At 39.0% G+C, this 72089-nt stretch overlaps 2 protein-coding genes, 1 long non-coding RNA gene and 3 pseudogenes across 3 annotated transcripts; 1 reads left to right on the top strand and 5 right to left on the bottom strand.

The window, feature by feature from the left end:
* Nucleotides 1–2434: 2434 nt before the first annotated feature.
* On the bottom strand, nucleotides 2435–5470 carry LOC115146048 (homeobox protein Hox-C9a-like; annotated as a pseudogene).
* Nucleotides 5471–18621: 13151 nt separating this feature from the next.
* On the bottom strand, nucleotides 18622–19265 carry LOC115131521 (homeobox protein Hox-C10a-like; annotated as a pseudogene).
* A 3434-nt stretch (nucleotides 19266–22699) lies between these two features.
* On the top strand, nucleotides 22700–27249 carry LOC135572710 (uncharacterized). The gene is made up of 2 exons (XR_010464454.1): nucleotides 22700–23011; nucleotides 26236–27249. It is a non-coding gene; the product is annotated as an uncharacterized LOC135572710 (long non-coding RNA).
* Nucleotides 27250–28593: 1344 nt separating this feature from the next.
* LOC115140688 (homeobox protein Hox-C11a-like) lies at nucleotides 28594–32130 on the bottom strand (annotated as a pseudogene).
* Nucleotides 32131–45548: 13418 nt separating this feature from the next.
* LOC115146042 (homeobox protein Hox-C12a-like) lies at nucleotides 45549–48115 on the bottom strand. The gene is made up of 2 exons (XM_065021136.1): nucleotides 47515–48115; nucleotides 45549–46634 (listed from the first exon to the last, which is right to left on the bottom strand). The coding sequence occupies exons 1-2, from the start codon at nucleotides 48113–48115 to the stop codon at nucleotides 46396–46398; spliced, it is 840 nt and encodes a 279-aa protein (XP_064877208.1). The 3' UTR covers nucleotides 45549–46395.
* Nucleotides 48116–57382: 9267 nt separating this feature from the next.
* Nucleotides 57383–62566, bottom strand: LOC115146035 (homeobox protein Hox-C13a-like). Its single transcript, XM_029687789.2, has 2 exons — nucleotides 61870–62566; nucleotides 57383–58406 (listed from the first exon to the last, which is right to left on the bottom strand). The coding sequence occupies exons 1-2, from the start codon at nucleotides 62528–62530 to the stop codon at nucleotides 58147–58149; spliced, it is 921 nt and encodes a 306-aa protein (XP_029543649.1). The 5' UTR covers nucleotides 62531–62566; the 3' UTR covers nucleotides 57383–58146.
* Between the last annotated feature and the right edge of the window lie 9523 nt (nucleotides 62567–72089).

Below are 72089 nucleotides of genomic sequence, written 5' to 3'. Positions count from 1 at the left end.
TTTGTACTGCACTAATTGGACCTGTTCTAGACCTACATACAGTACGTTCACATAACCATCAGAGGCTATTATTTCGTGAGATATATGCTAGGCCTACACATATGGTATATCGTGATAGTGGAAGATTGGATCGGCGATAGATTTTAAACCATAAGCCTAATTAGTACCCAATAATTAAAATACATACTATGAATCATATGAATAGAATGTTTCTGCCACTACTGAGCCTACTGCTAGTGCTGCTAGCTTGATAAAATGCCAATCCTCGTAAGGGATATAGTATAAGAATACTATAGCCTAATAGCGAAAGTAGAAATAATAACCATTTAATAATGAGCAATGAGGATACCTATATCTGTTACAACTCTAATAAAATCTCTGTAAATCGCAGGGGTCCTCATCATTTTTGCCATATGGCCCCAATAGTAAAACACTTGAAATGACGGACATGTATCCAGTAGTCATATATAGCCTAAAACAAAGTCATAAAGACACATGGGTATGGGTTGGATTGAATCGAGGCTATTTTAGAGTAATGGAGATTGCCATTCGACAGGGGACAGTGCCAGTGTTCCAAGAGAATATTGTTGCACTGTGCTACAATGTGCTGAAATAAAAGATCCCAGCAATTATCCAGACACACAAAAAGTGAATTTCTCTCCAAATCGGTTTACATCCCTGTTAGTGAGCATTTTATCATTTTTCAAGATAATCCATCCACCTGACAGGTGTGGCATATAAATAAGATGATTAAATAGCATGATCGTTACACAGGTGCACCTTGTGCTGAGGACAATAAAAGGCCACTCTAAAACGTGCAGTTTTGTCACACAACACAATGCCATAGATGTCGCAAGTTTTTAGGGAGCGCGCAATTAGCATGCTGATGGCAGGAATACCCACCAGAGCTGTTGCCAGAGAATCAAATGTTAATTTCTCTACCATAAGAGAATTAGGCAGTATGTCTCCACATCCGGCTTCTTCACCTACGGGATCATCCGGGATGGGGGTGGGGGGGTTCTGAGGAGTATATATGTCTGTAATAAAGCCCTTTTGTGGGGAATAACTCATTCTGATTGGCTTTGGCCTGGCTCCCAAGTAGGTTGGCCTATGCCCTCCCAGGTCCCACCCATGGCTGTGCCCCTGAAATCCATAGATTATGACCTAATTTATGGATTTCAATTGGTCGATTTCCTTATATGAACTGTAACTCAGCAAAATCTTTGAAATTGTTGCATGTTACGTTTATATTTTTGTTCATATAGATTTGGAATAAAGGAAGTTCAATTTGGGGCCTTTCATGTGTTCCTAGTTCCCCTTCTGCCACCCAATTCAAAGTGGGTAAATAAATGAGGATGGAGTCACGTTTGCAGCAGACAAAAACAAGTGCAATTAAGCCTCCTTTGAAACCAGCACACCATACCTTGAAATAAGAACAATAAAGTAATTTAGCCTAGACGTCTAGCCAGTTCTGCTAGGTTTGCTTTGTTAGATTGCATTCAAGACGAACAGCGCTGCCCGAAGCAGGGTCGTAAAACCCCACATTTCTCTGTGCACCACAACGGAAATGTTCAACTATATTGGGCTCTAAAATCTCTGCATCCTGTCAGTATTGTTTTTGACACTTAAGGGGAAAGCCAATTTAGTCCAGCGACCAAGAAAGAAAAATAAACGCCAGAAAATATACTTCACACACCTCAAATGAACTGATCGGCTAAAAGATGCAAAGGATTACGCGGCAAATTAGTGTGGCGTCCAGAGGGTGTCCAAAAATAGCACCATGACACAGGGGGAACACTTGTATCACCGTTTGCTGTGGGTTACATACCCACGACACATGGCCAGCATGACCCATCTAAAATACAACATAGAGCACCAACTCAGCTAGACCAAAATAATATAGCGCACTGCTCGGCTCACAATAGCCTCAAATCAGTGACCGAAAGATTGCATTAGTCTATTACAAATTATTTGGTAACGTCAACAATGTATAGCCTAGGCCCTATATTCGCGATTTATGCTATGGAAACAACCCACTGGGCAAAGACATCAATTCAAAGTCGATTCCACGTTGGTTCGACGTAATTTCATTGAAATGCCGTGGAAATAACGTTGATTCAACCAGTGTGTGCCCAGTGTTAACACTCATATAGACCACATTTGTATTATAAAATAGCGGAGTCTCTCGGCTACAAGAAGGCGAAGTAAAAACTATAAAACACCTCACGTTGTAAACTAGCCTACGTTGTTTTAAACTATGCACGGATAGGCCTATATTGAGATAGGCCTATGCCACATTGTTACACGAAATGCACTCTCAATGCCCACCTCCGTTATACCTGAATCGCAAAAATCAAGTTATGTGTGGCAGGTTTTGTTAAATGGCCACCAATTAGAAATATGGCCAGGCCTGGACAGAGATTGAAAACAGTGCCAGAATAACACGCTAAAGCTTTTCCTTGAAATAGTTACAATAATCTTCAATGATTATGATTGGATAACACGTATAAAGGAAACAACGCGATGTAATGCGTTTACACAAGGCCTTAAATGTCACGTTATTTCCCCCCCAGAACCATTCACAATTCAGAAAACACAGCGGCTGGAACTGGTCAGGAAACGTGCTTTATAAAAGGAAATAGAAAAGGAAGAATAATGAGTTAAAAGACACATCTGCTTTCAATAAGGATTAGTCCGTATCTAATGCTAGACTGTAGCCTATTGGAATTGTTGAATTACTTATATCCCAACAACATCTGCGAATTATATTTTTGTACCCTACTGTCTTGTCAAGCCATCTCAGAATGTCATTTTTGCAAGTGTTAATATGTATGATAAAGGTAAGGTTTTGACGTTTTAATAATGACCCAACAAAGACAGGAAATTAAATGATTTCGGATAGAAAGATGAGCACAATCTGCAGTATAACGTAAACGTGTAGCGTCGAGAGATAATAATATGAAAACCATACAACAAAACGAAACACAAGACACACGTTCCATGTACTTCGTGTACAAAACATGAATTTAAACTTGAATAGGCCAAAGATGCAATATCTACAAAAATACACAGGTTTTGTTATAGTTATCCAACTTGACCCTATACATTTCTTTACTAATGTCCTATTCGTGTCTTGACTATGAAGCCGTAATAGAGGATACATAGTCAAAACAAGCTGCATACTGTCACAGACAGACGTGACCCCAATTTGCAATGTGCTACTTTGTCAAGAATAGGCCTATAGATCTCAATTATATCAGATCAAAAGGGAAAACAGTAGCTCTCAAGAGGAGAGACCATTGGAGAGGAGAGAACATGAGTGACATTTTTCTGAACGTGTACAAGTCAATTTGTCCATACAGCACGTTACTGCTCATTGCTTTCTGTCTTCTCTTTATTCATTTTCTTCATCTTCATTCGCCGATTCTGGAACCAAATTTTGACCTGTCTCTCGGTCAAATTAAGAACCCGAGCGACCTCATATCGACGGTCCCTGGTAAGGTACATATTGAACAAAAACTCTTTTTCGAGTTCGAGAGTCTGATATTTTGTATAAGGACACCGTTTCTTCCTCGTTGAACGAGCGTGTATCCAATTCGCCACCGGGTTGCCTGTAAAATGATAAATCAGAAAAAAGTGAATACATTGAGCACTTTTGCTGACCTTTTCCAGTGTATAACCCAAATCATTATTATCATAAACACTTCGACAAACAATAGACCAGACGGAGAGCAGGCCTACCCTCTTATACATTTTTGGGGGGAATAAGTCTATGATTCAATATAATCCATGTGCATTGTCAAATGTGTCATCAATGTTTTCCTTAATAATTATAAACAATCGTCTCTCTTATAGACATGATTCATCTTCAACAGTGCTAGAAAAGGACCGAGGCATAAAATTGTGAGTGCACCCGTTTGCTTTATTGGCCCATAAAATATTTTAAAAGCCTTTAACTGACTAAAAGCCTTTAAAAGTCTGCAACCGAGCCAGCTAGATGCATTTCACCCTGGTAATCCTGTTGTGGCCTAAAATATTGTGTTCTGTGTTTATTGAAGGGCGTTTGCTCGGTGTTGTCATGTTTTTATAAGTACTGATATGAAGAAACTTCCATATCAATGGTTTTGGTCCTTGCTGAATAGGCTGTATTTGAGCAAAGTTATGTTTTGTGATTTTCTCGGTTTCGGTTGTACCAGAAAGTTGAATAATCACGTGAAAAATCAGCCATTATTGACTAAATAATACGGGGAAATAAACAAATATAGGTTTACATTGAATGAAATGAAATTAGCCATTATAATCATACTGCAGATAAAAACCATGGTGACTCTTGGTGGTTTCTGCAAACTTTTCTGTGAACATGGATCATCCGAATTAGCTTGTTGGTTGATTTTAGGCTTCTGGATGTGCATTTTAATCGAAGGCTATAATAACAAATAATAAAATAATAATAATCCACTATAACACAAAGCCTATATAAGGCCACACCTCTTGTGTATAAATGAAACAAAATCAAATGTCTCGAGAAGTAAAATAAAATATGTTTTTACGCACAAAACATTATTTTAGGCACAAGTTTTGGCCATGTAAGAAGATAGTGGAGTGGAATTTACTAGAGATTCTGATCTCGCCAATGAAAAGCTTGCTTCCAGTTTCCCCATTGTATAGCTGTTTTATAGCTAATTCATATTTTACAACCTTAAGGGGATTGGCGTTTGTTCTGTCTAACACTGTCTAACAGCCCCTCCAGTTCCCTTCTCGTTCAAAGGGAAGAGAAAAGAGACGACCATTTCGTTTTATAGCGGGACAACAACCACGAGCAAAAACCCCATGGATGACGAACACCGCCACCTCCCACACACACGGCTCCTATACCCGTTTGTGGACTGGCATGGCTTCCACTTACTTGGGTCGAATTCTGTCTTTTCGTCTTTGTGCTTCCCGGAAGCCAAAACCTCCGACTCTGGAGAAGGGACTATCTGCTGGGCCTTGTCTCGGATGTCCACGCAGGTGTTGTAGAAATAGTCTGGGTATCCGCGACTGTTGGAGGTGATGCAATCTCCGGTACTGGGCTGAGGGAAACCATCGGGTTTGAGTCCGTAGTGTCTGCAGTTAGCCGGGTAGCCTGGAAAGGATACTGTTCCAGATATGGGCTCCAGCCATGAGCGAACATACCTCGAGTCCATTCCAACGTGAGGTTGGTGGGTGTATGGGTGGTAGACCACTGAGGATTGGGAGTGAACTGGGCCCCAGGAGGAGGAAAAGACAGAAGGTTTCGGCGCAAAACTGCAGGAGGGAAAATCGGAGCACTCTGGTACTACTGTCGTCTGACGCGAGCGGGTGGGGGGAAACTCTGAGAACCGCGACGCCAACACGTCCTCGCTCTCATGGCTTATCAAAGAATCCACATAATAATTGCGTATGGGACCGGTGGTCGACATGGCGATGCTCTGGTCTCTTTTACATGCATCCGATTATTATATGGAGTGTATGTGTACTTTTATCTTACCCCTAGAACAATCAAGGCAGGTAATTATTTATCCCGAGGTTCTTTGACTCTCATTGGAGACGGTTGAACACGTGATTATGTTTACCACAAAATTTTACATTCGATTAATGCGCAAGCAGTCACAGGTCAGGGATGTGTGTACCTCTGACCTTTGAATGCTATTTATGTACAATAATGATATTCTATGATCAATCATTTAGAAGGATTCACCACCTATAATGTTTTCGTTTTTCCTTGTTGTCCTAAAAGCATGGAAAACTGGTTATCCCCTCGTATTGGAGCATGAGGTACGTTGATCACAGTGCATGAAGCACTTTTTATCGATGTAATTTGTCTTTGTCGACAATTTGAATAATTATTGAGATAAAACCGTTTGGAAAATAAGAATTCCTTTTTCCTTTAGAGTTTTTATCCAATCTTAATGCATTGTATAGACTTTGATGGGTATAACATTGTTGTAACATGCACAATAGCAACAATAGATTAAAGATCGAATAATATAATAATATACCCCAAATGTGTGATTCATATGAGGCTATTGTAAAACTGTGTGACTGTGTAGAGATTCGGAACACTTGCTCACCACTGCAGCTAAATTCGGAGAGAGGCTGCTCGTGTTTTATGTCCCTCAATAAATGTTTACGAGAACCATTTCATTGTTCATAAACGTGTGGTTAATTTTAAAAAACTCTACCGAGTTATTCATATCACATAAACATAAAACGAACATATTACAAAAAGAACAAGATGCGAAATACAACTATGACAGGAGTTATTTAAAAACAACATTCAACAAAAATGTTATGCAGGAAAAAACAAACATGCTTAACCTATTTTACAGAATGGAATTGGGCATCACTGGTCTGAGCAACAGTCAAAAGTAGAAAAAGGCCTATAAACATATCCTACAATGAAAAGTTGGTTGGATAGTTGTGGGTGAATAATTTTTTTTAAAGGATAAAGCTCTTTATAACCAGGCAGGTCACCCATGATTCAAGTCAGTATTCGACGTCCATCCATGTCTCAGAATGTCGGGAGATTACGTGGAAACCGCCCACTAGAGGCAACAGTGAGCGCTGTTTTGCTAGGGCGCTGTGGATGGGCATGGCGGATGGGCTTTAGCATCTACCTCTGGTTCAAAAGGTTGCATGTTCACATGTTGTTTTAAGCCTATCCCAAACTTGAACCCTTACCTTAACCATTCGTAGTTAATGCCTCACCATAGAATTCGGAGTTAATGCCTAAACTTAACTGTAACCTAAAAGTTGTTGACTTACTGCCTAAACTTAACCTTAAACACTTCGAAATTTGATGTTTGGAACAACTTCAAAATGTTATGTTTGAGGAACATGGATGAACGTCTAATTCTGACTCGAGGCTTTGAGAGCTTGTTGTGATAACAGCAAGTAGCATATAGGCCTACCACAATACAATGTGTTTTGATCATGTAGGCCAGGAGTCTCCAACCTTTTCTAGCATGAGTGCTACATTTAGAAAAATGTAACTTATCCGAGCTACAATTTTTTTCTAGTATTCAAATAGGCATATTCTTCTCTTCTCCTCTCACCTTTAACTCTTCCTGGGTCCTTAGTGTACAAGAGAAAGTAGTGCACTATATTTTCTGTCAATATACCTGGTGAAATAATTGTTAATAAACAACTCTAAGGGGGGCCCAATAAAATCTGTGATGTCTTTCCCAAATTCTGTTTTATTTTTTCCAAAATTATTTTTTCTCAGTTTTATTTTTCCTGGTTTTAGATTTTTTAAAGTTTTTCACTCTCAAAATTACAATTGTTCGTAGAGAAACAACGAGATTGGATGTTCTGAGTCCATGTTAATACTTAAATCACATCAGAAGACCAGAAAAAAAACGATTTGAATTCCCCTTTAATTGCGCATCTACTGAGTGAGGAATGTGCAGTCTAATGTTCCAGTCTCGTGCTTCTGCACTAGTAATAATATGACAAACTGCCATGTGGAGTAAACCCAGTTTAGTTTGGATTTAAGTGGTAATATTGCGGCCTACCTGGTGTGCACAAATCCTTAAGAGTCTATTGATGCACCCGCGCGTCAAACTAATTAACATAATAGTTTAAGATAGAGATACAGTATATGTTTTTTTTTTGGTCCCGCTTATGTTGGCCTTCCGCATCTGCAGTGGAAAAGTGTCAGAGCTACAGCACTGTTTGTCAGACCAGGAGACATCCTGCAAATCGGCCTGGAGACCAGCCTACAAACTAATATTATGAGACTCTCGGGAACACAATGGCGTTTGTCTGAAGTCGGACTGAGAACACATGGCTCCCGAGTGGCGCAGCAGGTCTAACATGCTGACCACACCACTGGCGTTGCAAAATAAATGTACACATACATGTTATTCAATCATTGTACCCACACTGCCATGGAGCGTCTGCGTTGCCAAGCACTAAAATAGAAGTCAGTTCTATTTGTGACGCTGAACGGATGCAAGTCCTGCCTCTCCCATCTCCTCATTGGTTAACAGAAGCAGATACCCATGTGCCATCTCCTCATTGGTTATACCCACGTGGGTGATTGAAAGATGAACTGAGGTTGTGGTCTTTGTGGTAATACTATGAAAGTTAGATACCAATCGCCATATAAAGTCCAAACAAGAAAAAACGATTCCGTTGACCGTTTTGTGTGTGGATTAATTGTTGGAGTAGTGGACCTTCTGCATTTCAGGTAAAATAACAACTCAACATTTATATCCCAGGGCAAATTAGCTAGCTAAAGATGACAAATTAGTTAGCAACTGCCATAAATGTTTAATGCTTTTCGACCTGTCCCCAAATTAGTATAATTGGTTCAGAGTTTGTTTTGATATTTCAACCTGCGTGTCGTGATCGTGTTTGGTGTGTGGGGACAAAATCCACTTGCGCACGATGGCGCACGACCGCGCACGATGGTGCAAGTGCGCGTCCGGTCTGGGTATGGTGTTAGGCACTGCATCTCAGTGCTAGAGGCGTCACTACAGACCCTGGTTCGATTCCAGGCTATATCACATCAGGCTATATCACAATCAGACGTGATTAGGAGTTCAATAGTGCAGCGCAAATTGACCCAGCGCTGGCCAGGTTAGGGTTTGGCCTGGGTTGGCCATCATTGTAAATAAAGAATGTGTTCTTAACTAACTTGCCTAGTTAAATATACAAATAAAAAGCATGCCAACTTCTCTCTGTAGCGTCTGAACCATTTGGGTTACAAACTAATGCGACCCCACTATGAACACGAACATGATGGTGTTGTCTGTGTTGCTCTTACGACCCCCACAACTCTACCGGGACTCGTCTGACGGTAACCATGTACTGGTTTAAAAACTGAATGGAATTATGGAGGTAGTTTTGTGTCAACAAAAAAAGGGTTACATATGTGTACAAAAAACGAAAATATTTCCTGAGCTCATTCCTTATGAGCTCACGTTTTTCCATTTATTTATGTGTTATTCAATGCGTTTCTATGGGCTATAGTAGTAAAGCACAAATTAAATATTTTATCAAATAATGTTTTTATATTTTTGGGGATACCTACAGGTGTCCTAAAATCAAATAGCTAAATGATCCATAGTATGACCACCTTAAAACAATATGTCAGCTTAGAAGAACAACCTCCCCACAAATCTGTGCATGCTCTATCCATCTCCCAACCTCAAACTTTCAATTGTGGTCATCAGGGAAACTCGTAAAATCGTCTCATATAAAAAACAAGCACAAAAACAATTTACAAGAGTAAATGAAATAACCTTACCAAAATAATAAACCTACAATAGCCACATGATCTCTTTTAAGAAATGTTTGGTATGGGTAGCCTAAATCTGGAAAGTTAGTAACATGATGATCCATTGGGATAAGTATAGCCTATATTGGCTCAGGAAATTGGATATATAACTCCAAAGATGAAGAGACATGCATGGAGTACTAGGGAACTCTGCAGTGCAGTGCAGTGCAGTGTCTGGGCGTCGGATGACCAGCCATTTTCATTCAGTTGGGCTGCATTTAGACAGGCAGCCCCACTTGTCATTTTTGTCCCACTAGTTGGTCATTTGACCAATCACATCACATCTTTTAAAATCACATCTTTTTCAGAGCTGATCTGATTGATAAAAAGACCAATTCGTGGGAAAATATCAGAATTCGGCTGCCTGTCTCGACGCAGCCTCTGTCGTTCAGTCTGGGTTAAGCCCTTTGCCACAACACTTCAAGCTGCGTTTTTCTCTTTTCCCTGAGAATAGGGTGCCAAGGCTCAAATCACCTTCTATTCACAAATGCAATATACTATAAATGCAATAACACCTGTATTTTAAGATTTTACAATGCTGTCTTTTGAAACCTAATGGAAAAGATGTCTGACTGAATTAAGCCACTTGGATTAATCGATTCAATACATTTAACAACTACAGACTAGCTACATGACTCTGACTGTTGTTGAGAAAACAAATAGACTGCTTGTTGCGCCTTCTCCAGTCCAAAACTGAATCAAACTCCTTTGTTAAATGATCAGCCTAAGATCCATGTTATTAAAATATAATTTGCTGGAAATGATGTAGCCTTGTGCCATGCTGAACATCAAAAAGCGATGTTAACTGGTATGTAAAACACAAAACGTTGGAAAAAGTAGGTCTAGGCTGTAGGCTATGTTCATTTGGTGAACCTATCAATCACAATAAAATGTAGACCTGCCTACACATTAGAATTTGGTTTAGATTCTTATCCAAATTGCACGTATACATGGGCTCGAATATATAGGTCACGGACTGGGGTGCCCATGACTTTATCTGCAAATGGATAAGTATGGAAATGTTTATAACAAGAGGCGATAGGGTTTGTCTGTTGTATAGCCTTGATAATCGTTTTTCTTGCTATCTTTTGCTGGCGTCTGAGAACCAATATTAATGCCAGCAGACATCCAGTAGGCCTACACACCCAACCACTAACACAGACAAGACATTACTACGTATATTTTTATGAATAAGATAATCTCGTGATTACCATCTCATTGGTAGGTGTACAGTAGTTTACATATAAATCATGATTCAACCTTTATAATTGTATGTTCTCTAAATTGGCCAATCAACATGTGTGTAAAATTTGAGAATGCTACTTAGGATATAGAATTACAGATGTTTGTACATAGGCCTATCCTACATTTACACGTTCTGCTCCTGGGCGTATTTGGAGAGATTTGAGTACCGTGTTCTAGTTACGGCTTTATTGAGTTGTAACGGTGTAGGACTTGTTTTGCACTCATATAACATCATCCATATTCTAGTTATGGACGAATCTACATCAATGTAAGCCTTCAAATGATTGTTGTGCTTTTTTTCTTTGTTTTACCTTTAAACTGAACAAATAAACAATGATGATTGAGCATTTGTTTCCATTGTAATTTCTTGAAATAAATCAAAATAGGTGTTAACTCCATTTCAAACAACTCACAGTGTAAAAGATCCCAGATCCTCTAAAATATACGTTTCAGGGATGGATATTTTACATTTCAGTTAATTTAATAAATACAATATCTGGATCTGAAGTGAAATTGACATAAACAACCCTGACATAATATTGGGCAGATCCAATTGAACCAACACGCACAGACACGCACAGACACACACGCACACACACGCACAATGTAGACCAGTTGCAACTGATTGATTCCATTAAGATATTTTTGTATTTATTTTTTACAACGTTTTTTATGACTTACATAACAACAATATACTTAAAATACATATGAGGCTTTACTTTGATTAATCACCCACTTCAAGCGCATTTGAGCACCATGCGGTTGCTAAGAAAATGGAAATGACACACAGCCACACTGCATGCAACGTTGGTCCACTCCGGTGACATCACTGTTCCACAGTCTAGTGCAAGACATGTAAACATGAGGCCTTGACTTCTATTCAATGTTACAGCTATATTGTCTTTATTATTTAGTCAATCCAAGTTTAGGCAATCTAAGCTCATCATTTGCCTAGTAAGCCTAGTTTAAGGTGACATCGTCACTGCCAGCAGTAGGCTAATGTGAGGTATATAGGCCTACTTGTATTTCAGCTAAGCTGTAAAGTATAGGCTACACTGACTGATCACTGAATAATGGTCCTAATGAATAAAACAATCATTAGCCATTTGAAAACGTTATTGAAAACATAAAAAAACATACTGGTCTTAAATGGCCATGTACTGTTATAATCTCCACCCGGCACAGCAAGAAGAGGACTGGCCACCCCTCAGATCCTGGTTCCTCTCTAGGTTTCTTCCTAGGTTCCTGCCTATTTGCAAAGATAGGTGGGACTATCGTTCATTAGTTAATTAAAAGCTGATGGGGTTTTTTAAACTAAAAAATATAGAAGTTTCAGCCCACAAAACCTTTATCGGTGTAAGAGGATTGAAAAAAATGCTGTTTATGTTTATAACATCCTCAATAATCTTGTTATTGCCAATAAAAAAATATATTCCATTAATAATAACATTAAGAACATGAATACAAATTAGCTAAGAGACTGACAGCTCAGTGTGTGCAAGCAGGTGGTTTTAAAATTAATCTTGAAGGTGATTTACGTGTGTGAGAATGGACGTAAAAATAAGAAAAAGCTATTTCTCCGTTAATGCAATTGTATATGCCTATCCTAATTCAACACAGCCATATTGATTTAAGCTTTCATAAATTCTCATAAAGCCAAAAATATAAATACAAATATTACGTTATTTCTTGGATATCAAGGCTCAGGGGACTAAGCTCCCGAGTGGTGCTGCGGTCTAAGGCACTGCATCCCAGGCGTCACTACAGACCCTGGTTCGATTCCAGGCTGTATCACATCCGACCGTTATTGGGAGTCCCATAGGGCGGCGCACAATTGGCCCAAAGTCGTTAGGGTTTGGCCGGGGTAGGCCATCATTGTATTAACTGACTTCGTCGAAGAAACTGTATCTCAGTGCCAGAGGCGTCACTACAGACACTGGTTTGATCCCGGCTGAATCACAACTGGCGGTGATCGGGAGTCCCATAGGGTGGCGCACAGTTACCCAGCGTCGTCTGGGATAGGGGAGGGTTTGACCAGCGTAGGCCGTCATTGTAATATAATAATTTGTCCTTAACTGACCTGCCTAGTTAAATAAAATGCTGCTAGCAATAGAGTACATAACATACATTGGGATTAAAAATTGAGAGTAGTCGGATTGGAAGAATGCTGTTTATTACAGACGTTAATTTCGTGGAGTGGACTGGAGTAACATTGCGAAATCGTAAACACATTTAAAGACCACTTAAAGGCCTTACTGACTGGAAACGATTGATTAAAGCTCTGGTCGTAAAGACATTCATATTACGACAGCAGTATTGCCTAGGCCTATACCTTCTCTTACGAGGGTTAAAATTTGTAGACTATACATTTGCTAAAAAATATTTGACATCGGAGATGGCCACCATACACGGCGGATTAAGTAAAGGCCTAATAATATTCCAATGAGTCATGTTGTTTTCTATCTTCTCCTCAATTTACTGGCATATTCAACGAAGATAAGTAGCTAAACTCGGTATACTGTTTTGTGATGTCGACTGAATGTAATGTTTCAAAATGGTTCATATTGCAATCCATGTAAAATTTCAACATTTTGTGTAGGCTATATTTGAGCCGAGATAAAGTGCAAAAGAGAAAGCAAGCCACCATAATGACGAACAATATAGGCCTAAAACAAACCATTATAATCTCAAATGGTCATTTCGACGTTCCTTGATTATATTTCAGTGATCATACAAGTAATATAATAAAATATGTCTATTACAACAAAAGCATGAGTCCAGAGATGAGACTGGGAGTTTTACTACTTGGCAGATGTCCCATGGCACCTGGAGACTCTCTTTGAATGCTGAGTAAATCCCTAAAATACCTCCGGTCAATAATCCCGTCTACAAGGTTAGACCTCTAACGTCTCTGCACAACAACACAAAGTTGAAAAGGATTTTTTTACCCCGTGATGTTTACAACCCAAATTCTCCCACTGCAGCAATATACCTTTTAGTGTCCACCACATAAAGCCAAAGAGCTAAGAAAAAAGGGCTCGTCGTGGATATTGATGCCATTTGCGGCGACTCCTGAGCCGAGTGTGTAATCTTGCAGAAATGGACGCCCTTGATGAAGGCTAACTGACGTAATCAAGGCAGTTTCTTGTTGCCGAGCCAGGAAGTCAATCCCAACAACATGAAACTACCTAAACCACGCAACAGCTGAACGTGGAAGGTCAATCCATTGAGGATTAGAGACAATATCAAACGTATCTCATAGTCAAATGTTTTTCTATGTAGCGATGGGGGGAAAAAATCTATAGAAAATAAAAGAATAACAAAAATGCTGTATATGTAGACAAGGACTAACAATCCTTGGCTATGCTGCGTTTCCATGTTCATCAATTAGATCTAGGCCTACCTGTTAAATTGCGACAATAGGATACTGGACTAATGACTCCTTTGAAATGCTTGATGTCGTTTCGCATATTAGTCATATTTGAAAATAGAAAGATAGGCCTAATATTATGATGTCCACGACTTGAATGCATATCCAGCAAGAAGTGATCACATTTAGTAAGATTCTTTGTAATATTCTATTTTTTGTTGATAGGATAGCATGCTCCATGAACACATTCAGGTTCACAGTCGTCTGTTCATTCTATGACAAAACATCGTTGTCCATCCAAGGCAGAGGTAAATTGAACAAAACTGTCACAGCACACATCGTAATCCAAAATCCACTTGCAAATCTCGAGCAACTCATTAACATAGAAAACCCCCACAACCATCACTGGTCGGATCTGGAATGTCTGCATGAGGTTAAAATACAGCAACAGAAAAACACGAGATACCTTCGGTGTTATGGAAATGAATGTGCTGCCTGATGCAAATATGACAAATGAACAGAGCCAGACGTGATCTAGTCCAAAGCAAAGAAGGGAAATGCCAGCGGCTAGTCCTACCTTCAACGTAGGTTGCATGCGGGGATCCGTTGCCATGCTCCTGCAGTCGTTTAGTTGCTGACTCTGTTCTATCATATCCATTCCGTTAAAGTTATCACCCGGTCTCTTTTTGCCTCATCATTTGCTCCATCATCCGTTGGAGAAGGTCACATTTCCCTCATCTGGTGAAAGAAGTGGCGTGCGCCCGTTTAACCAACCCCATTTTACCCCGGCTCCGTGGGTATAGACCTCCTCCTTCTCACCTTTAAACGCGTCTTTACTGCTGCGGTGCACATTATACTTGCAGATCATAAAAACCACCTCTAGCGCTGTACTCCGACCATCATGACGTTACTATTTTATGACCTTGAATTATTGTGGTCACCTGGCTATTTAAATCACCACTATATGGTCGGTCTTTCCACTCACATTAAAACTCCCACTATTGCGCCCCTTCCCTCTCACCTCTCTTTCTCAAAGCAAGCCATAAAGGAAACGAAGGAGAAGGACAGGAAGGGGAAATTATGCTCCATACACATTTTACTTATTTTTGTATAGGCTTATTTTATATCTTTACAAAACGTCCAGACATACTGTTTGCGATAATTATTTGGAAGAGCATTGACTTTATGATGCTGTAATGCACAGGACATCAAGTTCAGATGAACAAAAAACAACAAAAAACAAAACAACATAAACGAAAGAAAGTCAGAGACCAAGTAAATACATCAACATTCATCAAAAGTGTATGGAAAACAATTCAAACGCACTACTGTCACTTTAAGGCATTTGTCTAAATAATTCATGTCCAGCGTTTTAAAACAATGTGCATCTGGAGAGGTTCATAGCATTTCACTGTCAAGTCCTAAAAACTGAAACGTTTGACAAAACCATGCATTAACTCAATTTATAACCTGCTCTAGATGATTTCTCCTGCATGCTTGTAGCGTGTGCAAAGCTGGACCTTATTTTCCTATGTGTAGCAAACTTCATTAACAATGGAGTGGAGTTTAGTCTGCTAGCTAATGTGTAGCCTAAGTGTAGTTTTTGTGAAGTTTCTCTTCAAATAAGGTGTAGTCATAAGCAGAGGTTAGCGCTCTCACTCGACTCTCCCTGCGGAATTTCTTGAGTTTCATGCGTCGATTTTGGAACCATGTTTTGACCTATCTGTCAGATAAGTCAATACTCTTGTTCATCTCCAGGCGGCGCTCTCGCGTCAGATACATGTTGAACAAGAACTATTTTTCCAGTTCCAGAGTCTGATGTTTGGTGCAAGGACAACGCTTTTTCCGTCCACTTTTAGCTATGATCCAGTTTCCAATGCAATTCTCCAATCTGGTGTCCCCTGTAAAAAAGGAATGAGTTGAATTAACATAATTATTCGTTTATAGCTTAAACGTATCCTAATTTGTGATAGAACATAATAATCACTGGCATATGTAACACACCTTCGCAGCTTTTAGGGTTGGGGCCCCCTGGAGGTAGCCCCCCTCCCCCATACATCCACCCACACACGTCATAAACCATGGCAAACATGTTCAGAATTATAGGAAATTAGCTGTAAAAGTGCAAAATGTTCTCACAGTCTCATGGCACATGTGTAGAATAACAGGAAACTAGCTTTACATTTTCAAAATCTTCTCTCAGCCTCTTTGCAAAATGTGTAGAATAGCAGGAAATCAGCACTGTAGACCTATAGTAGAATTGCACTTCGCAATGTAGACCTATAGTAGAATTTCACTTTGCACTGTAGGCCTATAGTAGAATTTCACTTTGCACTGTATGCCTATAGTAGAATTGCACTTCGCAATGTAGACCTATAGTAGAATTTCACTTTGCACTGTAGGCCTATAGTAGAATTTCACTTTGCACTGTATGCCTATAGTAGAATTGCACTTTGCACTGTAGGCCTATAGTAGAATTGCACTTTGCACTGTAGGCCTATAGTAGAATTGCACTTTGCACTGTAGGCCTATAGTAGAATTTCACTTTGCACTGTAGGCCTATAGTAGAATTTCACTTTGCACTGTAGGCCTATAGTAGAATTTCACTTTGCACTGTAGGCCTATAGTAGAATTTCACTTTGCACTGTATGCCTATAGTAGAATTTCACTTTGCACTGTAGGCCTATAGTATAATTGCACTTTGCACTGTATACCTATAGTATAATTTCACTTTGCACTGTAGGCCTATAGTAGAATTTCACTTTGCACTGTATGCCTATAGTAGAATTTAACTTTGCACTGTAGGCCTATAGTAGAATTTAACTTTGCACTGTAGGCCTATAGTAGAATTTCACTTTGCACTGTAGGCCTATAGTAGAATTTCACTTTGCACTGTAGGCCTATAGCTTAATGGAGTTGCTAATCGATGCTAATATATCATTTCAACTCCAATTGTTTTCTTTCAAGGTTACATAAAGGTCATAACATGTCGTTGTCTATGATGCCTTAATGCACTGAGGTATAGCCTAATCATAGTCTTTAGTGAGATGATAAATGACCTCTTCTTAGAGAATATAGCTTAACTAATGCAGCATTATTTGTGTATCTGGAGAAGCCTACGCTCAATCAAGGCCAATTGAAACAATTAACTATATAGAAACACTGGGTCTACGAAAAATGTGAGTTGATCTCATCAGGCAAATAGGCTAATAAAAATACATTGTTAATTCATATGAGTAACTTGTGTATTTTTTGGCGATAAGAATTACATTATGTTATTTCATTGGACCAACTGGACCAACTGGACCAAATAGCATAAGATATAAGATATACATTAAATGTAGATATTAGTTAATGCCGCAATACAGGTCTTGGTAAGAGGGATGGATACCACGGACGATGTCCGGGGTGTATAGTCGAGTCTATCCATAAAGGAGTCCGGAGGAGTTTCTGTCTTGATTAGGCCTACATGGTGCAGCGGACACGAATAATAAAGCTAATCACACTGTTCACATGGGGAAACAATCCGGAAATCATAAAGGCTAGTATTCAACGCAGCGCAGTGTTTTGATCATTTTTCAGTGAATTACTGATGAATTACTCTTTTAGAATGTGGGATAAAAGACCTAATATTTTAATAGCAAGTTATTAGTAGGGCCTACTGTAACGAATTTGTCAGATTTAAGGAAGAGAGAAATTAGGGACTGAAGCAACTTTTAATATTTCGCCCTAAATCATACGTTGTTTTTAATTACATGGAAATAGAAGCCTCATATCTGCCGGGTTTAAACAAGAGTTAAATAAATAAAGCATTCATTGTGTAAGCATTGGCGTGAATTTCGGATGCACATGCCGTGGTCAGATATGCTCAATACCAGGCCTAAGAAGAATACATAAATAATGATAATAATAATAATAATAGTCCTAATAATAATAATAAACGAATCCCCAGTTGGTCCTACAATTGTTTTTATAATTATTTGTTTTTCCTGAACTTACTAAGTAAAACGTCATAACTTGAGGTTGTATGTGTTTTAGATGTGTTGTTTTATACTTCGAAAAAGTAGTTACCGACAATGTATCTACAAAATGTTGTTTCGAAAGCGAACAAGCTGCAAAAACATAAACAATCATACAAACACCCATTCCGTTACCCTTCACCTTCCAGGAAACTTTCATAAGCAAAAGCCTACATTTTTTACGTTTTTTTTTGTCTGCGCAGTTTGTCTGTAGGCTATGTCTTCTCGGCTCGGTTTCCCGGGTACAGATGAAATACAGTTTAAACAGTGAGTCTCCATTGAACATGCTTTTTAGTCTAGGAATCTGTGTCTCGGAAACTAGCATCATCTGTTTAAATCCAATGAGATATAAACCAGGCTATATTAGAAGCACATAACGTGAATTATGCTTTATTTTATTAATTGCCGTAACTATATTTTTACTGTGTATACATTTGGATAGGCCTCCCATTTTACTAGTAGCCAATTACTTTATTATAAGAAATCCAAGCGAGACATCGGGACTATAGTAAGTCTATCCAATCTGATTATTATTATTATTATGACCACCAATTAGACATAACAAATCTCATTTGTTAAACCTTCTCAAAATAAGAATAAATGAGCTCCATCTCAACTGCAAAGTATCTGAGGCTGTGCAGTGTGCAATTTCATTTCTCAAAATCAAAAATGTAGTTCAATGGTTAACGGATTATGTTCCTCCCAGAAAATTGGCACTGGCAAATATGTGTGCCAGTGTGTGCCAGATACGCCTCCTGATTGGTTTCGCAGGTGTAGTTAAATGGTTCTGGATTCTCTGTCCCAGTTTCGACCACAGAGAAGATACTATATAGGCCGAAGCCATGCACATTCTCCTTTCTCGGGTACCGTTGACTGGCTGTAGGCGATTCCGGACGAGAATGTTCGTGCATTTGACTGTGATGGCGTCTGTCAGCCATCCTTTTGTAGGAACAAGGTGAAACAGTCTCCGTGCGTCCGTTTGGATCCCCGCTACATAGGAAGCACATTGAGTCCTCCGTCACACTTTCTGATGGGAAAGAACCTGGGATGCATTTTTATCTTCAGCCAATTTAGCTGCGTTAGGTAATGTTGGTGATGGTAGGTGGTGAGAGCCATCTTTGTCAGAGATGGCGCACTTGGTCATTTGGAAAGAGGCGAAGACGCGATTCCATCATTTCTCACCGTCGAACAGTCATACTCGGTCGAAACCTCTAAGAACCTACATTCCGGAACTGCCAAAATAGCCCTTATCTCTGCACACAGAGGATCCTCCTACCAACTATTCCACATGGAATTTAGAAGCTGGGATTGTATTTGGAAATTCCATTGTATTGTTATCTTTCTTATGTTGATACCACTGTTCAGAGCCCTCGTAGAGGATTTATAGTCGGGTAGGAAGCTGACATATTCGAGTCGGGGACGTGGAGCATCAAAAAACTTCATCAACATAATTATGGACGTACGATGCATGTCACGTGACTTTCAGACCACTAGGTGTTTGAAAGTGGCCTTGATGCACCAGACTGCCATGACGACACCAGGGTCAAGTTGTCGAGCTCTATGACAGAGTAAGGGCGCCATCTAGTAGGACAGATACAGATAGGGTACAGACGCAAGTTCCTGAACATACAGTAGTAGAGACTAATTCAAATAGTGTTCTATTGAAATATGTGTTCTAGAAAATAAAAGTGAGCAATCAATGGAGCTGGCGAAAAAGAAGAGGATAAACCTAAAGAAGATATGTTATGTAAATTGCACAACATGTAGGCTGACATTACATCATGATAAGTGCTGTCTTTGATACTTGTGTAGAGGGTATGCACTCCAAAAAAATAAGATTATTGTTATTTCATGCTATTTATTTCATTTAAATGCATCCAGAGCAAAAACAAACGTTTTGACAATGATTCTTGAAATATCAACTGCCCAGTAGTTGTATGATTTGATCTTATTATAACTATGTTTTCTAAAGGTAATAACGAAACATTATCTGTTGTTTATATTTCTTATAGTTCATTAAAACTGGACATGGCAGTACTTAAGGTCTCTTTCATAGAGTTCTATAAATGGCATGTAATAGTAGGGTATAATAAAAGAGAAAGAACAACACAATTGACGAACGCAGTAGCTTTACTTATAGGCTGTGCCAGAGTGAGAAAGAAAGGAGTGGAATGAGAAAGTGTATCAGGGATGTCAGGTTTATAAACACTATTATCGATAGCCAAAAGGTAATGAATGTGTTTTAGAGAATTTCTCTCATTACTATGCATTAACCTGTTATCAAAAGCCTGTCCTTTTTTTGTGTGTGCAAACCTTTACATTTGTTTTTATACACTTAGACAGTCGTTGTCTGACAAGTAATTCAAAAGTAAGCAAATGGCTACTACCCCTTTTGTTTGCCTTTTTTAATTAAAATTATTTAAACCATTTCATTGTTTATGTTTTAAAAAATCATTTTACTGTCCATTTTCTTGCGTTAATCATAGATCAATATAGTTGAACCACATATAGGCTATAGGCTACAATAGTGGCTATAATAGTGATGCAAACATTTGCATAATGATACTGTTTAATTATGTAAAGGAAAATCAACTGCGTTCTCTGGAAAATAATGAACGACGTGGAAGGTGTGTTCCACGATGCGCTACGGGAGTTAAACTCACCTTCCACGGAGTTTCAATATTTTCCAGAGCTATAATTTGGCTATAATGGCTATAATTTGACACATTTGCCACTAGAAATGTGTTCATTTTCAAGCAGTGCTTGTGTAACGGATGTGAAACGCTAGCTTAATTAGTGGTGGTTCGCGCTAAATAGACGATGCTTCAAGGGTGACTGTTATTGATGTGTGCAGAGGGTCCCTGGTTCGCTCCCCGGTATGGGCGAGGGGACGGTCTAAAGTTATACTGTTACACTTGACTTGGACTGAAATAGGTTCCAGTACTCATTTTGGGTGCCGGTACTGTTTATATTAAGGGGCGGGAGCTCTACAATACTTTTGAGCTAAGATTCTATAAGAGAAACGGGAGCTCAAGCAGTAGACACCCTGAGGTGCCTGTACTCAGCTCCAGTGAGCGCCTGCCCATGTCAAGCACTGTTTACAGGTAGAAATGTGGTCAACATCTACTGAAGCAGCTAGCAAGTTTACTTGAAAGCTACAGCAGTTGCCTTGGTAACCAAACAAACAGACTTGCTAGTATATCGAATTCAATACCAGAAAATGTTTTCAATTCGACTTTAGCTTTCAAAAGCAGCTCAATAGAACATGTAAGAATGAACTATAACCATTTAACTGATATACCGTGCGTTACAAGGAAATAACGAGCACTCTAGAATGCTCTTCAAGCCAATCAGAAAGATTTTTCATCAATGCCATGATGTAAATTAAGCAATAAGGCCCGGGGGGGGTGTGGTATATGGCCAATATACTAAGTTTGAGGGATGTTCTTACGCACAACGCAATGCGGAGTGCCTGGATACAGCCCTTAGTCGTGGTAAAATTGGCAACAACCCCCCAAGGTTCCCTATTGCTATTAGAAACTGGCTACCAACGTAATGTTCATTATACAGTTTAATTATAAACTGGGTGGTTCGAGCCCTGAATGCTGATTGGCTGACAGACGTGGTATATCAGACCGTACACCACAGGTATGCCAACACATTTATTTTTACAGCTCTAATTAAGTTGGTAATCCGTTTATAATAGCAATAAGGCACCTCGGGGGTTTGTGGGATATGGACAATATACCACAGCTACGGGCTGTGTCCAGGCACTCTGCGTTGCATCCTGCATAAGAACAGCCCTTTGCCATGGTATATTGGCCATATACCACACCCCATCGGGCCTTGCTGCTTTAAATAAACCCATTTTATCATGGTTAATCTATTTCAATCTATTTTCTTGTAAAACTTACTGCCATTACTTGTTTGAGGCTTCTATGCCAATATATTGGTAAAAAACCTTGTTTGAGAGGCAATTTCATAGAGAGTCATCTGTTTCCCCATAGCATGAGAAAACCTACAGAAGAGAGAATAATAATATAGTGACAATTGAATGTTGAGTTTTCTTCGCTGATCTTTAATCATTGGATTCAATCATGTAAGTGTTAATTGTGTTGTGTGACTCAGTAAGTAGCTTACAGAGCACACTGCTAGAAATGCTATGATCGTGGGTTCAATTCCCGCAAAGATCACTTACAGAAACAAAATGTAGTTTGCTAGTGGCATGCATTATTATATATGGTCAACTATACTAGATGTGCATCCGAATCGTTCATATTTTACTTAGTTAAGTTATCTTCCTGTTGACCTAGCCTACATAATCCATGGTGATTTAGAAAATACAACATAACATTGCATTCTCCTTTACTAGAATAACAGATATGCATATAAGCCTATATTTGATATAACTTCTCAGTTAACGTGTCGCTGTCATAATCTGCCAGAGAGCCTTGCAATTCAAAATAAATGTAATCCACAAATTAGTCAACTATAGCGTACCATCTAAGAATGATTGAAAAACTTGTTTGATTTGATGCGACTTTTGCCCTCAATGGCGCCGACGGGGAGGTCACTGACAATGATCCAGCCTTTTCACAGCATGTTATGGTGTAGCCTAACGATTTAAACACGGATCAGGGGGATAGAAAGTGAATGTAGGCTATGCTGGTCGAATCCTATAACGGTAGGGCTAGGCTATATCTGCACGCATCTTAAATCGCCCATTTATATCAATAGCTTACATGATTTATGCGAAACTTGGCCATTTCTAAAATAAGAATTCAGCCCTTTGAGAATGAGCTTGATTTCAAAGCAATATAAAATGGTGATGTGGCTGTCCATGTTACAATTGATAATATCGCGTCCTTATGTTTGTATGAAATAAAACAAAACAGCTAGGCCTATAGCTGGCCTGCCTATAGGGCACAGAGGCTTCATTTACAATCTTAAAAAGGATTGTTAAGAGATCCCGCCTCGTTCAGTGTGGTGAGTTGGCTTAGAGGCTATGTGAGTTTAATACATGGCAGGAACTGGATTACATTAAGAGGTTGGTTCTTAAGATCACAAAAAAAGGTATGTAGCCCATTTCTGGAGCATAGGCCTACTTGATATCAATGGCGTTTTTAAAGAGGATGGGCTGACGGTGAGGAGCAAGATAAGTTATGTGACTGAGTGTTGTCCGTAGCACCTGGTCAACCCGTCTTCCACACATTTGTGAATATCAACAAGACATTGTCAGTAGGCCTATATCATTAGGAACAAAACGAATATTTTTTTATAAGGGTGTGTTTAGACAGAACTGATCCAAGGCATTGTGATTGCTTGTTGGCTCTTGTATAATTAAATAAATGAATAGACCCGTCAGCTTTCAGTAAAATCAGCGTTATAATTCCAAAAAGCCTTGAAGTAGGCACAGTGTGCTGCATTTTATTATTTGGAGGACAGACTGTGCAACTATCTTAATTTTGATATGAAACGCATTGGATTACCATGGTTTCATAATCTGTATAACATATTAATAGCACTATAACATAATATAAGTGTATATTTCATAAATAAGATCAGTAGAAAAACATCGGATCAGTCAGATGTTTTCAGTAGGCAAAACATATGAACATCTGGGCTTTCTATAAAGGGTTTTCGATTAATAAAGTAGCCTTCAAATATGTCTAAATCTATTGGTTTTATTGGGTATCGCGATGGAATTCAACACATCTGAAAAAACATTGCTTAAATAAGAAGGTATGAGCCAGATGTAGGCTATGTCGGCGTTCGTTTATTGATTTTAGGTCACCTTGCTGCCGACTCACTACACCCCAAAACCTTAAAATATAGAATCTTATTACACAAAACACACACTCGTGCTCAAATCCTGTGACATTCCAATACCCCAGGGTGAACGACTTAACATATGCACACCCATGCACACAGATAGCTTACCTGCGCGGGTACGCTGAACGGGCCAGGGGTCTAGACCTGCATAGAAAGTTTACAAGCTAGAATATAAACACGAGCACATAAAATACCAGTCTGATTTGAAAAATAGCATGCACATTTTCTGAAAATTGCAATCTTAATGATAAGAAGTTGCATCAATGGAAACGTTTTAATGGTTAAACACCCGTTGCCAACATTAAACGGACTATTATTATTTATATCCATGTTCTTATTCTTCACATTCACATTCCTATATTAGTAATTCATTTTAGCTTAATATGATTAGACTACTATACGGGCTAATTATATATGTGTTTTAGGCTACTTATTACTATTTCATGCTTCACGAAGCATAACGTAACAATATAAAAGTTAACCCACTGTTCCTAGGCCGTCATTGAAAATAAGAATTTGTTCTTAACTGACTTGCCTAGTAAAATAAAAACCTAAATCCTTGATGGTGTAACACGCAGCTAATCCTCCACAACACACATTAAAATGGAGTCCGCCTTCATGCCATCAAAGTAACGGTAAAATAATATTACATTTGAAACAACGTTGAGCTATTTTGCAATTGAAGCCCGCTCGACGCAGGTTCTCTGCCTTAAATCAAATTATAAATCTGCCAGGTGTGATATAGGCCCACAAGATAAGTCAGCATAATATTACATTTGAACATCGTAAAAAATCTTAAACAATTTACCAAACTGCACATAGGCTTGTCATCGCCTTGCTGGGTTAAGCGAAATATCGTTCTCTGAAATAATGCGCACTCACACACATAGGCATATACACAGTCTATCTCTCTGTCACACACTCACCCACCATTATGCACACCATACACCAGAAAGACCTTTACGCACAAACAATTGCTTTTTGGAAACCTGACCTTGATTTCCTAAAGATGTTCATCACTGCATCCTCTCGTCCAATTGCATGCCTTCATACCATAAGCCTAGCTAGCTTATAGGCTAAATATTATTTTTTAAGACCCATACTAACAAAGCCTTCAAAAGAGCACGCTGGTATCGCAGTTGTGCCTGTAGCTTACAAGCAATGTAGGATATAATCAAAGTAGCTATTCTTCTTTCTCCTCCCTGTGGTTCTCTTCTCAATAGAGGGCTATCGTACCATTAGGGCCTTGTTCAACAATTGTCTATCTGGTGCGGAAGCGTCGCCTCGTGGTCATAACAAAATTGACGTAACACCAAATAAAGCGCATTTTTTTTGCGGGGCCCTGGATTTGTGTGGGGGTCTAGATTTATTTGATTGTACCACAGCCACGACTCCTACCCGATTAATAATGTCAAGAGGTCAATTAGGAGAGCATGTATTGATTATGTCAATATTGTAAACAGAGATCTGACACACCTTTGAGTGACGTTTGACACCACCAGACACACTCCAGAGACTGCTGGTCTCACAGGCACATGCACACAAGAGTAAAATGAAGGAGAGGCGAGAGCCATGAAGAGCAGGCAATCTGATGCCGTGAGAGGGACCCTGAATTGTGAAAAACTCCAGTTCAGGCCCAAGGTCCCTCAGCGGGGTGTGAGAGCAGTAGTGTGAGAGTCTTGATCTCCATCATTGATCCAGAACCTACTCCTCTTCCCTCAGCCATATGTATTTTATCACCCGGTAGGCATATTATGCAAAATTCGTTTGAGGGGGGGTTACTTGAGCTATAAGCCAAAATTATACATGTTTGGTCATCAGCCAATCCATTTTGTGTTTGGAACTAAATGGAAAAGGCAGATTTGAAATACACTGAGTGTACAAAACATTAGGAGTACCTACCTAATATTGAGTTGCACACACGTTAGCCCTCAGAACAGCCTCAATTTGTCGGGGCATAGACTCTACAAGGTGTGGAAAGCATACCACAAAGGTGCTGCCCCATGTTAACTCCAATGCTTCCCACAGTTGTGTCAAGTTGGCTGGATGTCTGTCCTTTGGATGGTGGACCATTCTTGATACACACCGAACACTGTCAAAAACCCACGTGTTCCAATTCTTGATACACTTAAGCCAATGCGCCTGCCACATACTACCATACCTGACTCAAAGACACTTAAATTCGTTGTCTTACCCATTCACCCTCTGAATGGCACACATACACAATCCATGTCTGCAATAGTTTATGCTGCAATAGTTTATGTGTTGGGGGGCTAGTGTCAGTCTGTTATATCTGGAGAATTGATCCTGTCTTATCAGGGTTCCTGTGTGAATTTAAGTATGCTCTCTAATTCTCTCTCTCTCTTTTTTCTTTCTTTCTTTCTTTCTTTCTTTCTTTCTTTCTTTCTTTCTTTCTTTCTTTCTTTCTTTCTTTCTTTCTTTCTTTCTTTCTTTCTGTCTTGGAGGACCTGAGCCCTAGGACCATGTCCCCAGTCCACCTGGTCTTGCTGCTGCTCCAGTTTCAACTGTTCTGCCTGCGGCTATGGAACCCTGACTTGTTCACCGGACGTGCTACCTGTCCCAGACCTGTTGTTTTCAACTCTCTAGAGACTGCAGGAGCGGTAGAGATACTCTGAATGATCGACTATGAAAAGCCAACTGACATTTATTCCTGAGGTGCTGACCCGTTGCGCCCTCTACAACCACTGTGATTCTTATTATTTGACCCAGCTGGTCATCTATGAACATTTGAACATCTTGGCCATGTTCTGTTATAATCTCCACCCGGCACAGCCAGAAGAGGACTGGCTACCCCTCATAGCCTGGTTCCTCTCTAGGTTTCTTCCTAGGTTCTGGCCTTTCTAGGGAGTTTTTCCTAGCCATGGTGCTTCTACACCTGCATTGCATGCTGTTTGGGGTTTTAGGCTGGTTTTCTGTACAGCACTTTGTGACATCAGCTGACGTAAGAAAGGCTTTATAAATACATTTGATTGATTTGATGTCTCAATTGTCTCAAGGCTTAAAAATCATTCTTCCCTTCATCTACACTGATTCTAGTGGATTTAACAAGTGACAACAATAAGGGATCATAACTTTCACCTGGAATCACATGGTCAGTCTATGTCATGGAAATAGAGGCTATTCCTAATATTTTGTACACTCAGTATATGTAGGCCTATATCTAACTATTATTTCATCCTGTATGTATGAGACTTTTGAAGTAGCCCATATGAGGCCACATGAAAATATGGAAAATGCAAAACGTTTAGGTTATTTGGAGTGTTGGACAGTGTTATACACTTAGACCTCAAAGTTCCAATCTGGTTTTAACAAAATACATGTTACACTATTCAATTGCTTGAGGACGTCAAATTGCTGCACTCCAGATGTCAAATTGGGGCTGCTTTTCCATTTCAATTAGCCTACAGCAAATTAATTATAATAGTATGATCATTCATATAAAGCGTATCCAATACAGACTGACTGTTTTGCTTATTTTGGGTTCACAAATACCTCAAATTAAACAGATATTAAACAATAGCAAACAAAACATGGAAAATTGTTCATACACATTCATAACAGGTTGAAAAAACAACATTAGCCTATTATAGCGTCAGTTTTCAAGAGGTCAATGGTAGGTTCTCTAAACATCCCCCTTCAATCCCCATCCCCCATTCCCCCCGACACTCTTTCGTTTGCAACCCTCATTGGCTGGCTCACCAGTTGGTACCCGCATTTTCGAGAGCAAAGCCAGTCTCGGATTCAACTTTATTGCGTAGGGTTAAAGGTGATGGCCTTGACTTCACGAAAGTTCAAAGACAATATCTCTTTCTTTCTCGGAATACATCAAAATACACCTAAACGTTCAAAGTCCTCCATATCTGTAAATTGTTGCGCATCGGTATGAATTACATTAGATATAGCCTATGCGTAAATGCGTCGGCAGCCACAGAGTAAAAAACATGTCACAGCCGCAGGACATCAGTGGTGAGGTAAAGGCCTATACCAAATGGTCGATAAACTTGAGTTTTTTTCTCTCCAGAAACGGATATCCAAGTTGTCGTCGTTTTGTTGTCCCAAGCGCAAATGGATAAAGATATAGGCCTAGTGGATGACGTGAAGATAGTGCGCTCGGGATGTTATCTAAATCAGACATGTTTCAAATAGTATGTTTATATGTTTTTACGTAAACGGCCACCAATAGCCTACTCGACCTCTCTATTTACGATGGAAGGAATCTCTCCACTGGGCAGACGGTGTAATTAAGAGAAAAGTAGCTATTTAGTGCCCCTGTCTTTATGACAGTGTCTAGACCAGGCCAGCTCATTGACACATTCACTAACACGCGCACACATGCACGCACACGCAACTGTGTTTTACTTTACATATAGCCTATAGGTCATACATGGACGAAAACAAATTCAACATTATAGCACCTCTAATTATTTGCAGAGTTTTCCGTGAAAATAAGAGAAGTGGGCAATTAAGACAAATGTAGCACCCTCATGTTCATGACAAATAGTTTAACTATGTTACAAGCACTCCCAATATTTTAATCTGACATTTTACCTAGTTTTAGCCTATTGATTTGTGTGTAGACAAGTATTTTTGATTTGTATCAATTAGCCTTCCTAGTTGAGTTCTGAGAAAGAGCCTATACTTATTTTCCATGAATCTTAACATGAAATCTCAACGACTTGTCAGGGACATGTATAGGGTTTCACAGCGTTTTATTTGTATACTGTGCTATTAAGGGCCTACTTAAGAAGTCAAGTAGAACGTAACTTGCAATGATCTTCTACAAGCATTGAGGACTAGCCCAACTGATTCTGCAAAAGACCAAGCATTCTGCATGAATACACAAAGTATAATCTTACGTTCTTGGTAGTTGTTCGTTGAAATACAGACCTAGACCCAGTAAAAAATAATCATATAAATCGTTTATTTTTATGTTACATTCTTTCTCTTGATGCATATAGGCTTATGCAACGTCATATCTTAATACTGCATAACATGTCAATGGAAAGCAATCAACAAAAAGCTCGCTATAGTCAAAGAGCTTGTAGCCCTAGAGCTAAGTTATTTTCAGAATTCTTGAAAATATAATAATTAGGTTAAGTGATAACATTTTATAAACAAATGAATTATATATACAGTCATATAGTCTAAGGAGATTCATTTGGGACCGATGATTCGTGTCGAAGTTCTTGGTTGCTGCAAAAATGTTTATATATCTGCATATCTATGAAGAAGAGTCTGTGCGGCTGTCCTCAAGTCGGTTCAGTTTGTAGCAAAATCATTTTCACAAAGAAAGGATAATGATGTAATACAGAGATGCAGAGAGAAATGTCACTGGAAAGACATAATTTCACAAGTGAATCGAAATAGGATATAATCAAACAAAAATAATTACTGATGTTGTACTTGCCATTACAACGTTTCAAATGTTTGGCCGAATGTGACAAACGGTAAATATAAATCTTTCATTGGAAAAAAATGGAATAGTTTACCTTCATTGCTCTGCTATTGTCAGAGATACATTTCTCTAATGTCTTGTTTTATGCTGGTTCATGTTATTGGTTCAACAAAACAAGGAAACGTAAAACATATTGATAACTTATTTTCTTTCCAGTCCCAGCGTTTCCATGAATGACCTAACACTTGTTTTTGGCCAGTCGAGTCCGGCCTTGTCCTCCAAAGGCAATTCAGTTTTAGAGATGATAATATTGATGATTATTTCTCACCAAAGCTACCAGTTTAGAGTTTAGTTCACAATAAGGGATTTCCAGAAAAATACTGCAGCCGATCTCGGCTTAATTTCTTTTCTTTCATTCGGCGGTTCTGGAACCAGATTTTGACCTGACGGTCAGTGAGGTTGAGCATTCTGGAGAGCTGCAACCGTTTCTCCTTGTTGATATAAACATTAAAGAAGAACTCTCTTTCCAGTTCCCGAATCTGGAACTTCGTGTAAGGACACCTCTTCTTCCTGGTGCGTGGTGTACCTTAGAGCAATATAAAACAAATCATCAGGAGAATGTAAGGTCGAGTGTTTTTTCAGATAAAACAAGCATTACGATACACGCTGAAACGTATGGGGATTCAGAACGTAGGTATGTTAATTTTGATAAAATGCAAGAGTCCTAAACACGTAGCCTACCCTCAAGCCTGCACATTCATTTTCTTGCTCTGTATCCTTAAATCCATGGCCCCCAGTGCCATCCTCTTGTAACATACAACTATAATCAACCATCTCTATAAAATCTCTTGACGAGTTTTGTAACGCTATTCACGAAACGACAAAGACATTGCACTTCATCACCTCACTACCTGCCTTACATTCCCAACACTGCCATAATAAATGGGAATATATGGCTATCATGGAAAAATGAACCTTCCTTTCATATCATAATGCGATCATCTATAGCGAATTAACACTGGATACCTAGATAGCATTACTGCCAATCAAATAGGTGGGATATAATTATAGGCTAGAGACAAATTCTTCCATGCCACTATGAGGGCGCTTGGGCCTACGGACTGGGAGCCACTGTTTATTAGTCTCAAATGAATATGAGTGAATTATATCTAGGCTATTTGCTTATTGGTTTATCATATTCTACATGGACTATAACAAAACCGAACGAGTTTGTTGGTGATTTACAGAATAGCCTAGAGTAAGATCTCAACGCTTGGAAGTTTTAAATAATTGATTACCCTACAAACTAAAATACTGGGCTAGCCTACTTGCACGGTTACCAATACATATGCACGTTTTGAGAAGAGCATAGGTCCCAAAGAAACAAAACAATATGATTATCACAACTATTATTAGGCTATTATTTTGTACATGCAATCTCTATCGAACAAATATGCTAGCTGCTGTTAATGCTTAAAGTAACCTGTCCAGAGTAGCAACACAGTAGCATTTCTGCATTTTACAGGAGGCTGCTGAGAAGGGGGGGGGGGAAATCAAAGGACACCCAAAAGCAGTGTTCTGCTCAATTGCTTTTTACCCTCGACAACTTGGTGAAACATCGCCCAGCGCAAGTTCATGACCAAAGTTAGCGTTTGTCACAATAGCGGGCTATTAAAATTTCACAGACTGGGAGAGCTGCTGCCTGCTGCCTGTGTGTAACGTATCGTTTTTTTCAAAGCGCTTTCCCATCGTAAAATGTTTTCTTGTTGGAAGAAAGAGCTTTGTAGGTTATAATAAAATCCTTTGAATGCTTATAAAACTCCACATAAAATCTGACCGACAAAAATACCGGGCTAGTCCTTTAACCTTTTTTACAGCTTCGGTACCTACTCGAGTGGCTTGTTTTGTTGGCGCTGTCGTCTTTCTTGCCCGATGAAGAAGCACAAGAACCAGAATTAACGTTTTCCTCTTCATTCTCTGGGTCTTTCTCAGGGCCTGTGGCGCTATGGAGGAGGGCGGCAGGCGGCTGAGACGCCGAATCCAGTTTACTGGATTCGCCGTTCTGAGCACAGTTCTCTGTCGAGCTGTTTTCGGTCCCATTGTGTGTGCTTTCGAAAAAGCGATCAAAGCCCTGCGGTAGAACGTGGTTTTTCCCCACACCCGAATAAAAGCCCGTGGATAGGTGGTTGGAGCTTGGGTGGTTGTGGTGATGATGGTGATGATTGTATACACTTTCGTTTTTCATCAGCATTTCTGTCATGGTGGACGATGGCGGAAGGCAGTCTCTATGTACCAGTTCCTCCCCAGAGTAGCAGGACGCATAGTTCCCTCTATGGTGCCACTTAGTTGAGGGGTCCAAACCGTAAGAAACGTCCCGAACCGGTTGCACTTGGGAGAGGTTCGTGGAGTACGGGTAGGTGATTTGCCGAGATGGGGCCTGTGGCAGGAACGAAGAGACAGCAGAAAATTCGGGGACGTAATATGTGCAGCTGGGGAGGTAAAGGTTGGACGCACAGCTCGCTCTGTCTCCGAACTCGGAAGTCCTGTCTTTTCGCGTCTGTGAGCAGAAGCTTCCCAGATTAACCGAGTTAAACATCTTTCTCCCGTTCTCTTGCACTATAGATAGATGTTTTGGATTCGAACTGCAGAAGGAGAAAATTTGGGAAGGCGAGATGACGTGCTATCCGTCTAAGTCGCCCCAAGACACGTGATTGAAAGTAGATATTGTCATATATCAATTTGGAACACTTACATGTGTAGGAGTGGTTCACTTAGGTAAAATATAGAAGGTTCAAACGATTGGTTTTGCAACACCGCATGAGTATTATAAAAATCAATATCAGGTATCTTACCATTTTTTGCTTTAGTCTCTGAACGATAATCATAATACAAACTCTTGTACCGTATAGTACACGCGCAATGCAATGCACAGTAAATAACTACAGGTACGGGTTTTTGATTATAATAATAATGATTATTAATGTTATTATTATTACTATTATTATGGTTATTATTATTATGAGGCCACGCAAATGTCAGCTATAATGGTTCTTTTGCAGCCCTTAGTGAATTTCGACCACGTGAGCGTGCAGTGTTTGAGATTACCCCTTTCCCCAATTTATTTTCCTACCAATGAAAGACCTCTATTAATCCTCTATCCTATCAAAAAAACCTTGAAGTGAATATTGAACATATTCTACAAACTCTTGAATTATTACAAATAAATGATGATAACACTTACATTTCTTACAGTCGTCTTTTGTGAATGAATTTGCAATGAAGGCCCAATTTCCATATAGCCTGATATTTCAGCAAATAAAATGTAGATCAAATGTTTATTATCATCTAGTCGGATGGTTTAGTTTATATGTTATGAATTCCAAGTAAACCTGTTGTAATAACTTGTTTATTAAAGATCTCGTTAAGAACCCAATTTTAACGCGGGTCATTGCTCTACCCCCATAACCAAGATCACGGAAAGAAAGAAACATGAATGTACATTTGCATCGAAATTCTGAATATATTTTTTTGTTAGGCCAGTGTTTGGCGACGTGATGGAAACAAGGAAGTCAGAGAGCAAAAACATAGTTCTTGAGTTTATAACCTGTGTTTTTTTTGTGTGTGTGTGTGCGTGTGTGTGTGTGTGCGCGCGCACCCATGCTTTCCCCTGTATGAATATGTTTAGACATTAACCCGGCTTTACATATGTAGATTTTAGCTTATATGCCTACTCGTCGAGATTTATATACGTTCGACAAATTATACAAACCACTTAATATCATTGTATTTGTATATTGGCCATCTATTTATGGAATAAATGCTCGGTCTGTGACATTTCACTCATTTTCATTTATTATTTAATTTATATTCCAGATAAATCCAAATATAAATATGGCTTTACTATAACATTTCCCTACACGTGTTCGGATGTCTCTACGTTTGCACTTTGCACGTTGGGAATAGGCTACAAAGGGAGAAGGCATAAAAGAAATGCAAGCTCTCTATAGCATTTTTGCATCAACCAGAACCCGGGATGACAAGCCATTATGCATATTCGAAAACATACGTTTTCCATCACTAACAAAGACTAAATAGTTTCATTGAACTAGAAGTGAGGAAAAGCGCTCAATAAATAATGTTAATATATAATAGTGTTCAATATATAATGCCAGACTTCTTACAGAAAGTGCTAAAGCTGCATTCCGGCTACTATTTATTTAAGATAGTTCAGCGTTATGCTGTGCGGACAAATAAATACCGCATCGTTTGAGTTTCATGCGGCAGGCAGCCTAGTGGTTAGAGCGTTAGACTAGTAAACGACATTTTTCAAGATCGAATCCCCGAGTTGACAAGGTAAAAACCTGTCATTCTACCCCTGAACAAGGCAGATAACCCACAGTTCCTAGGCCGTCATTGAAGATAAGAATTCGTTCTTAACTGACTTGCCTAGTTAAATAAAAGTTTGAAGATAAGAATTCGTTCTTAACTGACTTGCCTAGTTAAATAAAAGTAAAAAAAAAAAGCAGGAACATGTTCAGGACTTGAGGTCTAGGCGCAAGAAGCCTGCAATCAAGTACAAAGAAATCCGACAGCTGTCCAGACACAGCACTTGAATTTGACCACCAAAATCCCGCAAGCAACCACCATAAAAGGCGGAAGAGCTGCAGTAAATGGACTTTTCTTCACCTATTTGGCTAGTAGGCTTTTGTTGAAAGGAGCGAAGTTTACAAAGATTTGTGCCATTTTAATTCCTTACATCTCGACCACAATCATAAAATGTAGCATACCCGAAACAGACACTTACAAGAAGACTATACATCATTGTGTTTACTTACTGTGTTAAATGTTTCATAGGCTACATGCATGCATTCTAAAGCTGTTGAAATTCAAGAAAAGAGAGGTGCGATGTGTGCACAATATAATGTTAGCAATAGCGTTTGCTTTGAAATATATCTGTATATCTCTTGTCACATTCAGCAAAAGATAAGATTGAATCTCGGTACGCATAAACTGCACCCGGAGAGCAGTAGAACTAATAAACAAATAGCCTGCCATAAAAATGGTATTCTCTTCCTGGGACCGTCGGCCGTGTATGGCCATTAAGTGCTCTCTTCCAAACTGCAGGGATGCCAAGTGCACTATACAGTGTTCATTTGAACATACTGTCTATACTGTTTCTTTTAGGCACAATACAAATTCTTTCTACAGATTATTTCTCAATACAGATTAACATGTAGCCTATAGCATCTGAATGTGAGTGGCTACATTGCTTTCATGAAGGCCTGCGTGCACTTGGAAAGCTAGGTTAGCTCAAGTCTGCTCGCAATAGGACACTGATATAAAACAAATCGAGATATTCCTTCGACTTGAATTAAGATATTTCTCCTAAAACTGTCGGTCTCTCTTCAACCGTTTAATATTGTGTGTAGCAAATATAATCTCGATGAGGGTATCCTAATATCCCTAAAAGCGTCAATTGTCTCCAGCGTCATGAGACTTGAACTCGATCTTTTTTGTAAATATTTGCCATTGGGCTGCTTGAAAATAACACTGTTGTGGAGAAGACTTGACAAAGTGTCTGTCCGCGAAATCCACGTAAGGCAACACCACCCATTATAGTAAACCAACAACTATAGACCTTGAGTATTTTTAATCCAAAGAGAAATCATGAAAGTAGAGACAAAAGGGAGAAGAGGATAGGCTATATTTTCTCTCAAGACAGTGGTCAAGTTAGCTTCATCAAATGTATATACCTACATAAATTCGAGCTGAAACAAGCGCTCAATGTGGCAAGCGTGTGAAATAACATTATTGTCCCCTCATGGGCCAGATAATTTTAATTGGATGTAAGCCAACCTATTAAATTCGGTTGTATGAGCTGTGAAGAGATTCAAGCATCAACAAAAAAAGCCATGGTTACACTGAGGTCCTGGCAAAAGCAACGAGCCACAGCGACTGAAAATGGGAAACAGGTTTTTAACACTTGGCCCTTACGTGAAGAAATTAACTGTGCAGTAGGCCGAAGCACACAAACAGTAGGCCTTGGTTGTGCAAGTTGTTTGGCGAACCATAATTGAAGAAGAGAGGATTTATCATGTGATAGCCTATTGATTATGGAAATTAGCCATATAGATGATAGGCTATAAACATAGGCTACAATATATAGCCTAAAACAATGATAAACAATGAATAAAATACTTTACGATAAAGTACCCAACGTTAAATGTGTGGATTTTTCTGTCTCGTTATTGGTAGGATAATTTATGTAGAGGGTAGCCCACTCATGGATATAACAAACTGTTGCATAGAATAAATATAGAATAAATATATTTCGTTCGAGGAGCGATATTCTTTTAACGCTGACTCTCCTGGGTTAGACCATACCTCAGCTAACCCTCCAAAATATTTTTTCATAGCACAAAATGTGCAAAAAAAACATTTTGTGCTATGAAAAAATATTTTGGAGGGTTAGCTGAGGTATGGTCTAACCCAGGGAGAGTCAGCGTTGAAAGAATATCGCTCCTCGAACGAAATATAATTATTCTATGCTTGTGTGCGCAATAAACACCAAAACCAAAACCGCGACAATATATAATAACGATTTTTTTTCTTCATTCATTGTTTATTCATAGCACGTCTGTCACTTCCAATAGGGTCTAATATAAAAATTAAGGGATGTGGATTGATTTTAGTGGACAATTTTCTCCACCTTGTGGCAGAGTAATTTGTGGGCGTATGGTTTAGAATTTAGTGTTATTTCAATGACTGCATTTTTGCGTCATACGAAGAAGAAAAAAACGAATAGGCTGCAATTTGCAGATGTATTTGTGAGAATTGTCTGTCATTTGTCGGTTGAATCTGCACGACTGGCGTGAACAAGCCTACTGGACTATCATCTCTTAGGACAAATAGGAAATGGGCAAAAATAATGAGAAAACCTTGTGCACAGCAATGTGTCTAGATGCTGTCAGGAAAAACTCGTATCAACAAACACTGAAAACGTTATAATTAAACTTAAGGTCTGTTGTCTGTCTTCCCTAGTGTGCGACTTTTACACTGGTTTTTAAATATGGAAATGGGAATATGACGTATCAGTCATTACCAAATACTCATTTTGTTACGATCCCATAAGCAGCAACAAGTTAATATTGCCTACTATTACCAAAGCTGTGGTTAATTGCGTTTCCTCTGTCTTAATTTTTTTTTTTAAATACAAATACTTATAAAGTGGGTCCATAAGCGATAAGCAATGTTCGAGTTAGCCATGAAAGGCCTATCAAAAGTTGACGATTAAAGCCAATCATAAAGCCGATTTTTTTGTATACTGTATATAAATTTGCAATATCTGCATTGTATAGATTAGTAATATATCTGATCCATTATTCAAATAACATACGTTGGAGCATGAATACGCCGAATTGTGGCAATATTTTAAATCCTAATATAGCCCAAATAACCATTAGCCTATGTCACCGTATTTGGAAAGGACTCAACATTCATCCAAGTGTCTAGATTTCGTTTGTACCTCCATGTGCAGGAACAAATGTAACGCTTGTGCAGTTGGCCTAATGATAAGAATCAACTTGTCAAAAACAGTAATACTTCAGACAAAACTCGTCAAGGTGATTCGGTCTCATCAACGTTGAAATCCAATTAGATTATTAAAAACGAACTAACAAAACACACTTGTCTTGGTTCAAACCAAAATACACCGACATGCAGTAGTGTCTGTCACATGGTAATTAAGCATTGAGCCAACAACAAACAAATATTGATCAAATGGAATATTAAACGGACATCCAGTGGAAAGCATACCCGCTCAAAACAACAACCTATAACCTAAATAGCTATACAAGTACTATATACCACCACTATATTGTCACTACGACAAACAATAATAAGCCAATGAGGCCCACATGTGTTTATCGTTCAGACTACATGTGCCCTGTCCCGTGGAGCTCTCAAACCCACTATGGGCATGCAAGTGATGGCTGCACCAAGGCCTCATCAGTCAATTCCGTTAATTAGCTGAGATTCAACTGGAAATTGTCCAATTTTAGGGTTATGACGATCCAGTTGGTTTGAACATGGTGCCTGCAAGATCAGGATTGGGTAGGCCTATATTTGATTCCCGCATGGCCAACATACTTAGCCTGCCGTACTATTATATTTTGAATGATAGTTTCCATCAAAAACGCTAATTTAATTTGTATTCATTTACTGAACTGCCCGAGTTTCAATGGAATTGAACCCAAATCGTGTCTATCTGTTCGTTCCATTGGCTATTTGACGAGAGGCGTCATAAACTTCATGAATTGAGAATTATCCTTCATATATTTGTATGGAGTTTGGATAACAAGTCATGTGGTCGATATCCCAGGACCAGCCAATGTCTCCATTTTGCATAGACATACTCTAAAATCAACTGATAGAATGACAATATCAGTGCGTACCAATGCACGAATCAACAAGGAAGCCTACATTGTAATGCATCATTGACTTTGATAATGTTCTGACAAAACGTATAAAATCCCGTGCTACCTTTGTGAAAATAAACATGAACCTAAGTAACCACAAATGTGTGAATTTATTCATTAAAAAAGGGAAATAGCGCTGCTCAGATTATGCGTGCTACTATGCTAGTGCAAACTAAAAGGTAGTCTTTTTCCGATTCTATAGTATTAATAAATGGGATAACATTGCTTTAGTAATAGCCTGGGTTAAAAATCACGACATGTCCAAAATACACGATGAACTTTCGCTGACTTGAGACATTTGGCATTTGACTATCTAAGACCAAACAAAAAAACGCGGTAAAACGTTTTCCTTAAGTATCTGAAAGGTAAAGTAGATTTATGAGAGAGGAAATAGAATCTGTATTTTCTTACCGAATATCCGTCTTTGTTTCCTACAGGATTCGGTAGCGCTTAAGCATTGGGCCCCTAATTGAGCCTCTCTCTTTATGATGTTTAATTTCCTTTCCAACTCAAGACACTGCTGCCTTCAGATCTAGCGGAGACTGCCGCTTTTGAAGTTGGCATCCCGATCACTTTGGATATATTACATCTTCTATTCTTGTTGCGAAACAATTTATTCTTTCAAAACGAGCCCTGGAACCTTTCCTCTCCTGTCTCTCTCTATCCACCTAAGTTGTAAGTCTTTCTTTATACTCAACGAGAACTTTAAAATAAAATACAACCACCATATAGCTACGAATGTATAAAGAACAGTTTTCCCCCCTCTTTTTTTAACCGTTCTTTCTTGCCCTTTTCCCAAAACATTTGCGATGGACAGTGGAGTCCCATATAAGGAGCTTACTAACTTGACCTTCAATTTGTATGTGGGTTCCCGCCCACATAGACGGCAGGAAACACTGGGACGATGTGCCGCACCGTCCTCTGGGGCAGATGTGTGGAAACCTTGAACATCAAAACACTGCCATTTGTATGATGCACTCATGTGGAAACAAATGTTTATTTGATATCCACCTCTGAAATAGTTTTGCGCATGGCATTTTTCAGTAAGCCCAAAGGCAAATATGACGAAGGATTATGTCGAAAGGCCTAGGACATGCATACTGAACAGCCCAAAAGATTCCAAATACAGTATAGTGATGACAATGACTCTAAAAAACACGCAGGTGATGCGTTTTAGTTATCAAGACATTATGGCGATTAATTAGGCAATTTAATAGCAGGCCTACTTTGAATATAAGAATAGACAAAATGTGTGCGTAAAACTTAAACTTATCTGATAAGTGTGTATGAAGTCAAAATGCTTAGCGTGCGTAAAGGTCGAAATTCTATGAGGAGACGCACATGATAAAGTCTGTCTAAACAGCAGTATCGCAAAAAGAAGAGACAAAGGGCGTGCATAAAACTGACTTAGAATCTAAGCAGAATACATTTTTAAAAACCATTTGTAAAGAATGTAGGGTCTAATCTTAATTTGGCATAGGCCACCTTTTTGTTTTACCATGCTCCCATATTATATTGGGGCGTATAAATTCACATGCTTATTCCAATTCAGTTGTTGTTTACATTATATCTGTGAAAATACACCTTTTTATAAATGAAGAAGAATAAGGCATAGGCCATCTCGGAAAATGTGAACATTTAAATTCCTTCCATTGGAAGAGTCTTAATAAGAGACACCAACATCTGCCGAGTTGAACAAATTGCCCAACTACAATTTAATAGTTTATACAAACGGATACAACTAAAATAGTTTTAAATTAGTTTGTTTGTTTTAATTGTGTTTAAACACTTTATAAAATGGCATCGCCCATACAGATTTTGAAACAAAACCTCAATGAATTTGTTGTCACTGAAGAACACCTTCGTCTGAGGTTTGGATATGAAGTGTAATTCAATATTACGTTGGATTCGTTGTTCAGATATCACTGATATATTGTTCACAAAGCCATATTTGAAGATCTATCGGTTGCTTGATATAGAATTGTGATACGGTGTCTGTAAATAAGCAGCACATGCTCCAAATATGACCTTGACACCGATTTACCGAATTTAGTGGGAAAAATCTTTAGACTTTAGTTGGCTACAACTAAGGTTTGAAACTCGTTAAATAGTGCTATGACAATAAAAGACAGTGAATACGCCAGGCTAAATTGTGTAGGCCTCTCTTTCTTCTCTCTTTATTTCCCCCTTACGCGCACACGCACACGCGCACGCGCAAACAAACAAACAAACAATGGTGACTGAACTTGGCAATTGGCTTTGGAAGTGAAAAGCAAATGGTGGAAGAAGGGGCAAGAATGAAGGAAACTTCCTCTTTAAGAATACAATGTATCCAGAAGCATTTTCCAGTGATTAATCTAGACCCACAGGTTAGTGGATATAAATATACATTCTTGTAAGCAAAATAAAGGGACATGGACCTATAATCAGTCCTCGTGTTTGTTAAAAAATCCAGGAGCAGGCTATTTTTCTCTACTTGGTTTGATAAAACTATTGTGTTTAATTAGAAACTAACATTTTTGCGTATTGATTATAGAAAACATTATTGGTATTAACATTGTAATACTCATGCTTATAGCCTACTGTATATAATGTAGGTATATCATGTCATTTTAGATTTTATCAAGGCATGGTTATTAACTTAAGCCTGGATAACGACTACACACAATCCGTCGAACAGTATTTGTATATGCTGCTTGGCATAGGCTATTATATAATTTCATTAAGTTGTAAATAGATCAACTCGAAAGAAGAAAACTGAGGGGAGTAGCCTATTAAAAAGTCGTTATCGGTTAGGAAACGTACCAGCAAAAAAATAAACACCATTTCTTCACGTTAAGGTATGCCATTGCTTTTTCATCGGCAGGGTAGCCTAGTGGTTAGAGAATTCGACTTGTAACCGGAAGGTTGCAAGTTCAAACCCCCGAGCTGAAAAGGTACAAATCTGACGTTCTGCCCCTGAACAGGCAGTTAACCCACTGTTCCTATGCCGCCATTGAAAATAAGAATTTGTTCTTAACTGACTTGCCTGGTAAAATTAAAATAAATCCTGAAGTTCCAGACATGTAGGCCTTAATAACTCGTCTAAAAACTAGTGATCTGACTATATGCTAATACTGAAGCGCTCAAATGTTACATCCCGTAGTTTTTCGATCAAGATGCTGAATGAACACAATAACACTTTTTGGGAAACCTATAATTGTTTTCGCTTACAGCACAGTTCAAAAGGCATAACAGAAAACGGCAAAAATGATGTATTTTGGTTTTACACACAAACCTCACGCGTAAAACAGTGATATTCACTTCTTGAAACTAGCCTATAACTTTTCTCTTTGTTTATCCCTGGACCGAGGTCAATTTAATATTTGTGTTTGGCCTACGCTTCAATCAATTATGACATTTACATGGAAAATAGAAAAAATCTACTTGAAATCTACATTTTCTCAATAGACTAAAGTAAGGAAAAACAATGTCATAAATGGTCACATAAAATTTCATACAAATCTGGTAAAACCATCCGAAAACATGGAAAACATTTATTAAGTTCTCATTCGTGGCATAATTAATACCGGAAGAAGGCTATCTTGGCCTTTTCTATCCTATCTTTTGTAAAGATATATAATTATTAAAACAGTACACTCAACTCTAAAATTAAAATGCACACAACGTTCTTGAGGCAAAATTGCGATTTAGGTCCTTTTGGATGTGACACAACTCTATGGAGCGCAGAGACTCACAAACAGAATCTCCCAGCCGGTCTCTCTCCGCAGAGGGAGGCCTTGGTCTCACATTCAAGGTCTGCGTCAACGTAGACAGCTCTGACCTTTGAACTTCACAGACAAGCCGCCATAAAAGAGCCTGCAGACCGTCTCAAAGTCAAAACTAGCTGTTGGTTATCCAATTTGATATATGTCATACACTTGCATCTGTATTTTCAATATACATTCAGCAGCTCCACTTGGACGTACCAGATGCAAAGGGAGGTTAAGTCTATACAGACACATTTGACCAAAAGGTTTAGGTGAAAAACGCATTCAGCGTCTCCGTGCATATGGGAAGATATACTTTAACTGCATTAATATTTAGAATAAGACATTGTAACTAGCCAACTTGATCAAATGTAACCCTGAGACTAAATCTAAATTCCACACGACTTGTTGTTTGACAGCAAGAACAGGAGTATAATCAGTGCAGATACATAGCTCTGTATAAAGAGTAATGCCTAACATTTGTGACTCTTGTCCCCCCCACTAAACATGCATGGCCAAAACTAGTGAATTTTACCTTTAAGTGCAGCCTAATTCACTTTTCGTTTATTTTTCGCAGACATACAATATCTAGGTTAGATTTAAGAACCGATTACGATAGGCTAAAATCCAAATAATTAGCTAAATCTCAAAAAGGCTTTTAAATACATGTTTTTACGCAGATATATGGTCAAGTCAAGACATTTGGATAATGCTTAAATTATTTGTCAAATGAATTTAGGCTAGAGAGCCTATGGATGGCCTTTAAAGTTAAAAGTGGACGAAATTAACGCTATACTATGTTTTCGCTAAACCCAATGTCAAATTGAATAGAGGTAGGCTATGTGTGATCAGAGGCAGGCCTACGTGTGAATGTGGGAATCTGAAAGCATTTCTATAAATAAAGCATTAAGTTAACTCAAGTTCAGTGCGACAAATCCAGTTATGCAAAAGCATGAATATGATGGAATAAGCTTTTTTATTCTGAACACAAGGTGGTAGTTGCTATTGATGTTTTTGGTCTCTGGAGCTGTAACAAGGCCCGATCCAATGGTTCTAAACCTGCGCTGAGAAACAAACGTTTTCACAAATTAAAGTTCCTCTCATGAAACTAAATCTATTAAGCAAAGTGTATGGTTGAAGATAAATGACAAATTTTAAGAGCAAAGCAAAACAAAGACTGATGCGTTCCTAAAAAAATATCGTCATGTTGCAATTTCCGATAATCGGCCTATATTGCTTAACCATACTGTTATGCGGATGTGCAAGCAGAGGGAAATGTGTTACACAGCAAATATATTATTTTATTGCATCCTCTTCGCAGCCTTGTAAAAGCATAGCTTGCTACGTCCAGCTTGTTTATAAAAGGAAACATAACTGGATTCATTGCTATCAGCTCTCTGTACCACTCACTATGCCTTATAAAATGATTTGCTTGAAATGAGTAGCTGAGAATCAAAAAGGCGTCAGGCTACCTCTGTTAGTGCGCCTTGGGTAAGGTGAATGTGTTTGCAGTATTATGTTGGTTGTTAGGATGCACAGAATGGCGTGTACTCTACGTGTGCTTTATGTTTAGCCTACATGCACACAGAAACGTCTATAACCCCTCCACTTGTAGCAATATTGATGTTAATCATAACTCCAATTACACAGAACAAAAATATAAACGCAACTTGTAAAGTGCTTGTCCCGTGTTTCATGAGCTGAAATAAAAGATCCCAGACATCCATAAGCACAAAATATTATTTCTCTCAACTTTTGTGCACAAATCTGTTTACATCGCTGTTCGTGAGCATTTATCCTTTGTCAAGATAATCCATCCACCTGACAGGTGCGGCATATCAAGAAGTTGATTAAACAGCATAATCATTACACAGGTGTGCTGTGGACAATAAAAGACCACTCTAAAATGTGCAGTTTTGTCACACAACACAATGCCACAGACGTCTCAAGTTTTGTGGGAGCTGCAATTGGCATGCTGACTGCAGGAATGTCCACCAGAGCTTTTGACAGATAATTTAACATTAATTTCTTTACCATGTCATTTTAAAGCATTTGGCAGCATGTCCAACTGGCCTCACAACCGCAGACCGTGTATGGCGTCATATTGACCACTTTTTATAACATTAAAATATAGCCTAGTTAAAGCTTTCAATATGATAATGACTATAAGGATAATATAAAATATATAGAAGACAACAAGCTGTAATCATCAATGCATAGAAGGTAAGTGAATTTCAGTATTTGGTGACGTCAACCTTGTGAATTACAGTATGGACAGGCTACGGACAACGAGCAAAATTGCAGTTAATCTATGGCAATTTGAATTAACAGAAATACCGTGACGAGATCCTGAGACCCATTGTGAGGCCCATTTTTTTAAGGTATCTATGACCAATAGATGCATATCTGTTTTCGCATGTGAAATCCATGGATTAAGGGCGCAATTCATTTATTTCAATTGACTGATTTCCTTATATGAACTGTAACTCAGAAAAATCAGGATAATAACCTTAACAATATGATAATAATATAAAAGTTAACATATTTTAATAGACATAATAAATCTTACACATACATTGAAACATTCATGTAATTCATATTGGTGTAGGGCAGGGCACACAATCGCCAATGTATTCTATACGCTGGATATGATGTTACATATCAACACAGACAAAACGAAAATCTTATCACATGGGACATTCTAAAATGCAGTCATCTACATTCTAATTTTTACAATATAGCATATGCCTACTCGCAAGTGAGTTGATTACGTGGAGACAACAAACGGGTAACATATTGAATGAGATGAGATAGAGAGAGAGAGATGTTATGAGAGAGAGAGAGAGAGAGAGAGAGAGAGAGAGAGAGAGAGAGAAAGAGAAAGAGAAAGAGAGAGAGAGAGAGAGAGAGAGAGAGCGCAGCACAAACAATTCAGGACATCTATACTGTATTTTCATGAACGAAATTCCTATAGGGGAGAACTTATTCCAAATTCCTTGCAAACACTGTCACTTCGACAATAATACAGCTACTGACTACATTTTATAACATTAAAATATAGCCTAGTTAAAGCTTTCAATATGATAATGACTATAAGGATAATAGAAAATATGTAGCAGACAACAAGCAATAATCATCAATGCATAGAAGGTAAGTGAATTTCAGTATTTGGTGATGGAAGTGATAGGCCCAAATTGCGTGACAATAAATCCTTTTTGCGCAATTTCTCTACCTAATTCACATCTTACAGTGGATATCCTATACAAGCCTACATTACATGTACCTCTCAAAACATGTATTAGTATTTTTGGTATTAATATCAATCCAATCAAAAGAAGAGCCGTTTGCAGTTAGGACCCATTTTCACTGCCCTCATTCATGCCCTTGTGGGGCTAAGTAAGGGACGGCCTTAAACCAGACCATTTTCACCTCCTCCATGACAACTACTCAGTTATTTACACAGGAAATACACGTTTTAAAGAGGGATCTAATAGGGATGTGTCCGAGTGTTTACGGAGAAAGATATTAGTCTACACAAGCCGCCAATTATTATTGCAGTAAACAGATCGCAGTCGATAAATAGTCATGACGGTACATAGGCTATTACTTTGCGCTCAAGCGTCGAGAGAATCCGCGGATCATTCCGCACAGAAATAGCAGCATGGACACTTGCCCACCCGTCCCAAAATACCCTCAAATAGCTTATCGCAGTCCCCCCAGCCTTTAAAGACTGCAACTCAGCAAATGCGTGTGTGTGTGTTTGTGTGTTTAAGTGGGACGAGAAATGTAATACCAGATAACCGATATTGGCAAATAAAGGTGTTGTGATTGACAAAAAATATCGAAACGCAATTTAAAAAACAGCAGTAGGGTGTAGGGCCAGTTGTTGTCCTTGACCGTGGCCATGCACGTCCCCTAGAGCCCGCGACTGATTGAAAATACACAACTAAGGGTTTCAAAACTGTCTTATTGTCCACTATACGATCAAGACAATAGGCTATCAAATAATAGGCCTATGCTTATTTAGACCATAGCCCAAATTCAGCCTTTCATTACCATTGTAATTGTTTTAGGATTCTGTAATTTAATGATTTTTATAGGTTCTGGGGTCGATTTTGGAAAAATATAATGTCAAGACTTATTAAATAGACTACTGGTGGAATGTAGATTAGATGTAAACTATTATGCGCAATAGCCATAATGCACCGTCGCCTACATAGGCGTATAGGCTATAGAAGCCCTATAAACTCTAATTTATGAAACAGAATCGTGGTCAGTTCAATCATAATTTCACTAAACTCAGGCGATGGACGTAAATGGTTTATAAATACAGGCTGCTGTGCATTCGTGAATTGAACTGATCTATTAATTGATACTTACTATTGACTTGAATCCAATAGCATGAAATCCGTAACTTTCTGTTAGCTTCATATTCTTCACAACTATAGGCTACTTGTTCATATCTTAAATCAAATCCATTTTTAAACCCCAGATAAACTTTGATGGTTGATCTAGGACGTTCCGCCCTAGCGAGTGAGCCACAAGTGTGTAGGTATTGTATTGGTAAAGTTATGGGAAACTACAAAGTCAAATATATGTGTATCAAAAAATGTACAAATCACAAATTATATTTTGCCAAATTACTGTGCCTTTCATTCCAGGGCGTTTACGAATGGGATGTTTCTATAGGCCTATCAAAGAACACAGAATACAGGCTAGGGAATACTTAACCCCTTGCACTGTCACTACTTTAGTAACGTTTTATGCGACTCAAGGTCAGATAAACATATATTTGGACTATTAATTTGTTTTTCGAAATATGTATTGATAAACCAGATGCGTCCTCTTTCTTAAAGACATCAGACTTCATACTGTGCATGCTATGCGATCGAATTTGATTACACCAAAATACAGTACGTTTAATTTAAAATACTGCCTGCCTATATTCCTCTTCACAATCTCTCTTTCGCCTCTCTCTCCCTTTTAGAAGAAGGACAAGGCCTGCTCCCTAAGCATCAATCTCTTCTTCTTCATCCGCCGGTTCTGGAACCATATTTTAACCTGTTGGTCGCTGAGGTTTAGGCGGTCAGAGAGTTCTCTCCGCCGCTGTCTGGTGATGAACTCATTGAGCATGAAATCGCCTTCCAGCTCAGCCAGCTGGAGTTTGGAGTAGGGTTTACGTTTCTTTCGGGTTCGGGTGTGCATTGGATACCACGGGGCGCCTGGAGAGGGGGAGAAGAAGTGGATGGGTGAGCATGGATGAACGTAAAGGCTCTATAGCCTATAGTTTGGCATACATCGCCAAGCTAAGGTAAAAGTCCTGCACTGCATCAGTTGATTCTATAGAGCTGGTTATCAAACGTGTGAGCAGTTCCTGGCCCAGTCTTAAAACAGACTCATTTAAAACAATGAGTTAACATTCAGAGTAGAATATGGACACTCAAACAAATTATATTATACTACTACTGTTTATTATGTAAAAGGTATTCACAATTTTGAATTTCACCAAAGAATGTGTGGTGAGACAGTGGGACGCATGACATCTTGTAATTTGATTGTGGATAGATACGCTGTAATTCACATTAGTCTGTGTCAGGTTTACAGTGACAGTTAAGGTCGTCAATAACGATAGTCTCACTCTCAAGCATGCAAGCATATCGAATTGCCAAAGGCATGCAAGCTAGAGTTCTTGTGAATAACAGCATGTCTTTTTTTCGGTGTCTGATGTTATTTGTAACAAACTATCAAAAACCTTGAGTCTATGTTTTTCCTGAAATCCTATAGGTTGAAATTGTTCAAAATATTGTGTGTCAATTCTAATTTTTACCACAAGACATTCTCATTTTTACCACAAACAACATCGATTTTTTATGGTGCTGTAAGGGTTTACTGGTGTGTAAAAGGCTGAGTGTAAACGAAAATATGTACCCTTCCTTGAATGCTTCCCCTAGCGGCGCTCACCCCAACATGCAAGCCTCGTGTAAATTCAGCATCCTAAGAATTTATAAAGACGAGCAACAGGACTATCAACAAATCAAGAAATAAGATTCCAATGACAAAAACAAGCGCTTTACATTCCATTGTTAATGTCCAATAACTCACCTCCACCCGCGGCTGTGCTTAGTGCGTGATTGCCAGGGGATGTCAACGCCTGAGTGATGCCTGCAGAAGATTTGCTCCCTTCATTGAGCAGCGATGAACTGGAGTCAGATTCTAGGGATTGACAGGATGGCGGATCTTGGGTCAACTGCTCCGGGCCATAGTCGTACTTGGAAAATGTACCATTGTTGCCCATCCCGTTGTGCAGTCCATGCTCCGTCGTTATGGAGGAAGAGGAGTCTCCTCTTGCCCTCTCTTCACGTTTGAGGTTTGCGCTTTCAGCGCAGGGTTCCCTGTTGCCGCCACCATTGCTGTAAAAACATTTGCTTTCATCTTGTCTGGTGATTTCACATGCACGGTTGAAAGAGGGATTGATGGGCATGGGACTGCTAAAGTAGGGTTGAGGATATCCATTGCACGGCTCCGAAGGGGTCCAAGGGAGCGAGCATACATTGTCCCTTCTTGGGTAGGAGAGAGAGGTTAGACCCGCCAGTTGTCCCCCGGACGCTCTGAAATTGGGGAGGTAAAATGTGTCTCCAGTGTGGATGTTTACCAAAGGTCCCACAAACCCGGAACCGGGATTAAGAAGATTATGCTCGCCCATTTCGGCGGGCCGACCAAGAGCTTCTAGTTTATAGCGATCTGACATTTAACATAGTGAAACCGAGCGGCGCGCCTGATTGGTCGGAATAGAGTCACATGTCTTCACCAACTTGCGTTACAGAAGGTGCCACCCACTATGTCCATGTCTGCCCAAACAAAACATTCACTTCTGTATTATGGGTTTTATATGCTTTTTAAAGTACATTTTATGCCAAATAAAATCTGGGTTTGTTTTCTCTTCATTGCTTGTTTGATTTCTCTTTATTGCTTCAAAATACTATACTCTTTAATTTTCAAGTGATGACCCAATCCATTAATATTAGGCTACAGGCCATATTTATCTTAGTAAAGTTTTCCGAGAGCCTGCCTTTTCTTTTTAATATGTCATTTAACGGTTACAAGGCAGCTGCACAAAGGCCTGTAAGTGTTATATTGCCCCCCCCCCCCCCCACCAAATATCTACCATTGTTGGGTGTGCATGCCTCACTCTTTATTTTAGAGCAAATTACAGACGAACTGAATGTCATATAAAGCTGTGATGCTCCACTTTACGGGTCTATTTTAGGAAACGACTGATACTCACAGCCTAACTTCTCTCGTATTTACAGTAGCGGGGTCAGTAAAGTTGAAACCTTTGGCTCTGTAAAAAAAGATGATCTGCAATAAGGTTATTTTAAGAGCATTTCCAAGGAATAACTTCAACATTTATCCCATTAAACGTTCGTAGCCATACATTGGGTAGCTTGTTATAAACTATTATTTTTATGTGGGTTTAACAAGGTGGTCAAAGCAGTCTAAAAGCGCTTCATCAGTCGAAATTCATCACAGTGCGTTTTTATTCAATGATTTGCAATTGAGCGCCCCTGTCCCAAACAAGTTGAGTAAGGTAACTAAACATCTGTATGATACTGCGAAACAAGGGCTCACTGAGTAATGATCATATTTCATGGAAAGAAAAGGCAAAATAGGCATGCATTGAGCCGTGCGCATTTCCATGAGGAGACTGGCTGGTGCAATTAGGAAAGTGTTCCATTGCCTCTAAACACAACAACGTGTATGAAATGAAATTGAACAAAGACGTAATTTTTGGTTTAGACATAGGCCTACCCACTACCCACTACACACTTTTCATTTTAACATTACTCGTGTAGTCCTAATGTTGCTATTCTCGAAATTCCTGACAACCTTCACCGCTTTCTAATAATTTGCCTACTTGCCAAATGATAGGAATGACGTAAGCTGTAAACAAAACATTGTATATTAAGAAATTGCTAATGGATTGCCATTCTTGTTACAGTGCAATAGTGGGCCTATGTGTGCATACTCCACATCTTAAAGAGAGGAGTCGCTATTTTATCAATGTGTAATAAACCTGCTATTACATATCACTTTCATGGAAGCATTGGCTTCTGCAGCAGCTTCTACGATGCGACAAAAAATAAATGATAGTGTCTGTAAGGATTCATATTCGACAAGAAGGATGGAAAAAGGCCTAATATACAATGCCACATTTATAACTAACAAATGTGAATTTGCATACTTCTGTGAGAAAGAAAATTTTACATTAGTCACAAGATAAAGATTGTTGTTATGTATGGAACATTTAAATGGGATAACGAAAGCTTTGCATTAGAGCTACGGAAGGAAGGCTCCTGAGGTCAGAAGGAGTTCAAATATAGCTACAATACGTGCAATCTTTAATTTTTGGGACACGAGTCTTAAACTGAATATGCGGGGGGGTAAAGATTACGGGGCGAGTATTTAAAATAATGTCGTGCGTAATAGACTACCCAAATAGGACCCTTTCCATAAACAAATGACTGCAAATACAAACTAATAAAACACATGACATGGATTTCCAAGGAGTGTTTGTGGTCTTGTAGCTGTTTTGTTCTGCCTCAAATAACTGATGTAGTTATTGGATCGTTCAAAACGAATTTTGTGTATGGGTCATTTGCCGTGGATTTTCAAATCAATAGCGTTCGGATTCGGATTATAAAGAACAAATGCTTGTTTACAATGACGGCCTGCCGGGGAACAGTGGGTTAACGGGGGCAGAACGAGAGATTTTCACCTTGTCAGCTCGGGGATTCGATCCAGCAACTTTACGGTTACTGGCCCAAAGCTCTAACCACAAGGCTACCTGCCGCAACTAGTTACGCGAAGTAGGCCTATATGCTGCAAAAGTTCACAAAATGTTGTAGGCATATTATAATTATTATCAGAAAAAGACACCATCAGTCATCGACCTCCAGTCATTCACCGCTTCAGTCAATGCAAATGTTAGGGTACTAGGATGGTATTGACCAAAGTATCAAGGAGAATCTCATAACAACAGTTTACGATATCTAGGATCACTAACGCACAGACCAATACATATTTGATGTTTGTGCTAATGTAGCCTATCCATTTCTCAGCGCACACAGTGCTTATCACAAGTTATGAGGTTAAAGAACAGTCCGTTTGGCAAACACAGAAGTTACCTTGGTGAAAGAGAAGATAAGGCCTACACATGCCGCATAATGACAACCATTGAACAAAAATAATAACTACAAAACCTGACGCCTCGAAAGGAAGAAAAAACAACAAGATCACTTATATTTATATTGAACACAACATGTTAACATACAGTTTAGTTGTAAAAAGGTGATGGAACTTCCGCGTTTCTCTGACTCAAGTTCTTTCTTTACGTTTAAAAAAAAACGTAGAACGCAATGGGCCTACCAATTGGCGCTTCGGCAGTTCAAGGTCACTGTCTAGTGCATTGATGTCTGCTGGCTCATTGACACAACTGTCTTGGAATCTCTCGCCATGTCCAGGCAGGGACAATAGCGTCAACAAAGAGCGTTTCCTTCCTTTGAGTTCGTTACAACATGTTGTCAAAGTTACAGCACCGTTTTGAAACTCATGAGACTCGTTTGTCCCCCCCAAAATCATCCTGAAGCCAAATATTTATCAGACGTGTTTACATTAGGCCACTATAGCTCATTCTTAGATGGTAGCATATAAAAAAGTATAGCACTTGAGTTATCTAATAGTTGAGTAGCCTAATTATATTTGTCCCATCAATATATTAATGTTTTTGAAATGTTTAATGATTTTTCGTGAGAATGAAATTATATAATTATTCAGTCTACAGCCTATAGGTTTCGTACAGGCAACACCAATAGCAATATTAAATGGGAAATCTAAGAAACACAATTGGACACTGGAATGTAAAAGAAACTAAGGACTGCAACTTAATCTCCTTCAATAATGTTTAATGCTGACGCGTGTCGGGGCGCCTTCATCAAGAGCACACGTTAGCACTTGATTGTTTCTTCATTGTTTCAACAACTTCATCAACATGGCATCGATATCATTTTGTACAATTTTAATCTGAGTTTGACACAGATTACAAGGCTATTTTAAATGTAATCCACGTTTGATTAGTCTACAACTCAATAAAAACAGAACGTGTTTTTACTTCAGTCAAATTCAAATGAAAAACCTAAGTACCAATTTATCCCACAATCAATGGCTTGATCTAAACAAAATGTTAACGTATAATGTATTATCGTATAAAGACAGCTAAAGTAAACAAAAAGAAGAGGGTATATTAAGCAGTTGGATAAAATGAACAAGCCTCAATTTAACTAGGTTTATAAGGTTTACTTTACAGGACATCTGCAATTCGTAATATGAAATGTAGGCATATTGGGCATATAGTAGGCTACTACATGGGCACATAATAGGCATGTAGTAGCATATTGGGCATATAGTAGGCTACTACATGGGCACATAATATACTTCATGGGCACATTATATACTTCATTGGCATTGATTAAGAAAATATTCATACTGAGTCAATTGCATCTTTACTCCAATCGATAGGCCTACATTTTGTTTACCCTAAACCCTGAATATATACAACAAATACATAGCCCAAGACATCACCTGGGATGGCTTCAAATACTTTTGGAATTATGTTTTCTATTTGTAGGATATATGACCTATTTTGTAACAGTCCTTGTGATTTGTTTGGTAAGGCACAACCGCATATTATGGACCCACATGCGGTTTTTGCACTGTGATACAAATCTCATAAATCTGTCTGTGTGTGGTGTGTGTATGATTATGTGTGTCATAAAGACTTCCGATTACCTACCAAATTACTAATCCAGAATTAGTAATAACAATAAAAACTGTTAATCATATTTCGTCGCCAATCATTTTTGTTTTTAAAATAAACATCTGCCATAATATGTTACAATATGTAATTTCCCTGCGTGTGAATGCGTCATCTGAAAGGAACGGCTGCAGCCTTTTGCTGATGCAATGTCATCTCGAACACAGTTCAGCTGTTCAGGATAAAGGTAGTTCTTCTGGCTGACAAACTAGCTTTAAATCATGCAACATGACATGCCATAAAAACCTAAATTCAAAAAAAGATTAATTAGACTACTACTATCAACTACAATTGATAAAAGCGAAACATTTCTGGTTGGGTGGTTGAGGTGGTTGTTTGGATTAGAGTAAGGCAATACGTAATAAAATCTCAGATCATTAAGACAAATCTTTTGATAAAAAAATCTAAAACGCGACAGTGTTGTTCTTCTTCCAATTCTGCTCACCTATATACTGCCAAGGGTTAATCCATCCACTACTTCCTGAAATGTCCATCCATCCACCACCAGAGGCTGTCATCCTCCTTCTCAGTTCAGCATGCCCACTCAGGACTGCACATATTCACTCACTCATACTCCGGCTTAAACTCTGGTCGACTGACCATGAAAGCCTCCTCTCTCTGAGCTCTTTCCCTAGATCGGTCCCCACGGTTCTAATGTAAGATATTGACTCACACGAGTGGACAAAATCCATGTGTTAATGTAGGCTAAATTATATCATGTAAATTATGTAAATTATAAAACATAAAACTGAAGACATAATGTGACAAGATATTCAACAAAGAAATATAACCTAATATTTTAAGATGTTATCCAAAAACGAGCTACATTGTGGACTTTTTAGTTAAGGAACACTGTTCAAATGTAGGCAGGCTACAAGTGAGACAAAATAATACAGTATTACGGTATCGATGCCCAGTGATTTTAAATGTAAACAAGCAGCTCAACTACGTGCTTTACAGAGACATAACAAAGTGATATTTGTCAAAAGCCATTTCAAATGTTTCGATATATCGAAATGTGAAATTGAAACTCCAGATAGTCTAATGAATACCGATTGCCCACAGCTCAGAAACGTAATGCATGGGCCTAAACATGAACAATCTAAACTGAAAATACAATCCACATTGTATTATATTTCATTGGATAAGTGAATGCTACACTATTTTACACACAAATAAACACGTGCGTAAAAGGCTCACTACTTCTTTAAAATGTTTGCCATTTGTTCAACAACTGTTTCAAATGGTTGTGTGTGTGTGACTTATTTCCATTCTAGAAATGAATTTGTAGATTTTCAGATATTTGGTTTTATAAGAGCCGTGATCGAAACCAAGCAAGAATTAGGCCGTGCTATTCCAATATGTACAGTCTATCAAAAGTGTGCGCTAAACGCTTCCATAGGCCTATGATTGTACAATTCTCGCAATATATTCCAATAAAATAGTTTTTTCTTGCTATTTAAAATGAAACAAAATAACAAACCAATTAGTTTCTAAGCTGCCTGTCTTCACTAAAACATGCTATTCATCTTACAGAACCTTTAAGGTTGTTTTCTACCAGTGCCATCTAAGCTATTTCATGAAATTGTGTAAGCAAAATGAGTGATAGTTCATAACCTTGGGCTACTGCACTCCCCACATGCAAAAATACGACCATAGGTGTGCATGCACACATAAATAAAGTTACATCTTAAGAGGACAAATCTCATGCCGCTATTCTCTTTCCTATTATTGAAGTCCTAAATCTGAAACGGAGCAGGTATACACTCTTGATATAGCCATACAGTTCTGCACATCTATGTCAACTCAAGGTATAAAAACAGCCTACATACCTTCAAAATGAGTTCATGGGCCACGTCTGTTTTCCTTTAAGGCAGATGCACAGCTCATCGCAAGGAGTACACCTTAAATCTCGATTTGAAAAGAACGCTACAGCTCAAACTTGTCAGTGTCAAACCTGATGGACTTGCAAGAAGTCAATGGTCTGTCTACCTGTTATACAAGCTCAAAATACGACACACTCCATATGATGACTGTGTAAGTGTGCTGTATAATTTAAGGTCTGGAGACCGGGGCGAGATTATTCTGTAAAACCGCCAGGCAGAAAATAAGGAAACATACTAAGAATAAGAAATATAAATGAACGACAGAAACGGATTAAAATGGCTATACTTTGGGGATGATATCAAATAAGAATTGACAGTAAACTATTTTATGGAATGCTAGCGATAACCTGTCTAGACTAGAACAAACATTCTATTGCCTTGCAAACAAACCGCGAGGCCCACCATCCATCCCACCAGAGAAAGGAAGCACAACCTTCCCTAGTTTGCTATGCGCGAGCTGTTGTTATGTCAAGGTCAAAGTGACTGCATAGTCATGGTCAAGGGTAGCCAAGAAGTCACGTACAGACACAAAAGACAAGGAGCTCCGCAGTTGCATTTCAGGGTACGATACAAGCCCAAAAACTTTTGCTAAAAGTTTATTTAACAAAATATACTAGCAAACAAGGCCAATGGTTAAAAGTAGGACGTATTTGTTGCGTTTTAGAGAGTATGGCCTACATTAATAATCAACACGACTATGGCGCAAATTGGGCCAAATTGGGCTACTATTTGAGCTCATGGACTACCAAGCCTACCAAGTCAGCTAATTAATTTTGCTCGATTAAATTAAGAAACACTCAGGATACCTTAGATAGCATATTTAAAGATACGTATAGCCTCTTGTGTGCTCTAATCACACGTCATCCACAAGCAATATGCCAAAAGCACTATCACGTAGGCCTATAGAGTATTTAGTCGAGATTTAAAAATGAAACCATTAGGATCTGTCAATTCAGATAGGAGATGCTTCATCCAGTCTTCGCACGCAACTAGTAGCTCGGTATCCGTTTACACATTCATTTTTAAATGGTGGGCTCGCATGTTCACTAAAGGGTTTCCGCAAAAAAGTGAATTTGAGACACAGATGCAAGATAATAGAGTTGAAATATGGATTATTATGAACATGTAAAATCATTTTTGAATATTGCTGAATAAATTATAGCCTAACATGTCTTAGGGTAAAATGCACGGTATTCAAGGAATACGTGCTACACGAGGGTTATTTTTTTTACGCACAACTAAACGCGTGCGTAAAAGGCCAATTTCCTCAAGAATATTATCCATTTATTCACCGATTGTTTCAAAACTGTGTGGCATTTCCATTGTCGAATTTCGATAAAAGAAAATGTAGTCTACATAGGTATATATAGGCTTTAGATAATATATTACAATATTACAAATGTAGGCTATAAGAGTCATATGATAATCTCAAATTAGTTAATGCCATATCTTGGAACATATAATAAATTAATCACATTGCTGCGGAGAATAAAAACTGAAACAGCCAAGCAGCAAAGCGACGTAACAGATTTTTTAGGCTACTGACTAAACGTTTTGTTAATAATCTACACAGACAATTCTTCTTTTGACAAAATACCTAGCCTATCATTCCATTTTGACATAATCATATTCAGAATATGTAGTTTTAGTTTTCACTGAGATATTTTCACTTAACCTATAGACCGACTAAACCCAGTTTTGAAAGTGATTTAATTGGCATGACAATCTTCCAATATCGAATTAAGATAGTAAGGAGGTTAATTTGTATCAGTTGGTCCTGAAGTAGATCGACTTTTTGGTCTTGAAAGCAGAATTTAAAATGATATGACGAGGAAAAAGTCTGGATTGCGTAATCATTCTGGAATCTAAACCATAGTCATGGATCCTTTTTCAGTTGAGGGGTTCTTAACCATTTAGTCCAGGAGTATCCCTGCTTAACGTCAGTGAAGGTGGTTGCATGCAAGTTCAAAGAGGTATTGTTATCAAATTAGGCTGTGGCCAATTTACGGCACTTTTATTAACGATTCCACTTGAACATTTGAGGTTGGACTGCTGTTTATTTACCAAATAAGAACATTTTCCAACATGCATCATAATAACCTAACTAGAATATCAACATAGGTTATTATTTCCTTTTTTTGGATTGTGGTCCATAATTTGGTATCTCAACAAAAGTCCATATGCTTTTCTGATTTGCACAACATTTGCGTATACAGTCTTAGCTCTCACGCACCAACTAATTGTCAATGCGCAATTCAACGTCAATTCCAGGTTGGTTCCACGTAATTTCATTGGAATTACATAGAAACAACGTTGATTCAACCAGTGTGTGTCAGTTGGTGAAGACGTCAGACAAAGATAGGTAGATTCAAATCGATGAATGTGATGAAATATGTAAACACAATTTAAAAGCGACTAAGAAACCGTAGAATAGTGTGGAGCGCGGTTTATACATATGAGATGAGTAATGCTAGATACAGAACATTATTAAAGTGGCTAATGATCCATTTCTAAAAGTGGCCAGTGATTCCTAATCTATGTCTATAGGCAGCCAACCCTGATATGCTGGTGATGGCTGTTTAGCAGTCCGATGGACTTGAGATAGAAGATGTTTTTCATTCTCTCGGTCCCAGCTTTGATGCACCTGTACTGACCTCGCCTTCTGGATGATAGCGGGGTGAACAGGCAGTGGCTCGGATGGTTGATGTCCTTGATGATCTTTTTGGCCTTCTTATGGCATCGGGTGCTGTAGGTGTCCTGGAGGTCGGGAAGTTTGCCCCCGGTGATGAGTTGGACAGACCGCAACACCTTCTGGAGAGCTTTGCGGTTGTGGGCGATACAGTTGACGTTCCAGGCGGCGATAGAGCCCGACAGGATGCTCTAATTTATGCATCTGCAAAAGTTTGTGAGGGTTTCAGTTTGTCAGTGATGTGTACGCCAAGGAACTTGAAGCTTTCCACATTCTCCACTGTGGTCCCATCGATGTGGATAGGGGGGTGCTCCCTCTGCTGTTTCCCGAAGTCCACGATCATCTCCTTAGTTTTGTTGACGTTGAGCGACAGGTCATCTTCCTGGCACCACACCCCAGAGTAGACATTAAGCGATAAAACCTGATAAGTGGGAGACGGGTTCAGATAGAGGTTCATGTCGATAAAATAGAAAACAGATTCCATAGAAAACAGGTACATTTGATCTTGTTTGATCGTTATATTTCTTTATTTATGAAACATGTCTCCATTGAGTACATTTCGATCGAGCACCACATCACAGTTCAAATACTGCACCAAATAAAATTAATAAAACGTCTTACAATCGGAATGCACAGCCCGAATGCTATAAGACCTAACTCACTATACAAACCAAATGGCAAAAGATTCTGCAATACTTTTTAATATTCTTATACGGATTACAATCATTCCAGTTGCATTACAGAGACATATCCTTCACTGACAAAAATTATCAAAATAATATGAGAACCATAAAATAGTCTGTAGCAATTTTACAACCCCTGTCATACGAGACAACTTGTAATTAAATATGCATGGTACTGTACAATAGACAATAGTAACCTTGCTCAATCCCGTGGGATCAAACTAAAACGGCCATATACAATATAATTGACAAGTGAGTTCAGTCTTGATGTGTCCAACACCTGACAATGTCTGAACAAGATAACTGTATGAAATCCCCAAAGACCTCCGTTTACTTTATCAGGCACAAACGTTTGTAATTTAGGTCTGAGGCTATACCAACAATGCTGGTATTGCTTTCGATGCCCCTGTAAGGATGTGATCATTCGTTCCAACCAGTTTTCATTCAATCTTCTGTATTTCCCCCCAGTTTATGTCCAAATAGGGAGGTGAGATTAAGTTTGTGTTGTGCAATGCATCATAGGTGAGAATTCTGTCGATGTATAAATATCGAGCGTTTCTGTGATAAAAAGTATTTGAGTTGTCATGCCAGTGAGATTGGACTGAATCAAGTGGCATGCATGTGAGAGCTTGATTTAGATTTACAGACACATTTTTTCTCCTTCACCCGCCGGTTCTGGAACCAGATGGTGACCTGGCGTTCAGAGAGATTAGAAGTGGCAGATATTCGACGTCTCTTGTCTTTGGTGATGAACTTGCTGCCTGCGTACTCTTTCTCTAGTTCCTTCAGCTGGATCTTGGTGTAAGGAACTCTCTTTTTGCGGCCTCGTCTGTAGCTGCTGACCTCTGGCTGCAAAGGGACGACATCTGAGAAAAGAAGGGCATAACACACTGAAAGGAAGGCCGAGAAAACAACGACTGTTAGCCAACATTTGAAAATGAGAAGAAACAATTGGAAATATTGTTTTTTATTATATTTTATTACAGGCAGAACAATGTGAAAGCACCCAGCACTGGATTCTGATGCATTGCATTTAAAATGGTCCCGTAGATTGGGCAGGGCTAGGCTATAGGCTACTTTATTAAGGGCCTAAATATGGGCCTAAATATTTGAGGTAGGCTACGGTTAGATTGCAGTCATTATGGTATAGTTATATCAAAATATACACTTCATGACCAAAAGTATGTGGACCTGGATTGCAGTTGGCATTCCAATTAATCTCAAATGTGTTCATGGGGTTGAAGTCAGGGCTCTGTGCAGTCCAGTCAAGTTCTTCCACACCAATCTCGACAAACCATTTTTGTATGGATCTCACTTTGTTCACGGGGGCATTGTCATGTTAAAACAGGAAAGGGCCTTACCCAAACTGTTGCCACAAAGTTGGAAGCACAGAATCGTCTAGAATGTCATTGTATGCTGTAGTGTTAAAATTTCCCTTCACTGGAATTAAGGGGCCTAGACCAAACTATAATAAACAGCTCCAGACTATTATTCCTCCTCCACCAAACTTTACAGTTGGCACTATACATTGAGGCAGGTAGCATTCTCCTGGCATCCGCCAAACCTAGATTCATCCGTCGGACTGCCAGAAGATGAAGCATGGTTCATCACTCCAGAGAACGTGTTTCCACTGCTTCAGAGTCCAATGGTGGCGAGCTTTCCACCACTCCAGCCGATGCTTGGCATTGCGTATGGTGATCTTAGGCTTGTGTGCAGCTGCTCGGCCATGGGAACCAATTTTATGAAGTTCCAGATGAACAGCTATTGTCCTGACGTTGCTTCTAGGGTAGTTTGGAACTCTGTAGTGAGTGTTGCAACTGAGAACAGAAGATTTTTTATGTGCTACGCGCTTCAGCACTCAGTGGTCCCATTCTGTGAGCTTGTGTGACCTACCACTTCGCCACTGAGCCATTGTTGCTCCTAGACGTTTCCACTTCACAATAACAGCAATTACAGTTGACTACGGCAGCTCTAACAGTGCAGAAATGTGACAAATTGAGTTGTTGGAAAGATGGCATCCTATGATGGTGCCACGTTGAAAGTCACTGAGCTGTTCAGCAATGGCCATTCTACTGCCAATGTTTGTCTATGGATATTGCATGGCTGTGTGCTCGATTTTACACCCCTGTCAGCAACGGGTGTGGCTGAAATAACTGAATCCACTAATTTGAAGGGGTGTCCACATACTTTTGTATATATAGTGTATTATCTAAATGTTTAAATGACTTCAGCCTTGCCAAGCCCATCTCCTGAAGTCCTCAGACATGGATGTATGTCTAATACTGACTTCTATCAAGGTGACCTGCTGGCTAGGCACACCATGGTGACCATTTAGTCCAAACATAGATATGTAACCTATGCATAAAAATGAAATTGGCATTGTGACAGGAAAACACTGCGAATATTAAGCCTTAATAATCTGAATTGGGGCTATGATTAGCAGGAAGGCACCTCGGGCTGTTCTTATGCACGACAGAACACGTAGGCCTTGGTATATTAGTATATTAGCAATATACCACAAACACCCGATGTGCCATTTTGCTATTGTAAACTGGTTACCAACGTAAATAGAGCAGTAAAAATAAATGTTTTGTCATACACGTGGTACACGGTCTGATATACAGTACCATGGCGGTCAGCCAATCAGAATTCAGGGCTCGAACCACCCAAGTTCACCCACTTGTAATAGGTTGGGAATAGGCTGGGCAGCTAATCCTATCTATATTAATGGCCCCTGATTTTAAACTTGAATGCAGCTTCAATTGATGTAGTAGAGGACATCACATCCTATTCATTTGATCATGCGGCTGGGTTGTGCATGTGCACACACAAGCTCATTAGTTTGGTTTGTTAACAGTCCTATTATAGCCTATTTATTAATTCTACTGAGTTTTATTTCAGAGGGTTTAATATAGGAGTGCATCGACAGCAGAGATTATATAAAGGACTATTTTAATGAGGTCATGAACAACATTATGAATGGTTAATTGGTCAATCGAACCAAGGGCAATAAAAAATAAAACTGTACAGTATATATGAATATGTTCGACTGTTCAAACACAGTAAGTCTATTCTGTGTTATGGGCATATAGCCCCAATACTACATTATATTACAATAGGCTATTGACTGTATTGGCCTACGACAAGAGGTAATACAAGCTCCAAATGTCATCAAGCCCATCAATCTATGAGCTATTCGTCAACAAGGTAGTATTCAGAAATCGAATGTGCTATTCAATAGTGGCAATCGGCCTACTTGTCTCTCTACTGTATATATAACGGAGTGTCACAACATAACTAACGGATCAATTCGGTTGAACTAGACAATTTATACATGAAAGGTTTCTAAGGCTACTTATAAAATGGAAACAAAACTGAAAATGCATATTTCTATGAATTGACTCAACGCATTCATAGCCAATGGATAATTTATTTGTCACACACACACACACACACACACACACACACACACACACACACACACACACACACACACACACCCTATATCGAGTCACCCTTGAATACCATTGATTTGGCATTCAATTTGAAATATTCACGAAAAAAACTGGAAAAAAATGTGCTCGCAATAGCAAATTGAGAATAAACGCAAGGCGTAAAAATGGCGAGCTTCAAGGCACCACTCCCTGTTATGACTAGATTTACTGCAATGAGCAAATATCTGTTATTTTATCTGGGAGGGCAACGGTGCCCTGCTCCAATCCATAAACCTCATTGTAGCGACTATAAAATCAAAGGTGTTGTTTTTTTGCATTGTTTCTAGTTCAATATCCGGCTATTGAAAAATGGCCTCTTCTCCGGAATTGAACGCAAAGACGAACATAAACAAACACTCTCACTACCCTGTGATATCATGCACTTCAAGTGCGTTATAGTCATAAGCTGTTTTATATGACAAGGCTATACAAAGGAAACGGGTTTTAAATTAATAAATGAATGAATAAATAAAAGCAAATGTATGTCATGAAATGTCGATCCTTTCTTAGAGAGATATGTATACAGTGGTAGCCCAAAGTTGCTCAATTGTTGCCACCCCTGCAAAAAAATGTATATATATATACACATTTTCTATGACATTTTTTGCAGGTGTGGCAACAATTTAGCAACGGTGGGCTACCACTGCTAAATGAATATAGGGGAAACACTGCGGGCGTGCGCACGCACACACACACACACACACACACACTGCTGGTCCTGTTCGTCTTAGTGCAGTGCAGGTAACACTAACAAGTGTGAAGCGTAAAAAACACTTGGTATTATTAAACATTACATGAACCATGCATTTTAATAAAAGTGAAAAGGTTTTCATACCTGGGAATGGAGATTTCCAGAGATGTGTTGACTGTGTTTGCTCTTTAGAACAGTACACCTGTCCGTCCCAGCCATTAGATAGAGCCCAATGCTGATATCCATCCATGGGAATCAAAGTTTCATGTCTCGGTTCCGGGTGCGCACTGATACCGGGAACCACAGACACGTCCAAGTAACCTGGGACAGTCTGGTATGAACTAGCAAAACTCGGGTAAAAGGCGAACTCCTTTGCCCTGCCTGACAGCTCTTCCGTGGGCAGTGCCGCGCTTGGTTCTGTATACTTCTCGGCAGGGTGGTAAGAGCATGGCTTCTGCTGCAAGTTAACGTTGTGCGAGTGTGACAATCGACAACCGTAATAAGGGCTTCCGAACGGGTAGCCATAACCCAGGGTGGTGCTAGAGGAAGTCTGGGTAGCGGGGCAATGTCGCCCTGTGTCCTGGGAGGGTATTTCCGAGTACACAGAACCCTGGTGGCTTAGGCTGCCGGAGTGTCGTCCCAACGCTGAGTGCGAGATCAGTTCCCTGCAGTGAGTAGCAGGACAATTCCCGCCTAGTCCCTCCATTGATTGGTTTTTATTCTGATTATTTTCATTCGGGCTTTTTTCATATACGTACATTAAGGTGTCCGCCCAGCGTGGATGCAGAACCAGCGAAGTCGTCATATCACGGGTTGCCGAAGCTTTTTAAAAGTCGACTACTCCAAGACTGACACCTCATCTCCAAGCACATTTTACGCATGCGCAATACCCAAGTGTCCAGTTCATTATTGAGACCCTAGATCCGCTGACACGTGATAAAATAACGAGACCGACACGAGAGTGTGCTCGGGGTGGGGGCGAGTGGCTCATCCCTTTAAACCACCACTGGTGTTTGTTTCTTGATTGTAAAGTCCAGCGGATACTCTCATTGGCTTGGGTTGTCAGAGGCAAGTATCCTTAAAGGGGACGTGAAACATGCTCAACAGTTTGAAGGTGGAAGAGGCCATAATCTTCCTATTTTACAAAACGGAAAAGTATTTAATCTAAACCACATAACGTTGGCGATGTCGAAGAATTCGCCGGGCCAGTGATACTATTTAGATACTTGTGAAGATTTTCGGTTCTTGATAAGGTAAAGATTAGGCTTGAATGGCGTATTTTGGTTAACCAATATTCGGATGTAATCAACTAGGCTAAGGTACATCACCTATAGTCTAATGTTTTGAAATACAACATTTAGCAACCATCAGCGAAAGGATAGGCTACGTTTGAGTTTTAAAAGTTACAATGTCTGTAAAGAGAACCTGAGTTTGTTGGCTGTGGGACCTTTTAAATGTAGCATATGACATTAAACAACAGTCTATTTACTCAAAATGTCTAATCTAACCAGAAGATTAGAGTGCAGCATTGCAACTGCCTGGTCTTTATAATTTGGGGGTATTAAACATAAATTGCGGTGCAATTTTGGCAAAACTGAAAATATGAAAAACATAGGCTACAGACTATCTACCCCTCCTAAATATGCATATTCTCTAATATAACATGAACGTTTTCTCCAAAGCAGTGGTCCATGCATATTCTTCAATCTAACAGAATGTATTATTTTCTCCAGTATAGGCTAATGAACAATAAAGATGTGTATTGGCCGTTTTTGTCATCTGAGTCAAGAATCTGTGTTAGGGACTCAAGGCCTTGGTCTTACGCCATGCTTGCACCTGTACTCAAATTATTTAATCGGACAATAAATTATTGACCAACCATAATGCCTTACATTTCAGGTTTAGTAATAATTGCATAGACGATGTGCTAAACCTAGTTAAAATGTAGGCCTATATTTGCCAAAAATGTAGGATATTGCTATATTCTAAGAAAAGTGTTTTGGGGGGCGTGTATGTACTGGGTGAGAACGTGTTTCGTGAAGTTTCAGTCGCACTATAAACACAAAAACTGTGATTTATGTAAGCCCATCTAAAGTTAGTTAGTTTTAATGCAACACAAGAAGGACACCACGGTGGTCATGAGGCAGTCCTGTATAGCTAAATGCACCAGGTATGGGCGCTGTGTCAAAAGCAACATGAAACAAACCATAGCCTACCAGGGCTCTCCAACCCTTTTCCTGAAGAGCTACCCTCCTGCAGGTTTTCTCTCCAACCTCAGTTGTAACTAACCTGATTCAGCGTATCAACCAGCTAATTATTAGAATCAGGTGTGCTAGATTGGGGTTGGAGCGACAACCTACAGGATGGTAGCTCTCCTGGAACAGGGTTGGAGAACCCTGGCCTAGGCTATTGGAATTGAAGCGATACAGGGAATAAAATCGTTGGACTAACTCTTCAGTTTGTCCCAGGAAATAGGAACTCATATCGGCCAGCGGAGCAACTCACAAATATTGATCATTCATTCAAAAATGGCAGACACAAGGAAGTCCAAGGTCAAGGTAGGGAACGCGGACAAACACTGTCGTAATAAGTCTAGACAGGCAAGAATGAACTTCACACCGGCATTGTGGAGTTTAAGTGTAAACTCGTTCCAATTAGGAGAGCCATCAATGACGCTTCCGACTAGCTAGTTTCAGAAAACAAAATCTGGACGGACCAGTTCTGTCTTGCCATAGTCTACATCAAACCATACATTTAGCTATCATGGAAACAACATCTGGGTAGATGGTAAAACAAAACGTTCTCTTAAACCTTAAACAATATAATTGCATTTCCATTTTCAGCAAGAATGATACAAAATCAACCGGCTAACGAATTCTATATAATGAACACATGGGGATTTCTTTTAAATTACAAGCAGTAGACATAGGTATAGCAGAAATGTGTCTATATTTTATAAGTAAAAGTTGTAAGGTACAGTGTAACATAAGTCTGCCATCTTTAAGACACGTTGTATTTCGAAAGATACACTTAAACGTGTTTTTCTTTATCCATTGATGTTAAAAGTCTAAGACACAATTTTGTGATTCAAAATTCACGACTTGAAAGGCATATATAGTAGCCTAAGGTTTAGTTCATTTCCATGGTAAAAACTTTGGCTTAGCGCTGAATTTCATTGTACAGTCCATAATAAATAAATATGTATTCTGTCTTCCAATAAAACATAAACAAACAAAACAAGTAAAACCCTTTTTATTATAATCATTTGGGAAGTTGCAGAGGTCCTTTTGCTATTAACGTTAATTGTTAATTCTATGGAGTACAAACTTCATTTTTGTTATTTTTTACTTGATTAATATTTGTTTATTTAATATGATTGTTTGAACTTGTTTGAAATGTTGCTGACTAACTAAAGTTGAAAAATATATTTATCTCCCATGCGTGGTATAGGTCTATAGGCTACAATATCATAAATATACATTATGTAATCATTAAAGCTACACTGTAAGATGTGCATACCATCATAAATGGGACCACGAAAACACCCTAGGAACCAAAGGTACACTACTGACGATGCGCTCCCCAAATTTCATCACGCTCACTGTTCATTAACTCTTGGAAGTGCTTGCACAAAGGATAGTAACATCTCATCCTGTGTTCTTGGAATCAATCCTGTGATTGGAACACGATACTATATTGTTTTATGAGAAGTGTTGCTATGCAGGGTACACGGCATTCCGTGAGAGCTTAATTATTTGTATCGTCCATAAATTGTTAACAAAGTTTAGAAATGTCAAAGGAACCAAAATGAGTCAACTACATCACAGTTATAACCTAATTTTAAAGGCAAACTCTTAAAACATCAAGGGGCATATTCTCATTGAGATAATATTTTCTGCAAAAAAGACAACATTATCTGAAGTTACCAATGAGGAACTCCTACTGATTTGCTTCAATATTTGTTTTTATTATATTAGTTGGTTTCAGTCTTAGACCTATAGGGTGCTTTCATGCGGACTAAAATTAGAAGACACATAATCTACTAATCACATAATTCCATATAGCTGCAAGCTAGCCTACACTTGTTTATTATTTACATGTATTGATAGGCCTGGTGAAAAGTATGGACTGTCTCACAGCCACGTGGCATCATGCAAACAACAAAGGCCTAGTAAAGATTCAGCCCTCTGGAAGATTTTTTCATTAATCCTCAGCAGTGTTCGAATGATAACACTGTGCAGAGCCACCTCGGAACCCTCAACAATACAATGTTGCTGCCATCTAAATTAGAGGATTAATTTAATGAAAGTTCGGGTAACTGAAGAACAAACCCAAGCCGCTGAATGAGTAGGCTATTCAGTCTTATTTCCGGCAATATGTTCAAACCAGGTAAGCCTATCATGGGTGGGTATGCTTTTCGCTTCCAGTGCAGGCTGGAGTCCATCATAGAGCTGGGCAGACACTTTCCCCCGAAGGCCAATGGACATATTTTGTATCAGAAACACATGTCAAGTTGGAGAGAGTAGTTTTCCCATATACCTTCTCCCAGTTATAACAATTAACAGTAGGTGGAGATTTAGTATAAATCTAAGCTTGGTCCTTGCATTGGTTGTGACAGTTGCCTATTGAACATCCACCTCCGTAGAATCTTGATAGAAAACTCACGTCCATACATGTTTTTGTGGAAAAAAGTGATTCATTTGATTCATGCAAAAAACGAGATAGGGTTTCTGGTTTTATCTTGATCATGGATCATGGCAAATGTATTTTAAATCTTAACGGAAAACATGGTTTTGATTTAGCCTACATGCTTTCACTCACTTCTGAACGTGAGCCAGGTCCACTTACCTGAAACGTCGATTTTTAAAAAACAATATATTTCTTTGATTTTTTTCTTCTTCTCACAAGCATCCAAAAAACATGACAATTAAGATAATGTCCCTTCTACACCACACTTCTACACCAGGGTTGGTCGTCATCAAATGGATTTCCCAAACTAATTCATGAAAAGGTCATAATATATATTTTCCAGAATGTAAAATATGCAACAGGTAAATGAGATGATGTGCTTCATAACATTCAAAACTAGTTATTCATGCTCCTATGTAGTTACATTAACATTGCCTGTCATATTATACAGCATGGACTCCAATTTGAAATCTGGAACATGTAACATTACGCACATTAATTAGTCGAAGTAGCAGTTTGAGATCATTTCAGCACGCTATACCAGTCAACGTAAATAGTGAGACAATGATAACGCCAGTATATAATTGCGTCAACGACAGAAAGTGACAGTTGTAGAAGGGCTCCCGAGTGGCGTAGCGGTCTTAGGGCACTGCATCGCAGTGCTAGAGGCGTCACTACAGACCCTGGTTCGATTGATTCCAGGTTGTATCACAACCGACCGTGATTGGGAGTCCCATAGTGCGGCGCACAATTGGCCCAGCTTCGTCCGGGTTAGGATTTGGCCTGGGTAGGCCGTCATTGCAAATAAGAATTTGCTCTTAACAGACGTGCCTATTTAAATAAAGGTCAAAACAAATAAATAAAAATAATACAGAAACTGATTCATGTCAGATAGGCCTACATGAAAAAGTTAATGCAAAGGTTGTTACAGAAAAAAGCCCACAAAGTATTTGTATAAAGATGTACTAATCGCCTGGATGAAAATAGTATATGTTCTGGGAGTATATTAGAAACGAAATCGTTGTATAGCCAAAAGCCGGGGTTATGATCCTATATTGCTAATTTAGGGTACTGGAGGTTACCTTATCTCCACTTTTACCAAATCATAACTGTAAACATATTAACGGAAAATTAAGATTCCTCTTACAATTTCAATTACATTTACAATGCTGAATTGTACAAGGGTAAAACTATATCAAACTGTCACACGTGGCGTTGCAACCTATCTTGAGAGGTATCTCTGTACTCCGAATTTAATTGGCTTGAATTCGAGTTATGCGCGCGAGTCTAAAATTGGCCGTTAGTGGATTAGGGTCACACTGGACCTACTGTATTAGGCTAATCAGACAATATTTAACATTGGCACAAATTAGCATAATCAATATCATCCGTTATTATGGTCAGGTCACCATGTGCACTATACTCCATCTCACATGGATTGGGCCAGTCTTTTCTAATCAACATCATCCGTTATTATAATATGGTAAAACACTACAATCTCAATGTGGAGGTGGTTTCTTTGTATAGCTCGATGGTAATATACCTGTCACATGTACCTCAGACATCCAAGTTCAAGTTAAAAGAGACTCCACTGCCTTCTTCTTTCCAGACGGCAACACTAAAAGGCCACCTCTTTCTAATTAGGCCACCATGTGCACTAGGCCAATACATCTGACATGGATTGGGCCGGTCTTCTCTCATGGAAACATTTCTCTGCTAACACTGTTTCGGTTGAGGAAATGCTATGCAAATGCGGTGTCATAATAAATAGGCAAATATTACTGTTTTTATATTTTGAAGTTTAAGTCTCTACTTAACTTTTCACTTGTTGAATGGACATTAGGACATCTCTTTGTAGTGGAAAGTAATCACAGCTTCACTTTTTTGGGGGCGGGGAGGGTTCATAGGCAAATACACAATACTGCACCAGATCTGGTGGGATAGGCCACATCACTGGCTTTGATGAGACTATTCACCGGTCAGAAATGCACGTCTCCCTCAATATGTTTTGAAAATACTGGTATTTAAATGTCACTTCTATCATCCCTCATGTCTGTCAACTAGGATAGGGCTACAATCAAACTAAACTAAAATCACTAAATGTGTTTACCTTTACAGACTACCTTTACAGATGCCTTCAAAATGTCTTAATATTATTAGTTTAGTTTTGAAAAAGGTAGGGCCACATGCACCCTCTAAATATGTAGTATAGGTCTACATGTAAAATGCATGGATTAAAGCTACAATCTGGGATTCGACTTTGAGTAAAACGATATCCTTGCCTGTTGTTTTCATTTGTATACAGAGGCATGGGGAAATGTAGATGCAATAATTGACAGTCCAAGACATCTACGTTTCAGTTTGAAGCTATTGGGGGATTGTTTGTTGGTTTTAAACAATTGAGTAATAACATATAGGTTATTATACAGTAATACAGTTGTGCTAAGCATATGAGGGATTTACAGTGCATTGGGAAAGTATTCAGACCCCTTGACTTTTTCCACATTTTTTTAAACATAAATGTAAAAAAATGATTGTAAAATCGATTAATTTTTTTTCCCCCTCATCAATCTACACACAATACCCAATGATGACAAAGCAGTTTGCAAATGTATTTAAAATAAAAAACGGTAACATCACATTCACATAAGTATAAAGATCCTTTACTCAGTACTTTGTTGAAGCCCCCTTCTTCTTGGGTATGACGCTGAAAGATTGGCACACCTGTATTTGGGGAGTTTCTCCCATTCTTCTCTACAGAGCCTCTCAAGCTTTGGCAGGTTGGATGGGGAGCGTTGCTGCACAGCTATTTTCAGGTCTCTCCAGAGATGTTTGATCGGGTTCAAGTCCGGGCTCTGGTTGGGCCACTCAAGGACATTCAGAGACTTGTCCTGAAGCCAGTCCTGCGTTGTCTTGGCTGTGTGCTTAGGGTCGTAGTCTTGTTGGAAGGTGAACCTTCGCCCCAGTCTGAGATGCTGAGCACTCTGGAGCAGGTTTTCATCAAGGATCTCTCTGTACTTTGCTCCGTTCATCTTTCCCTCGATCCTGACTAGTCTCCCAGTCCCTGCCACTGATAAACATCCCACAGCATGATGCTGCCACCAATATGCTTCACCGTAGGGATGGTGCCAGGTTTCCTCCAGATGTGACACTTGGCATTAAGGCAAAGGAGTTCAATCTTGGTTTCTTCAGACCAAAGTATCTTGATTATCATAGTCTGAGAGTCCTTTAGGTACCTTTTTCACCAAACACCAAACTCTAAGCAGGCTGTGATGTGCCTTTTACTGAGGAGTGGCTTCTGTCTCGCCACTCTACCATAAAGGTCTGGTTGGTGGAGTGCTGCAGAGATGGTTGTCCTTTTGGAAGGTTCTCCCTTCTCCACAGAGGAACACTGGCGCTCTGTCAGAGTGACCATTGGGTTCTTGGTCACCTTCCTGACCAAGGCCCCTTCGAGTCTCCTAGCAAAGGGTCTGAATATTTATGTAAATAAGGTATTTCTGTTTTTTTGTTTTAATAAATGTACAAAAAATCCTCAACCTGTTTTTGTTTTGTTATTATGGGGTATTGTCACGCCCTGACCTTAGAGATCCTTATTTATTCTCTGTTTGGTTCTTGGTTGTTTTGCCGAGTGTGGTTCCCAATCAGAGGCATTCTGTCTATCGTTGTCTCTGATTGGGGATCATATATAAATTGTGATTTTCCGTTTGGGTTTTGTGGGGTGTTATTTTCTGTTTAGTGTCTGTGCCTGATGGAACTGTTCGCTTTCATTTTTTAATTTGTTCTTTTTGTTTGAGTGTTTCCTGAAAATAAATATCATGTACACTTTCCACGCTGCGCTTTGGTCCACTCTTCCTTCCACCATCGACGAGCGCTACAGGTATAGTGTGTAGATTGATGAGGGAAAACAATTATTTAATCCCTTTCAGAATAAGGCTGTAACGTAACGATGTGGAAAACGTCAAGGAGTCTGAATACTTTCTGAATGCACTGTTTAAGTTTCCCTTTTCAAGAATGCGTAAACATCAAGAATTGAAATGACTATTGAACAGGTTCCCAGATCCCATATCATACCTTAAAATTGCTTAATTAAATTGGCAGTTACCATAACCAGTGAATTTGAAGCAGGATTAGTCACCTGTGAACACACCTTGAACTTGAACATGTTCAAATGCATTTGGAATACTTTTATGTTTCATAACATTTATAATTCCTTCATAAAGTATTCATACCCCTTGACTTATTCCACATTTAGTTGTGTTACAGCCTAAATTCAAAATTGATTAAATATTTTTTTTTTCTCACCCATCTACCCACAATACCCCATAATTACAAAGTGAAAACATGTTTTAACATTTTTAAGCTAATTTATTTAGAACGAAATACAGAAAATGATAATTTACTTACGTATTCACACCCCGGAGTCATTACATGTTAGAATCACCTTTGGCATTCTTTCTGGATAAGTTTCTAAGAGCTTTGCACACCTGGATTGTACATTATTTGCATATTATTCTTTTAAAAATTCTTCAAACTTTGTCAAGTTGGTTGTTGATCATTAATAGACAGTAATTTTCAAGTCTTGCCATAGATTTTCAAGACAATTTAAGTCAAAACTGTAACTAAGCCACTCAGGAACATTCAAAGTTGTCTTGATAAGCAACTCCAGTGTACAGTTGTGGCCAAAAGTTTTGAGAATGACACAAATATTAATTTTCACAAGGTTTGCTGCTTCAGTGTCTTTAGATATTTTTGTCAGATGTTACTATGGAATACTGAAGTATAATTACAAGCATTTCATAAGGGTCAAAGGCTTTTATTGACAATTACATGAAGTTGATGCAAAGAGTCAATATTTGCAGTGTTGACCCTTCTTTTTCAAGACCTCTGAAATCCGCCCTGCCATCAATTAAATCCAGGGCCACATCCTGGCTGATGGCAGAGAAGGTCGAGAATCATGCGTCCTCAAAAACATGACCCTGCCAAGTCGCACTACTTCTTGACTCACTGCTTGCTTAACCCGGAAGCCAGCCACACCAATGTGTCCTAGGAAACACTGTACAGCCGGCGACCGTGTCAGCGTGCATGCGCCTGGCCTGCCACAGGAGTCACTAGAGCGCGAGGGGATAAGGACATCCTGACGGGCCAAACCCTCCCCTAAACTGGGCGATGCTGGGCCAATTGTGCGGCACCTCATGGGTCTCCCGGTGATGGCCGGCTGGGACACAGCCCGTGATTGAATCCCGGTCAGTAGTGATGCCTCAAGCACTACGATGCAGTGCCTTAGACCTCTGCCTGTGTTTTTATCCTAAATAACTCCCTAGTCCTTGCCGATGACAAGCATACCTATAACATGATGCAACCACCACCATGCGTGGACATATGAAAAGTGATACTCAGTGATGTGTTGTGTTGCATTTTCCCCAAACAGTAATGCTTTGTATTCAGGACATAGTTAATTTATTTTACCACATTTTTTACAGTTTTACTTTAGTGCCTTATTGGAAACAGGATGCATGTTTTGGAATATTTGTTATGTACAGGCTTCCTTCTTTTCACTCTGTCATGTAGGTTAGTATTGTGGAGTAACTACAATGTTGCTGATCCATCCTCAGTTTTCTCCTATAACAGCCATTACACGCTAACTGTTTTAAAGTCACCATTGGCCTCATGGTGAA

The sequence above is a fragment of the Oncorhynchus nerka genome, linkage group LG2 (genome assembly GCF_034236695.1).
Source record: "Oncorhynchus nerka isolate Pitt River linkage group LG2, Oner_Uvic_2.0, whole genome shotgun sequence".
Lineage (NCBI taxonomy): Eukaryota > Metazoa > Chordata > Actinopteri > Salmoniformes > Salmonidae > Oncorhynchus > Oncorhynchus nerka.
Note: the sequence above shows the minus strand (reverse complement) of the source record. Positions and strands in the feature narration are given on the sequence as shown.

Bases quoted from the DNA above. Each gene is read 5' to 3' on its own strand.
- LOC115146042 (XM_065021136.1), bottom strand. From the start codon at position 48,115: ATGGGCGAGCATAATCTTCTTAATCCCGGTTCCGGGTTTGTGGGACCT. The intron at 46,635-47,514 runs GTGAGTTATTGG...CCCCCTCTCCAG, and splicing joins AAGCACAGCCGCGGGTGGAG to GCGCCCCGTGGTATCCAATG.
- LOC115146035 (XM_029687789.2), bottom strand. From the start codon at position 62,530: ATGACGACTTCGCTGGTTCTGCATCCACGCTGGGCGGACACCTTAATG. The intron at 58,407-61,869 runs GTATGAAAACCT...TTCTTTTCTCAG, and splicing joins CTGGAAATCTCCATTCCCAG to ATGTCGTCCCTTTGCAGCCA.